This window comes from Chanos chanos, chromosome 16, assembly GCF_902362185.1.
Source record: "Chanos chanos chromosome 16, fChaCha1.1, whole genome shotgun sequence".
NCBI lineage: Eukaryota > Metazoa > Chordata > Actinopteri > Gonorynchiformes > Chanidae > Chanos > Chanos chanos.
This window is the reverse complement of record NC_044510.1, coordinates 17,202,811-17,273,919: the sequence shown is the minus strand read 5'-3', so window position 1 is coordinate 17,273,919 and position 71,109 is coordinate 17,202,811. Positions and strand designations below refer to the sequence as shown.

The 71,109-nt window shown below is 45.8% G+C and overlaps 5 protein-coding genes across 6 annotated transcripts in view; 4 read left to right on the top strand and 1 right to left on the bottom strand.

Annotated features, from left to right (window-relative positions):
• The first annotated feature begins 2,287 nt into the window (after positions 1-2,287).
• On the top strand, positions 2,288-10,631 carry tefb (TEF transcription factor, PAR bZIP family member b). 2 transcript variants are annotated; one of them, XM_030794087.1, is made up of 6 exons: positions 2,288-2,303; positions 2,389-2,509; positions 5,484-5,621; positions 6,578-7,006; positions 8,046-8,266; positions 10,095-10,631. In XM_030794087.1, the coding sequence occupies exons 2-6, from the start codon at positions 2,413-2,415 to the stop codon at positions 10,308-10,310; spliced, it is 1,101 nt and encodes a 366-aa protein (XP_030649947.1). In that variant the 5' UTR covers positions 2,288-2,303; positions 2,389-2,412; the 3' UTR covers positions 10,311-10,631. The 2 variants fall into 2 exon arrangements, with proteins under 2 accessions (XP_030649947.1, XP_030649948.1); XM_030794088.1 differs by lacking the exons at positions 2,288-2,303; positions 5,484-5,621 and having other exon boundaries at positions 2,308-2,509.
• Positions 10,632-23,654: 13,023 nt separating this feature from the next.
• tob2 (transducer of ERBB2, 2) lies at positions 23,655-28,968 on the bottom strand. The gene is made up of 2 exons (XM_030793940.1): positions 28,791-28,968; positions 23,655-26,586 (listed from the first exon to the last, which is right to left on the bottom strand). The coding sequence occupies exon 2, from the start codon at positions 26,265-26,267 to the stop codon at positions 24,999-25,001; it is 1,269 nt and encodes a 422-aa protein (XP_030649800.1). The 5' UTR covers positions 26,268-26,586; positions 28,791-28,968; the 3' UTR covers positions 23,655-24,998.
• Positions 28,969-30,558: 1,590 nt separating this feature from the next.
• LOC115829364 (aconitate hydratase, mitochondrial-like) lies at positions 30,559-51,486 on the top strand. Its single transcript, XM_030793456.1, has 17 exons — positions 30,559-30,594; positions 35,283-35,425; positions 35,587-35,845; positions 37,795-37,887; positions 38,518-38,676; positions 39,340-39,490; positions 39,733-39,837; positions 40,010-40,101; positions 40,229-40,334; positions 42,879-43,036; positions 43,138-43,211; positions 45,028-45,139; positions 46,720-46,998; positions 47,138-47,329; positions 47,883-48,015; positions 50,785-50,906; positions 51,037-51,486. The coding sequence occupies exons 1-17, from the start codon at positions 30,559-30,561 to the stop codon at positions 51,169-51,171; spliced, it is 2,349 nt and encodes a 782-aa protein (XP_030649316.1). The 3' UTR covers positions 51,172-51,486.
• Positions 51,487-56,616: 5,130 nt separating this feature from the next.
• Positions 56,617-59,876, top strand: polr3h (polymerase (RNA) III (DNA directed) polypeptide H). Its single transcript, XM_030793803.1, has 7 exons — positions 56,617-56,654; positions 56,992-57,102; positions 57,393-57,489; positions 57,716-57,802; positions 57,995-58,058; positions 58,690-58,903; positions 59,618-59,876. Exons 2-7 carry the CDS (start codon positions 56,992-56,994, stop codon positions 59,666-59,668), a joined length of 624 nt encoding a protein of 207 aa, XP_030649663.1. The 5' UTR covers positions 56,617-56,654; the 3' UTR covers positions 59,669-59,876.
• Positions 59,877-70,918: 11,042 nt separating this feature from the next.
• The window catches only part of csdc2b (cold shock domain containing C2, RNA binding b), a 1,415-nt gene continuing 1,224 nt past the window's right edge, over positions 70,919-71,109 (top strand). The window contains exon 1 of the mRNA XM_030793996.1: positions 70,919-71,097. Within this exon, the coding sequence (XP_030649856.1) occupies positions 70,919-71,097 (179 nt within the window). The remainder of the gene's footprint in view (positions 71,098-71,109) is intronic.

The window sequence follows — 71,109 nt, the reverse complement described above, 5'->3', positions numbered from 1 at the left end:
TTCTCACTGGATCACAACACACACGCAGAGCCTTTTAATTGGATCAGGACACACACACAGAGCATTTTCATTGGATCAGAACACACACACACAGCATTTTCATTGGTCCACATTTCAGCAAATGTTTGTCATTCATATTGACACTCTTCTGAGAAGAAAAACTCTTCACTTAATGACATGAAGGGCCAAGGAGAAACAGATATAGTATTATAGTTTTACACAAAAGTGATGTGTTATGTTCAATAAACGCGCGCGCGTATGTGTATGTGAGTGAGTGTGTTGTGTGTGAGTGAGTGTGTTGTGTGTGAGTGTGTTGTGTGTGAGTGTGTGTGTGTGCGTGTGCGTGTGTGCGTGTGCGTGTGTTGTGTGTGCGTGTGTTGTGTGTGAGTGTGTGTGTGTGTGCGTGTGTTGTGTGTGTTGTGTGTGAGTGTGTTGTGTGTGAGTGTGTGTTGTGTGTGAGTTCTAAAGGTCAGGTTTGTGTCTGTATAGTTTCTTTGTTTGCTGTGATGAACTCCTCAGATTGTGTTTTCAGTGTGAGACATGTGCAGTGTCAGTAGAACATGAGGAGTAGTGAGGAGCAGTGAGGAGCAGTGAGGAGTCGTCGCTGAATCGGCCTGTTGACCAGTCAAACCGACCGGTTTCATAATGTTCTATAATGTTGCTGTAATGGTCAAATACTATTAAAATGATTTGGAGAGAATCATCATTTTAAATTGGGTTTTGTTTTTACTGTTGTCCTCATGCATCTTGTCAGTAGGGTTTGCTCTTTGCTGAAGAAGAGACACAGACTCTAACACTACAGACCGGGGGAGGAACAGTGTGACCAGAAACGGCCAAACCAGGGATATGTCTGCAGATCTAATGTAAAACCAGTGTTTCATAATGCCGCATTTTCGATGTGAACAGCACAGTTAACTGTGACTGCCAGTTTGAGTAGTATATTATGTCTCATTTCATTCAAACCCCTACAGCTGAGTCCAGCTGTGTATGTTTTAAGTTCTCGTGAGAATTCCAGAAGTTTCTTTGAGGACACTGTGTTTAATGAAAAGGGTGAGTTTCAGCTCAGACATGGTTTGGTCAGGTGACCATCACCACAAAGAGCAGACAGGTCTTCCCCGTGCCCAGACAGACAGGCCCTGCCCGTGCCCAGACAGACAGGTCTTCCCTGTGCCCAGACAGACAGGGCTTCCCTGCGCCCAGACAGACAGGGCTTCCCTGTGCCCAGACAGACAGGCCCTCCTCGTGCTGAACACACTCTCTCTCATTTTCTGGAAAAGTAGTTTGTGTGAATGTGGCTGATTCTGAAAGTCTGATCTCTCTCTCTCTTTCTCTCTCTCTTTCAGTTTCTGCAAATGTCCTGTAAGAACAGAGCAAAATTGATCCTGGCCTAATTGTAATATTTTCAGACATGTGTGGTATGAGAGCAGTGTCTTCTTACATGTGAACAAAGTTTACAGATCTCCACTAGCACTGAGGGAGGAGCCATCAGAGGGGAAGAAACAGGGCTTCATACCTGTGTGTTCAGAGGACGTTAAGGTGGAGTGTCGGTTTGAAAAGCATGTTTGTCAGTCCCTTTATCAGTCATGTGGTTGGTGTCAACTACTTGTCCGTGTTGTTTTGTTTTCTCCCAGTCGGGGGAGAATTCCAGAACCTCTTGACATTATAGATTCTTTACATCAGAAATCACCCAACACTAAAAACCCCTGCCCTCTCGTTGTGTTAGTTTTATCTGGGTCGACTGTGTGAACTTTGGCCTCGTGACCTCTTTTTTTCTTGGCCCTCTTGTTTTGGACACAGCCCCTGGGAAAAGCCCTGAATTCCTGAATTAGAGAAAAAATGTCCTGCTTTACAAATTTACTCTCAAATGAAGCTATTACAGGAACACAGGGCTACACGGTAGACCTAAATAGTATCTTTTCTGGTAATTCTTTGTTTTAAAATGCTATAGTAAAGGTCAGAACTAGAGTCTATAATCTGTGCTTAAACTGCTTATCTATATATTTAACTTTGAAAAAAAATATTTACATAAGCATTTTGCAAAAGTCTTCAAGGCATGAAATACGCTCAAGAATGTTTGAGAACGATCAACTTAAGCTGAAAATGGCAAAAAAAAAAAAAGGTCCTCTAGTTGATTTGAATATTCATAAAAAATTTGGCTTTTGAAAAAGGCCATTGGTCCTCTGTGTAGAGATATTTAATATGTATTAGGTTCGAAAGGCGTTCCGGGCCGCCCCACTGCGTAACGCAACGTCTGTAGGGACTCGTGACGGAGTTGATGATGTGAGCGTGTTTGTTATTTCCTGGTGCGTTAAAACTTTGACTTCAAAAGACAAGTTGTCAGTTTATTTTTTCAGACGTGGACTTGACAGCTCCTATCCTAATTTTAAGGTCAAACGTGGAAGTGTCTTTGCAATGGCTGTTGTCAACGGTATTCACGGAGGAGAGATGCATCAGGCCTTTAAAAGTTTTCTGGAGTATCCAGTCTCATTCGCTAATCTCACCGACAACGGTAGGTTGGTCGTTTTGCTTTGAACTTCAAGTTTATGAAGTTTTGAACTTCATATTGTTGATGTTCTTGTGTTTTTGTGTCACAGCAATGACTTTCTGGCACATACGAAGTTTCTGAGGAAACTTTCCGACTTTGAATATATCACTTACAACGTACAGCCCGTGTGCAAGTGATGCAACATCGGAGCAACAAGCCGTTCGGATCAGCTCCCGTCCTAATGCCGCCCAAACGCAGAAAGCAACATTTTTAAGACCAGAAGTCCAGTAAGCTACTGTGTGCAGGTCATATTTGGCGTCGGTAGATAAACTGAATCTACGACTTCATTGATTATTTAGTTGATATTAGTGTGTCTGTCGCTTGCATCATGTGAACTGATGCAAGGTGCTGCCCAGGGCAGTTTTGGACTCAACCTTCTTCGCGTCTCGTGTCGCTGTGCTAAGGAGCACTGTCACAGGAGACAAGAGTCTCATTTATATAAACTCTTTAAATAATGTCTTCCACTCCCGGGGTCGTTGGTTTCCTGCGTGGCATTTAACTGCTCTAGCGGTCTGTAAACGATGCAGTATAGGTGTCTCTGCGAGGTTAATGAGCGCAGTTAATATTCTTCAGAGACACAGATAATATTTTCTATGGAGATTTCTGCTCATTAGTTGAACAGATGCTCCTTAATTTCTCTCTTGGGTCGCACCTGACTGCACATTTCTGACGGTTTTTTGGCACTAACACACTCGCTCTAATTTATATTCTTTTCTCTCAGTTTACAGTGATAGAACCTACTAACTTATTAGTTACTTACCTAAGTACGTTGCATATTAAAAGTCACTAACACTTTCGAATACGCTGTCTTGGGTGACTAAGTGATATTTGAAGGCTTGGTTTGTTAGCGCATTAACTGCTCTTATGATGTGACAAGCCATTTCTAAAACGTTGACAGTAACTTATAGGTATGAAGACATTATGTATGCACCGTGAGCATGTCTTAATAAGTCAAGTTGACCATTGAAGACTTGTACAAAACACGTAATACATTCTCCCGAACCATCCAAGTTATTTCTCGGAGCTGCTACTTTAGACGGTGCGGGCGGTTTCTGCTGGAATAACTTTCCCCTTTTCGGTTGGTCGTCAGGCGCTTACAGGGAACATTCAAGCAAGTGAATTCCAAGTCATTGCTGTTTTTTTTTTTTTTGTGGGGACTAATAAAAACGTAGTTTGATCACAGAATGCTGAATACTTACAATAGCCGTCTTTTGTTTACTGCATATGCAAATCTTAGGAACGCTTAAGAAGGGACATCGCAAGGCAGTCACGCGAGTATGTGGCATACCTTTTGCCGACCATATTGTAAACGTCTAAACTTTAACTTTATAGTACAAACTTCCCTGATATGCTCATTTAGGGGATCTCTCCTGGATTTTGTATGAGCACTTTCAAAAAGACTCAACGCCGCCGAGCCAAGTCGCACAGAACAAAATGTTCTTGTCGGTCTTCCAAAAACCACAGTAATTTAAGTGTGCACGCGCGTTCCTCCATGAACGCGCTCTCTTATATTTCTTATTCTTGGTCGTATGTCATTTTCACTCTCACGACGCCCTGAATGAAACAAAATTGTACCATGATGGAATGCAGCTTCGGGGATTTTTTTTTTTAACTCTGTGTGGAATTTCTCCGAGCTCTGTATGGGCACAGTAAAGGCAATGCCTGCTCTTATAGGGCGCGTGTGTCGACCGTCTCACACTTAAAGATATTTATAACTCATGTGCTATAGGCGCGTGATTTCTGTACCTGCTAATATTTTCCTGCACTTGGAAAATGTCATAACACAGTCCATCGTATAACACCGAGACAAGGTCGACCTGTGTAACGTATACAGAACGCCACCTGATTCGTTTGCCTTCAAGGACAAAGAGCATGAGGAAAGAGGGCGCTGAAGCATATGATGGTTAAAAAAAAAAAAAAAGGTCGCATACATCGTAAATAAATGATCATTTTTTCCCCCCTGCAGGCTGGCATGTGCGCACGTTCCGCACTAACGCGAGTGCTCAGTGTCAGAGCCTGTGCTGTTGCCGCAGCAGCCACTCCTCTTTGCACGTGCCGTAGCCCTGCCCCCATCAGTGACTCAGTTCACACCCTCTGCACGTGTTTGGACACGAGTGCTCCGCTGTTGTGGAAAAATACAGGCATTGCGACCATACAGGACAAATAAATAAATAAACACGCACACATATACAATTCGGATATATGCATATATATGTATGTATGTATGTATATGTGTATCTATCTATCTTACACACAATTCATTCAATTCAATTTCAATACAGTATTATATACAATTATAATAATAAGCGCGCGCGCGTGTAATCCGAATTATGAGCGAATGAGTGAATTATGAGTGAATTCGATTGCATTTTGTGAAATACTTTAAAATGGTTGGTGAAGTAATTTTACAATTCCGTAGGGTATAACTATACCACACCGTCGGCACCGACATTGGCCGCTATATGCGAAATGGACATATCTCTGTTAGAAGCCCTCTGTTAGATTTCGCTCTTTCCTGCGCTGAGGGTCACTGAACGGGGACTGTGTGTCTGTACATTAGAGATATGAGACTGTAAGAGACACTCCGTTCCCTATACACATAGACTTCGCACGTATACAACCGCTGCCCAATTGTAGCGGTTATACTGACCAATGAGAATCCAGGAATCTGTTCAGTCCCATCTCTTTAGATTTTTACTGATTAATATTCATATAAGTGCATTCGAGCGACCTATCAGCGGAGGGATTGTCTGAAGAGCTTTGTAACCTCATGAATAATAATAACTTGAGCACAAGACAGTGGAGGCGGTTGGTACGGTTGTGTTTTTGCTTTGCCTGAAACGGCGGCTCTGTAGTTGGACATTTGGATATCCGAAATAATACAATTCCACTCTCCCTTTGTTTCGTTATTTTTTTTTATTCCTGAATTATCGTCTAGGAGAGAAAACAATGCCCGGTCAAGCGACGGTAACCTTAGCCTTAGCACCAAGCTCTGGCTCGCAGAAGTCTTTCCCCTTTGTTTTGAAGAAAATAATGGAGATTCCGCCACCCAATATTCTGGAGGAAGGCGAAGACGGTGAGAATTGAATGTCGTTTTGTTTATCGGTCGCTTAGACCCCTTACACGTCACAGTGACATTGTTGTATGCCTGCCGTAATTTTAAATGGTAAAAGAGTCAGATGAGAAGATCGCTGTTTGAATGTATGTTTGTAACTACTAGTCGTTACTTGAGGAATATTATTCAAGAAAAGAAAGCTTGTATGCGTTTGGTGTTTGTAGCTCAGGCTGTGACTTCATAGACATGTTTTCACTAAGCGTTGCGGTTGTGGAGACAATAAGATGGGTACATATGTTGTTTGAGTCGATCGCTCTGGCAGTTCCTCCCATGGCCGCTATAGTAAGGGGGTGTGTTCCGTTGCCAAAAGAACACGGAGTTCTGCTCGTCGATGTTGTTAGTGCTGTGGACACAATGAGATGTGGACTTCTGGGGTTAAATCGGAAAGGTGGATAAAGAATACTGAACGGGCTGTGCTGGGATTTGGTTGTTTGGGACCTCAATACGCCAGTCTTCACTGAGCGTGTGTTTGTGTTTACTCATTCTACCTCACGTGATGAGGTTCTCTCAGCTACATGTGCTATGTTCTTTAAACACTCTCTCTCTCTCTCATTCACACACACACACACACACACACACACACACACACACAGGGTCATAGCTAAATTTCTAATCCATGTACTGTTCTTACCATGTTTCACACATGACTGTCCTTATCTTTGTGTATCTTCCTTCAGTCAGAGCGGCTTTCATGCTGCTACATCAGTTTACATTCTTGGTTTATCTGTTCATTCATTCATTCATTCCAGTCTCTTTTTTCACTCTCTTTTACTCTCTCTCTCTCTCTCACACACACACACACACCCTTACACCCTGTCTCTGTCTCTCTCCATCTCTCATACGTGTGAAGTCTTGAATGTCATGGGAATGTCTCTCTGTGGTCCTGACCTCCTCTCTCACCCTCTGTCCATTCACAGAGATCGAGAAGGAGAAGCTCTGCTCCTCCGAGGATGGGGAGTCTGGAGGAGGTGGAGGGGGCAGTGGGGCAGCAGGTGGAGGTGGTGGGGCTACAGGTGGGGGTGTCTCAGCCTCACTGACTCCAACCATCTGGGACAAAACCATTCCATATGATGGAGAAACGTTCCACCTGGAATACATGGACTTGGATGAATTTCTCCTGGAGAATGGAATTCCTGCCTCCCTGGAGGAGGAGCTCCAGAAGAGCCACTCCCCACTGGAACCTCAGAGTACCCATGCCCCGCCCCCTGGCCCACGGGCACCCACAGAGAAAGAGAAGGAAAAAGAGAAAGAGAGAGAGAAAGAGAGTGAGGAGGTTGATGAAGAGGAAGATGGAGTGTCAGTGTCAGATGTGAGTGAGTTGGAGGTGACAGACAGTACAGGAACAGGTGAGACACACACACACACATATAAATACATACACACACACACACATATAGATACATACATGCGCGCACACACACACACACACATATAGATACATACACACACACACACGCACACATATAGATACATACACACACACACACGCACATGTATAGATACATACACGCACACACATACATGCACACACATACACGCACATGCATACACGCACACACACACACACATGCATACACGCACACACACACACACATGCATACACGCACACACACACACACACACACACACATGCATACACACGCGCATACACACACACACACACACACACACACACACACATACACGCACACACATACACACACATGTGTGTGTAACAGTGTGGATCTGTCTGTATGTGTGTAACAGTGTGGATCTGTCTGTATGTGTGTGACAGTGTGGATCTGTCTGTATGTGTGTGACAGTGTGGACCTGTCTGTATGTGTGTAACAGTGTGGCGCTGTCTGTATGTGTGTAACAGTGTGGATCTGTCTGTTTGTGTGTGACAGTGTGGATCTGTCTGTATGCGTGTGACAGTGTGGATCTGTCTGTATGCGTGTGACAGTATGGATCTGTCTGTATGTGTGTGACAGTGTGGATCTGTCTGTATGTGTGTGACAGTGTGGATCTGTCTGTATGTGTGTAACAGTGTGGACCTGTCTGTATGTGTGGATCTGTCTGTATGTGTGTAACAATGTGGACCTGTCTGTATGTGTGTGACAGTGTGGATCTGTCTGTATGTGTGTGACAGTGTGGATCTGTCTGTATGTGTGTGACAGTGTGGACCTGTCTGTATGTGTGTGACAGTGTGGACCTGTCTGTATGTGTGTGACTGTGGATCTGTCTGTATGTGTGTGACAGTGTGGATCTGTCTGTATGTGTGTGACAGTGTGGACCTGTCTGTATGTGTGTGACAGGACATTGATGGACATGCAGTGTAGAAACTGTGACATTGAAAACTGGATGGAGCTTTTCACTGACAGGCTTATTGGTCTTGTCCCAATCCAGAGACTAAAGCCACTCCGACCAGAGTCACTCCCACACCCATTAACCCGGATGAGATCGAGGTGGATGTGAAGTTTGAGCCCGACCCGACTGACTTGGTTCTGTCCAGCGTTCCGGGCGGGGAGCTGTTTAACCCCCGGAAACACCGCTTCTCAGACGAGGAGCTGAAACCACAGCCCATGATCAAAAAGGCCAAGAAAGTGTTTGTCCCCGAGGAGGCCAAGGTGAGGCTCTCTCTCACAGCAGTTAAACACACACAGACACACACACACACAGAGGTCAAACACATGCACACACACACACACTCTCTCACACCTAGGCACACACACTCACGCACACACACAAAAGGTAAAATGCACACAGACAGAGGTCAGATTCACACAGACAGAGATCAAACAAAGACACAGAGGTCAAACGCACACAAACGGAGGTCAGAAGTACACATCCAGAGGTCAAACGCACACAGACAGACAACAAGCGCTTTAAAAAAAGATAGGATTGTCCACCAGCAAATAAATTACAGATAAAAAACAGACTAGAAAAGATTAGCATTAAGATCAGATTAGCATTAAGATCAGACACAAAGCTACTCAGGTGACCTTTCCATTAGGTCTCAGCGCAGACAGACAGAAAACAGCAGACAGAACTGACAGACAGACAGAAAACAGCAGACAGAACTGACAGACAGACAGAAAACAGCAGACAGAACTGACAGACAGACAGAAAACAGCAGACAGAACTGACAGACAGACAGACAGAAAACAGCAGACAGAACTGACAGACAGACAGACAGAAAACAGCAGACAGAACTGACAGACAGACAGAAAACAGCAGACAGAACTGACAGACAGACAGACAGAAAACAGCAGACAGAACTGACAGACAGACAGAAAACAGCAGACAGAACTGACAGACAGACAGAAAACAGCAGACAGAACTGACAGACTACACTGACATTCATTAGATCTCGACACACTGTTATGATAAGAAAGAGAGATCCGGAGAGCAACAGAGAGAGAGAGAGACACACACGCGCACACACACACACACACAGAGAGACAGACAGAGAGCCACACACACACAGACATAGAGACAGAGACAGAGAGCCAAGGACCCAAGTATAGTTGGGCATAGTTGGGTCAGTTTCCCCTTTAATGGAAGAACACGATGGTGAAAGGACCTCTCACACCGACACACACACACACACGCCTCTCACACCGACACACACACACACGCCTCTCACACCGACACACACACACACCTCTCAAACCAACACACACACACGCCTCTCACACCGACACCAACACACACACACACACACCTCTCACACCGACACACACACACACACACACACCTCTCACACCGACACACACACACACACGCCTCTCACACCGACACACACACACACCTCTCAAACCAACACACACACACGCCTCTCACACCGACACCGACACACACACACACACCTCTCACACCGACACACACACACACACACCTCTCACACCGACACACACACACACCTCTCACACCGACACCGACACACACACACACACACCTCTCACACCGACAAACACACACACACACACCTCTCACACTGACACACACACACACCTCTCACACTGACACACACACACACCTCTCACACCGACACACACACACACCTCTCACACCGACACACACACACTCCTCTCACACCGACACACACACACACCTCTCACACCAACACACACACACACACCTCTCAAACCAACACACACACACGCCTCTCACACCGACACACACACACACACACGCCTCTCACACCGACACACACACACACACACACGCCTCTCACACCAACACACACACACACGCCTCTCACACCAGCACACACACACGCCTCTCACACTGACACACTCTCACACCGACACACACACACACCTCTCACACCGACACACACACACACACACCTCTCAAACCAACAATCACACACGCCTCTCACACTGACACACACACACACCTCTCAAACTCTGCTCCCTCTTTCTTTCTGTCGTTCTGTCGTTCTCTGTTCAGGACGACAAGTACTGGTCGAGGAGGAAGAAGAACAACATGGCGGCCAAGCGCTCCCGGGACGCGCGGCGTCTGAAGGAGAACCAGATTACCGTGCGCGCCGCCTTCCTGGAGCGCGAAAACGAGGCGCTTCGACAGGAAGTGGCCGAACTCCGCAAAGACTGCGGCCGCTGCAAAAACGTCATCTCTCTGTACGAGGCCAAGTACGGGCTGCTGTAAGGGAGGAACGCAGGCCGAAAACGAAAACCCCCCCAAACTCAAAACCTCTCAGATCCAAACAGACAGGCAGGTGTGGAGTGGTTCAGGGTCGGTAGGAGTTTTAGGAGAGGTGCACACACACACACTCCTGATATCGCTGTAAACCCATGTCATATCAACTGGTGTACTGAAGACGACTGGTCCCCAGTACAGAAGACCGGCGTCCACCGCTGACGCTCACGAAAGGACAGGAGAAGGCTCCGCAGGTGACCGGAGCCACACGCGTGCGTGCGAACGCCATTTATACCGAAGTGAAACGATGAGTGGAGTCCTGTCAGGTCCCCCCCCCCGCCATAGCATGACCCCCACCCCCCCACGGCTCTGAGCAGACGACACACGAGCCCCCCCCCCCCCCCCTTTCTCTGTCCCTGTCTGTCTCTGTTCTCCGCCTGCGCTCGTTGGGACGTGGGGAGGAAAGAGCTTGAGTGACAGGCGGACGAGGAGACTTGTTCTTTGGAGGAGAGAGAGAGAAAAAGAGGAAGGCAGGATGAAAAGAATACATTACAAAGCGAAACGAGAAAATGCCCAGAGGGAGGATAGAGGATGTATGTTCAGGAGGTTTAGATATGGAAGAGAAAGAAAAAGAAAGAGTGTGTGTGTGTGTGAGTGTGAGTGTGTAGCAATAAGATACAGAGAGGGGCTGGAGGCCTCTTGTTTCGTGGGTCGTTGTTGTTTAGTGAGATGAAAAAGCATGTCCCACACTTTAAAGCAATTACTTTTGTTTTCCACTAGACAAACACACACACACACACACACTCTCACTCTCTCTCACACGAATGCATACTCTTAACTCTGCTTCCACTGTTCCTGAAAATGGGCAGACTGTGTGTGTGCGTGTGCATGTGTGCGCGTGCGTGTGTGTGTATGTTTTGAAACCAGGCGTGCAGACTGTTATTCTTTGATGTGGTAGCATCTCAGTGAATAAATAATTATGGTAATTATGGTGTGTGAAGTTTTGGTGCTTGTTCTAAAAGTACTGGAGCGCACCGTGCATGTTTCCTGTCTGTCTGCGTCGGTCTGTCTGACACACAGAAAAGCCTGTTTATCTCTCCATCAGGTCGTCTGTCCTGTTCTTCCCAGGGCAGATCACGTCCGACTCCGATGGGATTTGTGAGAAACGGAAAATGAACGACAAACAGTTGATTTCTCTGTAGCATCCCGATGGCACACACCAGCATTCTCTGTCCCTGCTAACAGTTTGTCTGTTTTCTCCCTGGAGAAACATCCCAGACCACCGAGAGGCCGGGGCTTTGTTTTAAACGGAGAAAACTATGGTTTGGATAGTTTTTGGAAGATAATGGAAATACTGGAATTTTCTCTCTGTTTGGTTATAAGTGAACTGAGAGCAGTATTGTCTCATGCAATATCTCATCTGATTTGACCTCATGTGCCCTCATCCCATGTGACACAGTAAGCTCCTCCCACAGCGGGGACTCACAGGGAGGTCTGTGCTTAGGTTTGAAGGCTTGTGTGTGTGTGTGTGTGTGTGTGTGTGTGTGTTATGGACATGGCTATGCCCTATAACAACAGTGATACAACAGTGTTTCTCTATAAGACTCAGATATCTTTAACCTTCAACTATACCTCTCAGCCACACACACACACACACACACACACACACATGAGGAGCAGGGAGCATTATTTCTGAATATTGTCTGGAGTGTTATTGTCTGTAGATAACATGTAACATATTGACATAAACATAAACATGTGAATGACACACGGCGGATTGGGCTTCCAGTGCTAATAACCCCACAGCAGTTAAAGATCTTCTTTATTTCATTCAGAGCCGTTCACTGCAATTTCCTAACACACAGTGGACTTAGGAATTCTCTAAGTGAACAAGGCGGCGCCAAATTTAAGCAAAACAGAACAGTTTTTGGGGGGTTGTTTTTCATGGTTTCTACTTTGCCAAATTTATTCCAAAATTATGACTGATTTCATAAAAGGGAAAATGAGTTTCGTTTTATTGGACGTTCGTTCTTTTTTTTTCTTTTTTTTTAACCAAAGCATTTTAAAATAATATTTTTTCATAAATTCAGATTGACTTAGTTCTGACTTGGACTTTGCCTTGTGTAGTAAATACAGTAATGTCTCCTCCTAGAGGAGCAGCATGTCTTTTCTGTTCAGGTCAAAGACCCACAAAACACGTCTCTCTCTCTCTCTCTCTTTCTCGGTCTCTGTCTTATTTTAAATCTTAGTGTGAATCTCCCAGCACACAGTAATGAGGCCTGACTCAGTCTCTCTCCCCCTCCCCGTCAGCCGCCGGGTCACAGGTGCTGTCTTTCCATACGTTAGGGTGACACTGTTCACCCCTCTTCACTCTCAGTCAGCTCTCTGTGGCCAGCCTGGCTGTGCTGGTTAGGTGCCGTGTGTGTTTTTACTTTGGGAGATTGGTGAGTAGCGTATCTTCCTGGGACAGATCATAGACTCTGGGTCGGTGGCCTTCGGCTTGGATTTTATACTCTTAAAAAACAAAACAAAACAAAAAAAAAACCTGAAACATGCAAAAACCGAAGGTACTAAAAACCTATAGCACACACACACACACACACACACCGACACACACTGAACATACACCAGGAATCTTCTAGATAACTGCATAGCTCCATGATTTGTAGCAGTTTATGTTTTAACATTGATTCCATAAGGGCAGTGTATTGCTCCGTTTTAGATAACCATGCCTCCCTCTTTAGAACATGGACTATTTTTAAACTGTCTCTGATGCATTTATATGACATTTGTGATTTGTTTGTTTGTTTGTTTGTTTTTTAATGTGTGATGTTTTAGTGGGTTTTGTTTTTATATGAAGATGTTGTTTGTTTGATTTTGTTGTTACTTCAGCACTGGTGGGTTTAGTATAATGGCCACTAGGTGCTAACTATGCTTTCCTCTGTCATATATCTCAATAAAAATGACTTTGATTCGGAAAGATGTGTCCGGTGAGTCTTGACCTTGGTGTTTCTAATGAGTGGGTGATGTTGTCAGTGGGTGTGGGATGTAGTCAGTGGAGGGGTGATGTAGTCAGTGGGTGAGTGATGTAGTCAGTGGAGGGGTGGTGTAGTCAGTGGAGGGGTGGTGTAGTCAGTGGGTGAGTGATGTAGTCAGTGGAGGGGTGGTGTAGTCAGTGGAGGGGTGGTGTAGTCAGTGGGTGTGGGGTGTAGTCAGTGGAGGGGTGATGTAGTCAGTGGGTGTGGGGTGTAGTCAGTGGAGGGGTGGTGTAGTCAGTGGAGGGGTGGTGTAGTCAGTGGGTGTGGGGTGTAGTCAGTGGAGGGGTGATGTAGTCAGTGGGTGTGGGGTGTAGTCAGTGGAGGGGTGGTGTATTCAGTGGGTGTGGGGTGTAGTCAGTGGGTGTGGGGTGTAGTCAGTGGAGGGGTGATGTAGTCAGTGGAGGGGTGATGTAGTCAGTGGGTGAGTGATGTAGTCAGTGGAGGGGTGGTGTAGTCAGTGGGTGTGGGGTGTAGTCAGTGGGTGAGTGATGTAGTCAGTGGGTGAGTGATGTAGTCAGTGGGTGTGGGGTGTAGTCAGTGGGTGAGTGATGTAGTCAGTGGAGGGGTGATGTAGTCAGTGGGTGTGGGGTGTAGTCAGTGGAGGGGTGATGTAGTCAGTGGGTGTGGGGTGTAGTCAGTGGAGGGGTGATGTAGTCAGTGGGTGTGGGGTGTAGTCAGTGGGTGAGTGATGTAGACAGTGGGTGTGAGGTGTAGTCAGTGGGTGTGGGGTGTAGTCAGTGGGTGAGTGATCTAGTCAGTGGAGGGGTGGTGTAGTTAGTGGGTGAGGGGTGATGTAGTCAGTGGGTGTGGGGTGTAGTCAGTGGGTGTGAAGTGTAGTCAGTGGGTGTGGGGTGTAGTCAGTGGGTGTGAGGTGTAGTCTGTGGAGGGGTGATGTAGTCAGTGGAGGGGTGGTGTAGTTAGTGGGTGAGGGGTGGTGTAGTCAGTGGGTGTGGGGTATAGTCAGTGGGTGAGTGATGTAGTCAGTGGAGGGGTGGTGTAGTCAGTGGGTGTGGGGTGTCGTCAGTGGGTGTGAGGTGTAGTCAGTGGAGGGGTGATGTAGTCAGTGGGTGTGAGGTGTAGTCAGTGGGTGTGGGGTGTAGTCAGTGGGTGTGGGGTGTAGTCAGTGGGTGAGTGATGTAGTCAGTGGGTGTGAGGTGTAGTCAGTGGGTGTGGGGTGTAGTCAGTGGGTGAGTGATGTAGTCAGTGGGTGTGGGGTGTAGTCAGTGGGTGTGGGGTGTAGTCAGTGGGTGAGTGATGTAGTCAGTGGGTGAGTGATGTAGTCAGTGGGTGTGGGGTGTAGTCAGTGGGTGAGTGATGTAGTCAGTGGGTGAGTGATGTAGTCAGTGGAGGGGTGATGTAGTCAGTGGGTGTGGGGTGTAGTCAGTGGGTGAGTGATGTAGTCAGTGGGTGAGTGATGTAGTCAGTGGGTGTGAGGTGTAGTCAGTGGAGGGGTGATGTAGTCAGTGGGTGTGGGGTGTAGTCAGTGGAGGGGTGGTGTAGTCAGTGGGTGAGTGATGTAGTCAGTGGAGGGGTGGTGTAGTCAGTGGGTGAGTGATGTAGTCAGTGGAGGGGTGATGTAGTCAGTGGGTGAGTGATGTAGTCAGTGGAGGGGTGGTGTAGTCAGTGGGTGTGAGGTGTAGTCAGTGGGTGAGTGATGTAGTCAGTGGGTGTGAGGTGTAGTCAGTGGGTGAGTGATGTAGTCAGTGGGTGTGAGGTGTAGTCAGTGGGTGTGAGGTGTAGTCAGTGGAGGGGTGATGTAGTCAGTGGGTGTGGGGTGTGGTCAGTGGAGGGGTGGTGTAGTCAGTGGGTGAGTGATGTAGTCAGTGGAGGGGTGATGTAGTCAGTGGGTGTGGGGTGTAGTCAGTGGAGGGGTGGTGTAGTCAGTGGGTGAGTGATGTAGTCAGTGGAGGGGTGATGTAGTCAGTGGGTGTGGGGTGTAGTCAGTGGGTGTGAGGTGTAGTCTGTGGAGGGGTGATGTAGTCAGTGGAGGGGTGATGTAGTCAGTGGGTGTGGGGTGTAGTCAGTGGGTGTGAGGTGTAGTCAGTGGGTGTGAGGTGTAGTCTGTGGAGGGGTGATGTAGTCAGTGGAGGGGTGGTATAGTCAGTGGAGGGGTGGTATAGTCAGTGGGTGAGTGATGTAGTCAGTGGAGGGGTGGTGTAGTCAGACACACAAATGGGAATATGCACACAGGCACATAAAGAAGGTGTGTGAGAGTGTGTATGTGTGTGTGTGAGCGTGTGTGTATGTGTGAGTGTGTGTGTGTGTGTGTGTGTGAGTGTGTGTATGTGTGTATGTGTGTGTGTATGTGTGTGTGTGTATGTGTGTGTATCTGTGTGTGTGTGTGTGTGTATGTGTGTGTGCATGTGTGTGTATGTTTGGTCTTTCCGCTTCCCAGTGTTCCATCCTCATTAACATTCAGGCTGCATTTGTGTGTGCGGTTGCGTAATGCAGACATTCACACACAAGGGAGCAGTGTTGCATAAGGCCTGCTTCAAACAGGAGAGGAGAGGAGAGGAGAGGAGAAGAGAGGAGAGGAGAGGGGAAGAGCAAAGGAGCAGAGGGATTAGGTGAGAAGGAAGAGTGAGAGAGAGAAAGAGAGACAGAGAGAGAGAAGATGCTCCACTGCAGAGAAAGGATGAGAGATGAGTCCAGGAGGATAAAGATGGAAACAAGCATGTCTACACACACACATACGCACACATACACATACACATACACATACACGTCTCACACACACACTCACACACTCACACATATACACACACTCACACACTCACACACACACACACAATCACACACACATATACACTCACACACACACACACACACACACGCACACACACACATATACACAAACACACATACACACTCACACACACACACACATACACACACACACACACTCGCACACACATTTACACTCACATACACACACACACACACACATGCATATCATCAGTTCTCTGTTCCCAGCCTCATTATCACCTCATGAGATACGTGAGTGTTTGTGTACGTAACAGACAGAAGGCTGTGGGAGGGTGGTGTAGTCAGTGGGTGTGGGGGTGAAGGCAGTGGGAGGGTGGTGTAGTCAGTGGGTGTGGGGGTGAAGGCAGTGGGAGGGTGGTGTAGTCAGTGGGTGTTGGGGTGAAGGCAGTGGGAGGGTGGTGTAGTCAGTGGGTGTGGGGGTAAATACAGTGGGAGGGTGGTGTAGTCAGTGGGTGTTGGGGGTGAAGGCAGTGGGAGGGTGGTGTAGTCAGTGGGTGTTGGGGTGTAGGCAGTGGGAGGGTGGTGTAGTCAGTGGGTGTTGGGGTGAAGGCAGTGGGAGGGTGGTGTAGTCAGTGGGTGTGGGGGTGAAGGCAGTGGGAGGGTGATGTAGTCAGTGGGTGTTGGGGTGAAGGCAGTGGGAGGGTGGTGTAGTCAGTGGGTGTGGGGGTGAAGGCAGTGGGAGGGTGATGCAGTCAGTGGGTGTTGGGGTGTAGGCAGTGGGAGGGTGGTGTAGTCAGTGGGTGTGGGGGTGAAGGCAGTGGGAGGGTGATGCAGTCAGTGGGTGTGGGGGTGAAGGCAGTGGGAGGGTGGTGTAGTCAGTGGGTGTGGGTGTGTAGAGAAGAAGATTTGGAAGGGGAGGTGTGTCATCACAGCAACTAGTGTGAGGTGGTCCTGTCATCTGAGTGTGTGTTTATTCCATAAAACAACCAACCACCTCTACATAGTTATTAACTGCATGAGTGAAATGGGAGGACAGACATGGTGTGGTGGTATTGTCTGTAGTGTGGTTTGTGGTATTGTGATGTCTGTAGTGTGGTTTGTGATATTGTGGTGTTGTCTGTAGTGTGGTTTGTTATATTGTGGTGTTGTCTGTAGTGTGGTATTGTTGCATTGTGGTGTTGTCTGTAGTGTGGTATTGTTGCATTGTGATGTTGTCTGTAGTGTGGTTTGTGGTATTGTGGTGTTGTCTGTAGTGTGGTATTGTTGCATTGTGGTGTTGTCTGTAGTGTGGTATTGTGGTATTGTGATGTCTGTAGTGTGGTTTGTGATATTGTGATGTCTGTAGTGTGGTTTGTGGTGTTGTCTGTAGTGTGGTTTGTGGTATTGTGGTGTTGTCTGTAGTGTGGATTGTGGTGTTGTCTGTAGTGTGGTCTGTTGCATTGTGGTGTTGTCTGTAGTGTGGTTTGTGGTGGGGTCCTGTGTCAGTGTAGATGGTGTTTGCGTGCGGTGTAGTGAGTGTTTGTGTCGGTGTAGACAGTGTTTGTGTCGGTGTAGTGAGTGTTTGTGTCGGTGTAGTGAGTGATTGTGTCGGTGTAGTGAGTGTTTGTGTCGGTGTAGTGAGTGATTGTGTGCGGTGTAGTTGGGTCTTGTGTCGGTGTAGACAGTGTTTGCGTGCGGTGTAGTGAGTGTTTGTGTTGGTGTAGATGGTGTTTGCGTGCAGTGTAGTGAGTGTTTGTGTCGGTGTAGACAGTGTTTGTGTGCGGTGTAGTGAGTGTTTGTGTCGGTGTAGTGAGTGATTGTGTCGGTGTAGTGAGTGATTGTGTCGGTGTAGTGAGTGATTGTGTGCGGTGTAGTTGGGTCTTGTGTCGGTGTAGACAGTGTTTGCGTGCAGTGTGGTGAGTGTTTGTGTCCGTGTAGACAGTGTTTGTGTGCAGTGTGGTGAGTGTTTGTGTCCGTGTAGACAGTGTTTGTGTTGGTGTAGACAGTGTTTGTGTGCGGTGTAGTTAGTGTTTGTGTCGGTGTAGACAGTGTTTGTGTCAGTGTAGACAGTGTTTGTGTGCGGTGTAGACAGTGTTTGTGTCGGTGTAGACAGTGTTTGTGTGCAGTGTAGTGAGTGTTTGTGTCGGTGTAGTGAGTGATTATGTGCAGTGTAGTTGGGTCCTGTGTCCGTGTAGACAGTGATTTTGTGCGGTGTAGTGAGTGTTTGTGTCGGTGTAGACAGTGTTTGTGTCGGTGTAGTGAGTGTTTGTGTCGGTGTAGACAGTGTTTGTGTCAGTGTAGATGGTGTTTGCGTGCAGTGTGGTGAGTGTTTGTGTCGGTGTAGTGAGTGATTGTGTGCGGTGTAGTTGGGTCCTGTGTTGGTGTAGACAGTGTTTACGTGCAGTGTGGTGAGTGTTTGTGTCGGTGTAGACGGTGTTTGCGTGCGGCATAGTGAGTGTTTGTGTCGGTGTAGTGAGTGTTTGTGTCGGTGTAGTGAGTGATTGTGTCGGTGTAGACAGTGTTTTGTTGGTGTAGACGGTGTTTGTGTGCGGTGTAGACAGTGTTTGTGTGCAGTGTGGTGAGTGTTTGTGTCGGTGTAGTGAGTGATTGTGTGCGGTGTAGACGGTGTTTGTGTGCGGTGTAGACAGTGTTTGTGTGCGGTGTGGTGAGTGTTTGTGTGCGGTGTAGACAGTGTTTGTGTGCGGTGTGGTGAGTGTTTGTGTTAGTGTAGACGGTATTTGCGTGCGGTGTAGTGAGTGTTTGTGTTGGTGTAGACAGTGTTTGTGTCGGTGTAGTGAGTGTTTGTGTCGGTGTAGTGAGTGATTGTGTCGGTGTAGTGAGTGTTTGTGTCGGTGTAGTGAGTGATTGTGTGCGGTGTAGTTGGGTCTTGTGTCGGTGTAGACAGTGTTTGCGTGCGGTGTGGTGAGTGTTTGTGTTGGTGTAGATGGTGTTTGCGTGCAGTGTAGTGAGTGTTTGTGTCGGTGTAGACAGTGTTTGTGTCGGTGTAGTGAGTGTTTGTGTCGGTGTAGTGAGTGATTGTGTCGGTGTAGTGAGTGTGTGTGTCGGTGTAGTGAGTGATTGTGTGCGGTGTAGTTGGGTCTTGTGTCGGTGTAGACAGTGTTTGCGTGCGGTGTGGTGAGTGTTTGTGTTGGTGTAGACAGTGTTTGTGTGCAGTGTGGTGAGTGTTTGTGTCCGTGTAGACAGTGTTTGTGTTGGTGTAGACAGTGTTTGTGTGCGGTGTAGTTAGTGTTTGTGTCGGTGTAGACAGTGTTTGTGTCAGTGTAGACAGTGTTTGTGTGCGGTGTAGACAGTGTTTGTGTCGGTGTAGACAGTGTTTGTGTGCAGTGTAGTGAGTGTTTATGTCGGTGTAGTGAGTGATTATGTGCAGTGTAGTTGGGTCCTGTGTCCGTGTAGACAGTGATTTTGTGCGGTGTAGTGAGTGTTTGTGTCGGTGTAGACAGTGTTTGTGTCGGTGTAGTGAGTGTTTGTGTCGGTGTAGACAGTGTTTGTGTCAGTGTAGATGGTGTTTGCGTGCAGTGTGGTGAGTGTTTGTGTCGGTGTAGTGAGTGATTGTGTGCGGTGTAGTTGGGTCCTGTGTTGGTGTAGACAGTGTTTACGTGCAGTGTGGTGAGTGTTTGTGTCGGTGTAGACGGTGTTTGCGTGCGGCATAGTGAGTGTTTGTGTCGGTGTAGTGAGTGTTTGTGTCGGTGTAGTGAGTGATTGTGTCGGTGTAGACAGTGTTTTGTTGGTGTAGACGGTGTTTGTGTGCGGTGTAGACAGTGTTTGTGTGCAGTGTGGTGAGTGTTTGTGTCGGTGTAGTGAGTGATTGTGTGCGGTGTAGTTGGGTCCTGTGTCCGTGTAGACAGTGTTTGTGTGCGGTGTGGTGAGTGTTTGTGTGCGGTGTGGTGAGTGTTTGTGTTAGTGTAGACGGTATTTGCGTGCGGTGTAGTGAGTGTTTGTGTTGGTGTAGACAGTGTTTGTGTCAGTGTAGATAGTGTTTGCGTGCGGTGTAGTGAGTGTTTGTGTCGGTGTAGACAGTGTTTGTGTGCGGTGTGGTGAGTGTTTGTGTCGGTGTAGACAGTGTTTGTGTCGGTGTAGACAGTGTTTGTGTCGGTGTAGTGAGTGTTTGTGTGCGGTGTAGACAGTGTTTGTGTCGGTGTGGTGAGTGTTTGTGTGCGGTGTAGACAGTGTTTGTGTGCGGTGTGGTGAGTGTTTGTGTTGGTGTAGACGGTGTTTGCGTGCGGTGTAGTGAGTGATTGTGTGCGGTGTAGTTGGGTCCTGTGTTGGTGTAGACAGTGTTTGTGTCAGTGTAGATGGTGTTTGTGTTGGTGTAGACGGTGTTTGCGTGCGGTGTAGTGAGTGATTGTGTGCGGTGTAGTTGGGTCCTGTGTTGGTGTAGACAGTGTTTGTGTCAGTGTAGATGGTGTTTGTGTCGGTGTAGTGAGTGATTGTGTGCGGTGTAGTTGGGTCCTGTGTTGGTGTAGACGGTGTTTGCGTGCGGTGTAGTGAGTGATTGTGTGCGGTGTAGTTGGGTCCTGTGTTGGTGTAGACAGTGTTTGTGTCGGTGTAGACAGTGTTTGTGTCAGTGTAGACGGTGTTTGTGTGCGGTGTGGTGAGTGATTGTGTCGGTGTAGTGAGTGTTTGTGTGCGGTGTAGACGGTGTTTGTGTGCGGTGTAGTGAGTGATTGTGTCAGTGTAGACGGTGTTTGTGTGCGGTGTGGTGAGTGATTGTGTGCGGTGTAGTTGGGTCCTGTGTTGGTGTAGACGGTGTTTGCGTGCGGTGTAGTGAGTGATTGTGTGCGGTGTAGTTGGGTCCTGTGTTGGTGTAGACAGTGTTTGTGTCGGTGTAGACAGTGTTTGTGTCAGTGTAGACGGTGTTTGTGTGCGGTGTGGTGAGTGATTGTGTCGGTGTAGTGAGTGATTGTGTGCGGTGTAGTTGGGTCCTGTGTTGGTGTAGACAGTGTTTGTGTCAGTGTAGATGGTGTTTGTGTCGGTGTAGTGAGTGATTGTGTGCGGTGTAGTTGGGTCCTGTGTTGGTGTAGTGAGTGTTTGTGTGCGGTGTAGACGGTGTTTGTGTGCGGTGTGGTGAGTGATTGTGTCGGTGTAGTGAGTGTTTGCGTGCGGCGTGGTGGGGTCCTGTGTTGGTGTAGACAGTGTTTGTGTCGGTGTAGACGGTGTTTGTGTGCGGTGTGGTGGTGTCCTGGGTCGGTGTTTGGTCTGTCCTCAGCACTGTGTGACATTTTTAACTATGACACACTCATGGGATTATTGCTTCATTCTGCAGAGTCCACAATCAGTTCACAGCATTTTTATGGTGTTCTCATTACAATAATGTGTTTTATATGTTTTGTTAATATTTTCTGAACATGGATTCCAGCACGATGAAAATTTCTAGAAAAATTCTAGATATACCTGAAGTAGGTCCACGACAAACTGCAGTTCTAATGGTGAAGACACAACAAGGGAAGTGTTTTTTTTTTTTTAATCATGCTTCATTCTGTCATTCTAATGAATTTTATTACAAATCTTAAAAAATAACGAATATAGTAAGAAATCCCATAATAAGACTTCATACACAGAGTGGACAAAAGGGTCATTGCATTTGTGTTGAGGGTACAAGATTTATGCACATTCACAAGGGTGCAGTACAGATGCAGTACTGAAAATACAAAAACCCCCCAAAAAACTGACATGGATCTCTATCATTCTAGATCCATGATACTCAAGGAATACTTAAATCCACATAGAAAATAAAAATAAACTCTAACAAAATCGTCTTCTTAACCCCAACAGAACGGACAAACATTTAAAATAAAAACACAACAGGGAAAAACAAAGTTTAAATTCAAAAACTACTTTCCCTCCAGGCCTGGTCTTAAATCTAACCCCAGAACTGTGGACGTCAACAAACTGAAAATAATGTGATCATTTCATCATAGCCTGGTCATTTCCACCTTTGTCTTAAAGACACTGTAAACTGTTATTACAGTCAGAAAACTGAGGCTAAACCCACACTCGACCAGTCGTCAGACAAAACCTCTGCATATCATCTGTCACCATTTGGCGAAATCTGTAAATGTGGCAAACTCTGAGTTTGTGTTCTGTCCGACTCTTAGTATGTAGACAAATTTAGCTGCAAAGCCTAAACTTTGACCTCTTGACCTGTCTCACGAGGCCGGGGATTTGCAGGTGCGTTTCATCCGATTAGCCACTGCAGACTTACCACAGGCCTACAGCACACAGAATCTCTGACCAAACCCTCACCCTGTCAGCATTCAGATAAAAAAAAAAAAAATCATCACTAACCCCCAGCAAACACAAAACATGGGGAGAAAAAAACCCCAAACAAAACACACTCAGCATTTGACTCCCATAACCTGAGGGTGCACCCCCTCCCCAAAGAAAAAGACTGACAGGTACCCTTCAGAACTTTCCAGAAATAAAGAACACCTGCTCTGAAAACACAGCTTGTCTTTTTTCTAGGAGTGAAAAATGTTTCTTTTTTTTCTTAGGAGTGAAAGCTGCTTTGAGGGCAGGTTTCCCTTAAGAGCCCAGAGATTTGGGTCAAAGGTCACAGAGCAGGATGAGGTAAGAGATGTGGTAGGTTTGACCCCCTTGCCCATAAAACATCTTGAACCCCATAAGACACCAGTGTGTCCTGCTAAACATGGCCCAGACCTCCAGTTCCTGCTGGAGACAGGCGAGTTTAGACACACTGAGGGGCGGTTTTCCTCTCCCGCGCTGAATTCACGTCCATCTCCTCCGACACACAGGAGCTCCAAGACACTCTGAGCTGGCCCCGAACCTCACGGACAGCGTCAGTTTACTGATCTCCATCACTGAGGAGTTTTTAGTCCTGTACCTGGTCTGGAATAACAGCCAGAGAAAAAGAGCTCAGGGGTAAAGCCTCTCAGAATCAGTCCCTCCACAGTTTCACACGGTTCCGGTTTTCAGACACATACGCCGTCACATCCATCTCTGTCCTAGTCGATTACAAAACGTCAAGAAAATACCATCAGACTCCATTTCTCAGTCCTTTTATTAGACAAATTCTGTACAAGGTTCAATACACATTCAATACTTTTTTTTTTTTTCCACTGAACGCTTTATTTACTTTTGTCTTGCATATATTCATATACTTATTTCTGAAAAAATAACCTCAGCATATAAGAAACTAAACAAAGGATATTTATATTAACATAAGAAATATATACATGATCGTAACGCTGCAGTATATATCTCTTACAAATGTAGAAGATAAACTTTTTTTTTTTTATCTGAAAATACACACAGGAGAATATAGAAAAAAATAGTAAATAAATTACAAACAAATGTAAAAATACACCCACCATTTCAAGCCCCTGATCACAACTTCTATAAACAAAGCGAAACCCTGACACCCCCCCCCCCTCCAAAAAAAGGGGAAACTGTAAAACAAAACAGAATGAAACTGGCCGTCACGCCACAGAGCAAGCAAACACACACCTCACAGGCCCTGTCCAGCATCTAACACACACACACAGGCGTTTATTTAAGGACAGTCCAGGGAACTATCAGGAACATTCACGTGAGAGTAATGGGCCACCTGCAGACCCCCCCCCCCCCCTCCCCCCGCCAACAGCCGTGTGTATCCTTCCCGTTCCAAACCCCCCCCGACATTAGTGACCATCCTGACCCCCACGCGCTCATGCTGATGGGGAGGGAGGACCAGAGGCATTCTGGGTCAGGCGTTATGTTTAAAGTGCTGAATGATGGTGAGGGAGGTAGAGAGAGAGGCAGGACAGCAGTCTTAACCAACACCGGTCTTAACCAACACCGGTCGTGTCCCTGTGTGCGGCTAACAGCGGTCTCTCGCTGTGTGTGATGCTGGCCAGTCACAGTCAGTATGGAAGAGCATATACTCATTCCACTCAGAAACTTAAGCAAAAACATTCATCAGTCAAACCAACACACAGAACCGAAAAGGACATCTCCCAAAGCACGCGTCATGTCCGTCAACACATCACTAGAAGGTTCTCTGAGTGACGCCACACAGATGTCCACTCGCACCTCTCTGCCGCTCCACCACACTGGCCACCAGGTTTAGTGTTTAGTGCAGCCATGACGGTAAAACGGTTCAGCCCCAGTGAACACTCAACCATTCATCACAATCTCTCCTTCCCAACTACATCCTGCTCCACCCTCCACTTCACCCGCTCACCTTCACCGGTTTCTGCAGGTTCGTGAAGGGGGGTAGGGGGTGTACTTACTACAGTTCATATTTATGGCTTTTAGGTCAATATGAAAACACATTCTACCTGAAGGGCGTCCAAGGTCAGCCTCCATTACAATCCGACCTCTCCATGCTTCTCCATAATATCTTAACAAACTCTGTTTGCATGGTCCATGATTAAGTCACTGCTTGAACAAAATGCGCTGTCCCAGCGCCAGCCGGGCCCACGTCCCAAAGCCCTGTGAACACAGGCCGAGAGACGCCTGTGCTCTCCCAGGCAAAGCGCTCTCACACGCCGCCTGAAGCTCCATTCATTTAGACAGAGACACGAGCAAACTGCATGCTAACCACTTAGCCTAGCAAAAGCATCCATCAGAACAGGTTCCAGCTTTTCCTACACTGCTGAGCCACAGTCCATGATGAAGTCAAACAGTGACACCAATACAAAGTGACATCCGAGTCCACGAAACATTCAATGAAAAACAAAAACATAAAAAAAACCCCCCATAAAACAAACAACAAAACACAAACGTGCACCAGGAGCCTGGCTACTCCCTCGTTCCGACACTGAACCGGAGAAGAAAAAAAGAAAAAAAAAAAAGGAATCATAGATAACAGGGAGTAGTTGTGGTTGTAGTAGTCATAGTAACAGCTCTAATTCTTTTTTGTATTAGTAACAACAGTTGCCATAGGGTAACAAATGTCCCTTAAAGAGCAGAATACCAGCCTGTATATCCCTCATGTGTTATTCAGAGATGACATTTAATTGGCCAACACCACGGGCTGGAAGGCTTGGCTGGGATACTGCAGGTTGTATCCGCCCAAACCCTCCACATATGCAGGCTTCTCCATAAAGGGGATCCCCCCGCTGCCACTCACCATACCCACGGCCTGTCCAGGAGGTGGGCTGGTGAAGGGGTCGAAGGGGGCGTGGGGGTGGGCGGGGTGATGCGGAGGAGGCGGGGGCTGAAATGAGGTGGGGTTGGTGTGGGTGGGCAGGGGCGGAGCCTCCGTGTCGTAGTACATGGGCCCTGGGGAGGCGGGGTAGACGAACTCTTTGGCATTAGGAGACAGCTGACTGGGCACCGACCCGCCCAGCGAGTGAAGGGACAGAGACAGAGGCTTGTGTTTCACCAGCCCGGGAGGAGACAGGGTTGGGGGGGATCGGGTCAGCATCCTCTGCTGCGGGGGGGCCATCATGCCCACCCCCGGGGCTCCGGCCACAGACCCCGAGGTGCTGCATTTCTTCATCTTGGTGGAGCCAAACTTGGTGGCGGCGAAGCTGGCAGTGGTGAAGGTGATTGGCTGAGGAGCCGGACGCAGGTTGGGGGGGAGGGTGGTGTGAGGCAGCGGAGGCGCTTGGGTGGGCAAGTACGACAGGCCGGCGCTGGGTGGAGAGGGAGAGGAGGTGCTGGAAGAGGAGTGGGCTGTGGGGTTAGGGGGAGTAGCGGAGGAGGCGGCGTAGCCATAAAGACCCTGGCACGAGGAGGAGGCTGGGGATGGAGTGGGTGAGTTGGAGAGGGACGGCAGCAGGACGGGCGACACCTGACCGCCGATGGGAACGAAAACCTGGGCGTCAGGGTTGAACCCCATGCTCTTGCCATCCTCAGGCTCCGCCACGTCGCTCTTCCTCGGGCTGCCGACGCCCTCCACTCTACCGCCCTCCCCTCCCAAACCCGGAGGGCCCTCGAGATACAGCACCTTCACCGATCCTTTCTCTCCGATCTGATAGGACACCTCGTACGGGTCGATCCAAATGCTGAGTTCTGGTGGCACGTTGGCTCGGACCTCCTCCGTGTCCAGTCCGCTCCGCTGGGCTGCTAGCTCCACCACCGGATCCCTGGGCGCCCCCAGGTGAAGACAGCGAAAGGCGGAGCCACGCAGCGGCGCCTCAGGATACCAGTGCCCCTCGAAACGAGACACGAGGATGCGCTCCAGCTCCTCGCCAAACAGGTCGGCACGGCGACGGGGCAGTTTATTGTACAGGTAGGACACAATGAAATTGAGCGCTACCTTCACCTCCAAGTGCATGTTGGGTAAAGTGGGTTCAGATGAGATGGCCGAAAGAGTCAGAAGAACGTGGTTAACATCTTCATCCAACGCTGGACAAAAAGCTTCAGAGCTGTGGCCTTTCAGTTTTCAGCTTTTCCTTCTGAGACTAAGGACCAGAGAGAGATTTGAAACAAGCCTTTCTCACAGTCCAGCCGCTTGGGCTCCAGTGCAGCTCAGCACTGAGTCTGTAGGGGAGTAGGACGAAACCCAGCCCGGACCAGACTGACTGGGTTTACTGCAGGTTCTCCAGAGAAAACATCTGACTACAGTCTGACCATCCTCAGTTCTCAGTCGCTCTCTATAAAAACAGAACAAAAGAGAAAATAAATTCATCTCCATACACGAGTGACAGAAGGATACAGAGTGTGTGTGTGTGTGTGACAGATGCTAGGACAGAGATAGCAAGCTATGCTTATCTAAAATCCCTCCTCAGGACCTTCTGCCAGGGGGCTGAACAAGTCTAGATTATACTGGCTGAGAGGAAAGGTCAAACTCTGCACAAAGTGAGAGTGCTCTGTAAGCCTGCACAAGTTTTAAAAATCTACCCACAAGGACAATAACACATGACGTCCACAAAACAACCAAAACAGCAGAATAAAAAGAATGGACAATAATAACTGTTTTATAATTCTGAAGCATGACAGAAATATTTCGGTTTAATTCTTATAGTTTGACTGTACATGCCAAAACCTTCCAAATGATCCGAAACGCATTTAAAATGGCTGAGATTTATTGAACAGGTTTTTAAAAAACTACATATCCCAGAAGACACTGCGGAGAGCCTGCTACGTGATGAGGACGTCATCACCACGCGTTTGAATGCTACTGGTCAGTCCCCGCATTATCAAAACATATCATTCAGATCAGCTGTGCTAACGAAACGGGTTTCACGGCGCTAAATTCTCGACCTCTGTAAAATCACACCTCTTTCTAAGCAACTGAATAAACTACGGTCCCCCCTTACAAAAATGGGAGAGCTACATCTCTCCATCGTTATATTTGACATCGTTTGTCAGCGACTTCGTTTGATATTAAGTCCAGTTTGCTAGCCTGTTACCCATAACAGTCTCTAGAACTGCGCTGGTGATTTAAGGTTTTATAGTCGCTGGGCTAAAGTCTTTGCATAGAACTGGTTCAACAAAACACTGGATAAAACGAAGCACCATCGAGCGTTTTGAATTTACTATTTACTCGCTACTGAAAATACAGGCAAATTAATGCTACAGATAAACTTTCAAAGACAGCCATCGCAAACGTCATTTGGTAAGAAAAAAAGATTGGTCTCATATTTGCAGATTCGTCTGATCTCATACTCAAATTACTGACTCCATCTGGAAAGAGCTAAAACAATCACTTCTTATAAATCCAATGTCACTCAATGTCACCCAGAACATTCTAAACTAACCTTGCCAACTCAAATATTTCTCCCCCAAATCGGAAACAGAGAAAAGAACCACTTCATCTGTCAAACATGATCCATGTGAAACCTCCAAAAACACTCCCACCATAGCACTGTAACGGTATGAGCGTCTTCATACAAGTTTCACCAATAATGTAGCCAGTTTTCCTTAACTCACAAATTATTCAGGTCCTCGAAGTTTTCTGAAGAGAATATTTCGCCAAACTAAATTGTGTTTGTTAATTGTAACGAGGCCCATTTCAAATCTGCAGCTTTTCGTAGCTTTAAGAGCAAATGCCTCGAAAACATTCTCTTCTGGCCCACGTTGTGTGGCAAACATTGAACATGGAGTTAATTCTGACTGAAAATTTGACGTTACTTAAACGCGCGTATGCAGAAAAACCGCTTTAGTGTAATTTATTGAAGTTGTAACTGAGCGCACTTGAGGGGCGGGAACCGCGGAAGAAATAGCCTACATTACGAGGAGTATTCAAATGTTACACTGAGTTAAAACTAAAGAACAACACACGTTGAATGTAATTTCATAGTTTCATTTAACTGTCAAGCCCCAAAACACATAATTAGTGAAGCCTCCCAACCTTTTTTTCTCTTCGCAAGCCAGCCCAATATTAAGAGTACGCAGTGTTCCAAACTGGACAATATGATAAACAACACTGCGAACGGACACATATTTGGACAATACTGTTTTGTAGCTTCTCGTATATACAAAAAAGATGAGCATTCAACCGTTTTCAGTCACCTACACTGTTCGAATTATTCCATGCACATTAACCCAAGGACATCCAAGTTAATCGAGGGATATTGGTAAATTTAAAACACTTTCACATTTAAACGTGCATACGACTGGATTCTGTTAAAATGTTAACCACAATCAATCACATTTTCATTGCTGAGTTGGAGGTATTTGAAAGTCATATTCTAAAATGGACGACAGTCCATTAGCAATTCAGTTATAACTCGACCGTTAAATTACAATGCTGTTGAATTCAGTCGCTACAGATGATCTCCAGTCGCACGCGCAGTCATATAAAATGTATGTTTTGAAGCATACATGTTTATATGCGGATGCTGGAAATACTTACTGATGCCAAAGCTTGTGTTTTGTCCTGCGCGTTTAATTCCCCTAAAATTTGTATGACCTGCATGGATGTATGGCTTTGGAAGAAATGTTTTTTAAAAGGGGGCCTGATGCATTGGGCTAGTTTTTTTTTTCTTTTATCTTAAATATATTTGCAAAGCTTTGTCACTGTTCCAGGTCTATCTACGTGAAGATGAAACGGCCAGGCAGAAACTTTAGTGTTTGGCAACCTTGCGCATTTATACAAAACAGAATCGCCCACACCCCCTGCTCTGTGACGTGGATGAAGGGGACTACTTTTTATGTATTATAATAATTAACGCTGGAGAAATTATTCCCGTACTACAAAACGATTGGCTGTTATTAGTTAGGTTACGAGAGACGAATACCCAGGAAAGCACCCGTCAGATAAACCACAAAACAATACATGTAATGCACTGGTTGTTTATTAATATAGATTTCACATCAAAATATCAAGTGCAAGTATTTCTGTGTTTTTCCTGCTTAAATTCGATATGTGCCTCATTTTCTTAGCAGTCGGTAAATGCGGCAGTCATAACAAGCTATAAATAAAAGCCGTAGAGTGTGATGTTCCTGTCTCTATTTTATTTGGCGAATTGATATCACTATTTCAAAGGCTGCGACTTGTAATGCTAAAAATATAAAAAGTGATGGCAACAGAATCGCTATTGGCTGAGAGGTGCTCCGGACCATAGTCAATTGGATTGTAAGAGTGTCTAGTCAGCAAATAAAATACAGGATTAACGTCTGCAGGCATGTCGGGTAATGTAGTTTACAGTGGAAATAACCACCGAGAGGGACGAAAATCCTGTCAGTGATGGAGAGCATCCTCCTGTACACAGAAATTCCGAGTTTATCTTGAATTAATGTTTTGTGCTAATTTCACGTTGAGCCTAAATGGACTGATAAACAAGCCAATCTTGTCCACGGCTTACTGATAAAATAAGTTTTATACATTTGTAATTTGGGGGATGATCCGCAGGAGTTGTGAGAAACTATTTGAACGGTTGGGATATATCCCCCAAATTACAAATGTATAAAACTTGTTGTTGTTTGTTGTCGTTGTTGTTTCCACGAATTTGTATTAGTAAATAAAAATAAAAGTTCGCTGATCTGCTAGTTGATACTCAACAAAGACCCAACAACGTCCATATTAAAGACCTCCAGGAAAATGAATTTATATCTATTTACACCTACATTTGTACTGACCGATAGATATTAAAGGAGAAATCTTCAGGACTGAAAAAATATGAATATATTTCAAAGAATTACGTAACTCAGACCTGTTAAAGACCATTAGAACATCTGAACCAATACTGAATGAATGCACTGATTAACTGTTTATAAATTTCTCTGCAGATGATTAAATAGAAATGCACATGCACTCAAAAACATCCATACGCCTCGAGTTCACTGAAACATCTTCGCGTGCCGTTGTTAACTGATACCCTTGAAATAATAATTTTGGCTCCTCACACATGGGTTCCCTTAAATATCATAGCAGGTCTGTATATCACAATTAAACTTGGGTTTTCAGCTTTGTTTGGCGGCCAAGAAAATGTTCATCCACACAGTGTAATGTAATTTTTAACCACCAAGCAAATATTTAGAAACGGATACCTTAAACTGGATTTTCTTTCACTGGATGTGTGTATAGAGTTTATGTAGCAGGCAGGAAGAAGATAACCGGAGCCTTCAAATTCGGGGAGCTGACGTCACCCTTCAGCGACACATCTTTGTCAGCGAACAAAATGGCGTCCTACTGTATGACTGTCACTAGACTACGGGTAAGTTATCGTTTTAGAAGAGCTTTAATTAGTTTATACATCACTTGAGTTAGTTCTCAACATCGAAAACAAGATGTAGTCAAAATATACCGCGGGCCCGTACCTTTAGTTTTAAGTTATTACTATTTGAGAGGGATTTCTGTTTTCAGCTGCGCAGTCTCCAGGTCACGGTGTCCCCGTTAAGTCTGTTGCTAGCGACGTCTAACGGCAAACGCTTCTCACGCCCGAATCGTTCACATAAAAGAGAACACACAAAACGATGTTAGAGATCCGGACGCATATTCGTTTATATTGATAAGTAACTCTAAAAAAAACCTCTTAGTTGATGTATCGCTCTCCGTCGTATGCAAGGTTATTACAAGGTTATCGAATTTATGAGTGCGCGTCTGATCAGCCTGAATTATAATAACAGAAATCACCTTGCAAAAGTAAAGTAATTGCTATTTCGCCGTTACCGATGTTTAGTCGTAGCTGAAAATCTGTAACGTCCTGGATAATCAACCACAGATCATCATAGTCACTGTCCATAATTTACAGGAATTAAATCAAATGTGTCGGTGCAGAAATGTGGTTTCAAATAACTGTCAGTAAGCAGTGCTAACTGCGTGTTATAGACTATAGTTTTAACTAAGTGTTTGGTCGTGGACTAGGTCCCTTCACTTAATGCAATCTCTCCCCCGGAGATGGACATTTGGGTCTTTGAATTTGTGTTGACAAAATTACACAGATTAATTCTATACCAAACCCCGAAATAACCAGTTTTATCACGTCGTGCGTTTGCTCTCCTCTGGTTCGTTTTAGTCTAACGTAATATCGTGCTCGTGCCGACTGGATCCGTAAGAGTCACATGAGAGAGACTCCTGTACTTATACACGGGGACATGTATTCTGATTACCCGGTGTGTGTTGTGAGCTGATGTGTCGTTATTGTCAGTGTTAGCTATGGGTCTTGAATCAGATTCATATGATATTGCAGTGAGTACCCAACCAACCACCATGTTCCTGTTCCCAAAACGCCAAATCCCACAATCCCACGTGTCCTTAAGAGCCCGGGTGTAGCATGAGTCTGTCTGTGTCCTTTAAGAAATGAGTCACCTTGTTCTTTTCTTGTGTTCTGGTGTGTGTGTTTATAGTTTTTTGGCAGGACTGGCCTGTAATTCAGTCATTTTAACAGGCTGTGTGAAAGGGTGGAGCCCCACACAGCTGTGGTGGATTGTGTGGCTGTGACCTGGGATGACCTCCCTGTAGACTCGGTTGACCTTTGTCCGCAGTGCCTGATTATAGCATCAGAGCTACTGTTTAATGAATGGAAGTAATGTAGGGAAGGTTTAACAGCACTGCACAGCTCTTTGGAGGGATGACAACCAAGAATTGTCCTGGGGGGTTTTTTTTGTTTGTTTGTTTTGTTTTTTTGGGACTTCATGAATTTAAGTCATGGACTTAAGACAAATGTCAAGTTAAGTATTTCTTTTTTTAAAATTGAAATCTAGTGTGTTTTGTTTCTATTAACCTTGTCCCAACAGTACAAATATATTTTTATTGCTTTAGTTATTGCTGTTATCGGGTCTATTAAACCTACCCTCTGAATACAATGTGTAGCACCTGAACTAGTCAGCTTACTGTTTTAAAACTTGAGTCATGTGTTCAGTTAAACATTAAACCTTTTTTATTTCACCATTAGAGTGCAGAGTTGGGGTAGAGTTTAGATAGAGAAAGTTCCTTTGTCTCCTGGCAGTAGCAGCATCCCTCGGAATGGACCACATCGTTGGTTCTCATCCGACACAGGCCCTCGCTTTTGGCTCCAGGACTGTCTTCCAGCCACACCCTAGTAACCACTTCTGCTGGCAGGCAGAGCTAAGTGAGGGGCTGGCAACTGCCAGTAGGAGACGTCGAGAGGAGATTAGTAGCACCAAGCTTCCCCAATCGCCAACACAAAGAATGTGATGGATGCAGCAAAGGCAGAGAACATACTGGATCGGACAAGGCCCGGTTCGCCAACAACTACTCTTATCGCTTGGCCACACCAATGTGGAGGTGCAACGTCCACCTTCAAAACTTCACCTGTGGAGTCGCATTTGAAACTTGGGATGTCTGCACACTCCACACATGGGGCACAGTAAAGGAACTGGAACAGGAACAGGAACTGAAGAGTTAGTGTTGGGATGTCTGCACACTCCACACATGTGGCACAGTAAAGGAACTGGAACAGGAACTGAAGAGTTAGTGTTGGGATGTCTGCACACTCCACACATGTGGCACAGTGAAGGAACTGGAACAAGAACTGAAGAATTAGTGTTGGGATGTCTGCACACTCCACACATGTGGCACAGTGAAGGAACTGGAACAAGAACTGAAGAGTTCTTGAGCCGGGATGTCTTCGGACTTTCTTCGGTGAGACAGTTGGGTTTCAGCGACACATGAAACGAAGACAGACAGAAGATGTGGCACCATGGGGACCAGACCATTCACCAACATGAGGTCACCCTTGAATCCAGCAAAACCATCCACGTCTGAGTGTCAGCCACACTGGAGAACATCACCATTGTCCAGTGTTATGGACCAGCAGTGGGACACGATGATGGAGAAGTTGAGGCATTCTGTGAGGGCATCAGGAGCATTACCGCTAAAACCCCAGAGAATGGCCTCATCATCGTTCAAGGGGACTGGAATACTACAGTGGGTCCAAACTCTCATGAGCACCAGTCTGGAGCGGGAAAATTTTGCGCTAGAGGGACCGGTGAGAGGGTGGTCTGCCTCTTGGAACTGGTGAGCAGGCACAGACTGTTCCTGGCCAACACTCTGGTCAGGAACGATGCACCAGACACCAAACGGCCTGACACGCAATCACTTTGACTTTATTCTCACACCGTGCCGCTTTGTGTCAAGAATCAAAAAGGACCAGTCCAGAAAATTCCCAGGAGCTGATATAGGCAATGGTCAGAACCTTGTCATGCTTACAGTGGAGCTGAAACCAGAATACCACGCTGCAAAACCCCGAATACAATGATGTCTGCAACGTGACCGGCATGCAGGAGGCTGCAGTTTTTCAGCCGTCGATGTAGAAAAGTTTACAGCACTGAGCTGCCTGGACAGTGACAACGGCAGGGAAGTATGCAGGACAGCTTAAGAGGCACTGGGCCAGCAGAGGAGGAGGAGGCAATCCTAGGTCACAGACAGCATCCTGGGTTCTCTGTGATGAACAATGTGAACTCGAGAAGAACAGACATCGCCATCCAGAGGCACAGGCGCAGTATTGCAAGATCAGTAAATCAATACGAAAGCAAGTGAAAGTAGTCAAAGAACAGTGGACCAGGAACAGTGTGCCAGCATCAAGAAGGGAAGGGTTCAAGGCAAGAGAAAGCCTGCCTTCAATGCACTGCCTTCAATGCACTGAAGAACCCCATCAAATCGCAACAAAACAGAACAACCTTCACTGAACACAGCATGGGCACACTCCTGACAGAAATTGCCACTGTCTTGCATGGATGGACATTCTGGGAAGTCAACAACTCCATAAAGCCCAACACAAACGAGCCGTATGCATATCAGGTCCCAGAGAGAGAACAAAACCAGTACCAGTCCTGAGGGACGAGGTGGAAGGAGCCATCTGTTGTCTGCGAGTGCAGAAGTCACCAGGACCAGACAACATCCCAGCGGCTCCGCTCGGGCGTGGTCCAGATGACATCCCTGCAGGGACGCTTGGGCATGGCTGAGACTCTGTGGGCTCTGCTCTCAGAGCTGTTCGTCAGAAGATCTGGGAGGTGAGTGGGATTCCAGATAGTGGCCCTGTGAGTGGAGACAGTCTCATCATCCCAGCGCTCAAGAAAGGAAATTGCCAGTGATGTCAGAACCACTGAAATATAAGCCAGTGCCACCGGGGCACGGTGAAACGATGCCAGCAGGGCACGGTAAAACGATGCCAGCAGGGCAGTCCTTGTCATCAGTCAAATAAGGGAGTGGTTCAGGACCACGGACAGCACCTGTCAAGCCTGCTTGTTGTTGCCAGTGGACAGTGTATGGGAGTGGACAGATTTTGATGCCGTAAAGCTGCTGAGAGAGGCCACATCCCGTGCTTCTGGAGAGTATTTACTGCATCTGCATCTCTCAGGGCCCCACCATGATGTGACAGGTCAATGGACAGACTCATTAAGGAGACTTTCATCCAGTCTCCTGTTTAAACACTGTCACTGTTAATCTGAATTGTACAGTATGAACTGTGTGTGAATGTTAATCTGAATTGTACAGTGTGAACTGTGTGTGTGTGAATGTTAATCTGAATTGTACAGTGTGAACTGTGTGTGAGTGAATGTGAATCTGAATTGTACAGTATGAACTGTGTGTGTGTGAATGTTACTCTGAATTGTACAGTGTGAACTGTGTGTGTGTGAATGTTAATCTGAATTGTACAGTGTGAACTGTGTGTGTGTGAATGTTAATCTGAATTGTACAGTGTGAACTGTGTGTGTGTGAATGTTAATCTGAATTGTACAGTGTCAACTGTGTGTGTGTGTGAATGCTAATCTGAATTGTACAGTGTGACCTGTGTGTGTGTGTGTGTGTGTGTGTGAATGTTAATCTGAATTGTACAGTGTGAACTGTGTGTGTGTGAATGTGAATCTGAATTGTACAGTGTGAACTGTGTGTGTGAATGTGAATCTGAATGGTCTGTGCCTCTATCTCCTTTGTCAGATGGTGTTGGGAAATGGGGCGAGGCGACTCCACGTGTCAGCCGCGCTCAGTGCGAAAGCCAAGGTGGCCATGAGCCGCTACGAACCTGGATCTTCCGTTGACTACAGCAAGTTGCAGAACAACATCGAGATCGTACGCAAGAGGTCAGTCACTTACCCTGGAGTATCTGTGTTAGAAAAAATATACGTGTGTAAATATTGGTAAAGGTAAAGGAAAATGTAATTGTGTAGGTGTTGAAAATACAAAGGAAAATGTAAATACATGAGTGTTGCTTTAAGTAATGAAACACACCCCTGCCTCCCAGACTGAACCGACCTTTGACCCTGTCGGAGAAGATCGTGTACGGTCACCTGGATGACCCGGCAGGTCAGGAGATTGCACGTGGGCGTACGTACCTGCGACTGCGCCCAGACCGAGTGGCCATGCAGGATGCGACTGCGCAGATGGCAATGCTGCAGTTTATCAGCAGTGGTCTTCCCAGAGTGGCTGTGCCCTCCACCATCCACTGTGACCACCTGATTGAGGCCCAGACGGGTGGAGCTCAGGATCTACAGAGAGCCAAGGTACAGAACAGAACCACTGGCCCAAAACCATAAACGCAGTACTGAAACCCTACACAGAAAGAATACAGAACCCCTGACCCAAAACCATAAATGCAGTACTGAAACCCTACACAGAAAGAATACAGAACCCCTGACCCAAAACCATAAACCTGGTACTGAAACCCTACGCAGAAAGAATACAGAACCCCTGACCCAAAACCATAAACCCGGTACTGAAACCCTACGCAGAAAGAATACAGAACCCCTGACCCAAAACCATAAACCCGGTACTGAAACCCTACGCAGAAAGAATACAGAACCCCTGACCCAAAACCATAAACCCGGTACAGAAACCCTACGCAGAAAGAATACAGAACCCCTGACCCAAAACCATAAACCCGGTACTGAAACCCTACGCAGAAAGAATACAGAACCCCTGACCCAAAACCATAAACCCGGTACTGAAACCCTACGCAGAAAGAATACAGAACCCCTGACCCAAAACCATAAACCTGGTACTGAAACCCTACGCAGAAAGAATACAGAACCCCAGACCCAAAACCATAAACCTGGTACTGAAACCCTACGCAGAAAGAATACAGAACCCCTGACCCAAAACCATAAACCCGGTACTGAAACCCTACGCAGAAAGAATACAGAACCCCTGACCCAAAACCATAAACCTGGTACTGAAACCCTACACAGAAAGAATACAGAACTCCTGACCCAAAACCATAAACCCGGTACTGAAACCCTTCGCAGAAAGAATACAGAACCCCTGACCCAAAACCATAAACCTGGTACTGAAACCCTACGCAGAAAGAATACAGAACTCCTGACCCAAAACCATAAACCTGGTACTGAAACCCTACGCGGAAAGAATACAGAACCCCTGACCCAAAACCATAAACCTGGTACTGAAACCCTACACAGAAAGAATACAGAACCCCTGACCCAAAACCATAAACCTGGTACTGAAACCCTACGCGGAAAGAATACAGAACCCCAGACCCAAAACCATATACCCAGTGCTGAAATCCTACACGGATCTTCATTCACAAAAGCATATGTAGAGTCCACGCCAAACCTTTTCAGAGCCCAGGTACAGCACTGACTCCAGCCATGCATTGAGTCTGTGGTCCAGCCTGTAGATATAGACACACCGTGAGACCCAACACTGAAACCAAGTTACTAACAAACATGTAGTGTAACCATGGTGATCCCACTGCACATGTAGTGTAACCATGGTGATCCCACTGCCTGAGAAAGGCAGCTCCTCCCACTTGTGTCTTTTAAACACTGATCCCTTTAGACATGGTACAAACCAGAAAAGCACTGAAAGTATAGAAAACTGTCCGACTACTGCTTATAAATCATTTTCTCTGAGAATGATCTTTCTGTCTTTTGCCCTTCCTCACCGTCTCAGTGCCTGTTTAAAACTGCAGCCAACTCACTGTGTGAGGGACCCGGCCCAAGCCAGAGCCAGAGTGTGGCTGGGAGATGGAGGAGACAGACAAGTATAGAGGTTTACACTCAGACTGAATTGAATTAGAGAGGGAGAGGATGAGATGAGTGCCTGAGAGTTTTAGGAGAGGCTTATTTAGGCCACGGAGTGACTGATCTCTGAACACACACACACACCAACACACATAGGAACATGTAGTACTTGTGTAAAAGGGTTAGGATAAAACGCACGCACACACACACACACACACACACACACACACAAAGTGAAAGCTTCTGTTCTGATCTCTAGTTTTCTGACTGCACTCAGAAAGGCTGAGTGCAGCTACAGTGACAGAATCTTGTGGGGCTTCTGACGGGAGAGTCCTGGGGAGTCCAGCAGCTCCCGGCGTGCTGTGTTATTACTTTTCCTTTGAAAGCATAGCCTTTTTCTCTCCCAGAGGGACAGGGCTTTTCGGAACCATAGTGACCAAATCTTCTCCCCCCCCCCCCGTCTCTGACCTCAGGAACTAAACCAGGAGGTGTACAACTTCCTGGCCACAGCTGGAGCCAAATATGGTGTGGGATTCTGGAAACCAGGCTCAGGAATCATACACCAGGTATAGGAACCACTACAGCACATCCGTCTGTCTGTCTGTCTGTCTGCCTGCCTGCCTGTATGTCTGTATGTCTGTCTGTCTGCCTGCCTGCCTGCCTGCCTGTATGTCTGTCTGTCTGCCTGCCTGCCAGCCTACCTGTATCTCTGTCTGCCTGCCTGCCTGTATGTCTGCCTGCCTGCCTGTCTGTCTGTCTATCTATCTGCCTGCCTGCCTGTCTGTCTGTCTGCCTGCCTGTCTCCCTGCCTGTCTGTCTGCCTCCCTGCCTGTTTGCCTATCTGCCTGTCTGTCTGCCCGCCTGCCTGTCTGTCTGTCTGTCTGCCTGCCTGCCTGCATGTCTGTCTGTCTGCCTGCCTGTCTGTCTGCCTCCCTGCCTGCCTGCTTTTCTGTCTGTCTCCCTGCCTGTCTGTCTGTCTCCCTGCCTGTCTGTCTGCCTCCCTGCCAGTTTGCCTATCTGCCTGCCTGTCCTCCTGTCTGATTATCGGTATGATGTTCATATACTGAACATTAACTTGTAATTTAATGAGACAATAATTTATTGAATAAGTGTGTTCTGTGTTAATGCTGATGGTATAACTCAGTTACTCGAGTTATCCAATGGTTGAGGGGTTAACATTTGATTGATGTGTGTAGATCATTCTGGAGAACTATGCATACCCAGGGGTGATGCTGATTGGCACAGACTCACACACGCCCAATGGGGGCGGACTCGGAGGCATCTGTATCGGAGTGGGTGGAGCAGATGCTGTGGACGTTATGGCGGGAATTCCCTGGGAGCTGAAATGTCCAAATGTGAGTGAGAGAGTCAACAGAGATGCCAAGCACACTGTCCACCACTTTCACTCTCAGTATCCCTCTCTCTCTCTCGCTCTCTCACACATACATCTATGACTCTAACACATATCTCCCTCTGTCTCTCACTGTCTCTCTCTCTCTTTCTCTCTCTCTCTCTCTCTCTCTCTCTTTCACTCTCTCTCTCTGTCTGTCACTCTCTTTCTCTCTGTCTCTCTCTCTCTGTCACATACATCTATGACTCTAACACATATCTCCCTCTCTCTCTCACTGTCTCTCTCTCTCTTTCACTCTCTCTCTCTCTGTCTGTCACTCTCTTTCTCTCTGTCTCTCTCTCTCTCACATACATCTATGACTCTAACACATATCTCCCTCTCTCTCTCACTGTCTGTCTCTCTCTTTCTCTCTCTCTCTCTTTCTCACTGTCTCTTTCTCTCTCTCTCTCTGTCTGTCTCTCTCTTTCTCTCTCTCACTGTCTCTCTTTCTTTGTCGTAGGTCATTGGGGTGAAGCTGACTGGTTCTCTCTCTCTGTTGTAGGTCATTGGGGTGAAGCTGACTGGTTCTCTCTCTCTGTTGTAGGTCATTGGGGTGAAGCTGACTGGTTCTCTCTCTCTGTCGTAGGTCATTGGGGTGAAGCTGACTGGTTCTCTCTCTCTGTCGTAGGTCATTGGGGTGAAGCTGACTGGTTCTCTGTCAGGGTGGACGTCTCCTAAAGACGTGATTCTGAAGGTCGCTGGGATCCTGACGGTTAAAGGTGGTACTGGAGCTATAGTGGAGTACCATGGGCCTGGAGTTGACTCCATCTCCTGCACTGGTCAGAACCGACACCACTGTCATTCAAATCCAGTTCAGTCTGTCAGAAATATGCTGGTCCAGTTTGTTACAATTTACCTGAGATGTCATATCACAGTGCCCATCTTCCATTCAGTCTAATTCAAGTCAGTTCAGTTCTGCCCCAAAAATCTGTTTCATTCAGGTCTGGCCAGTATTTAACTCTCTCTCTCTCTCTCTGACTGTCTGTCTCTCTCTCTTTTGGTCTGTCTGTCTCTCTCTCAGGTATGGCGACGATCTGTAACATGGGGGCCGAAATAGGAGCGACTACGTCAGTGTTCCCCTACAACCATCGTATGAGAACCTACCTGGACAAGACCGGACGCTCAGGTAAACGCCCAACTCCACTCCCCAGACTCTCCTCACGCCCTCTCAGTGAAGTACTGCTCTGTTTATCATCATTCTGTCCCTTTCATCATCTCCCCATCTCTCTCTCTCTCTGTCTCTGTGTGTGTGTCTCTCTCTCTCTCTCTCTCTCTCTCTGTCTCTCTCTCTGCAATAGACATTGCTCTGCTGGCTGATGAGTATAAAGAGTGTCTGGTTCCTGATCCTGGCTGTCAGTATGATCAGCTGATAGAGATTAACCTCAGTGAGGTGAGTTTCACAACGTTTAAACAATTGGATTGTGATTGGTTAGGTTGAGCTGGACTGAACTGATGAGTTGTATGTGTGTGTGTGTGTGTGTGTCCGTGTCCGTGTGTGTGTGTATTCTGCGGTCCAGCTGAAGCCTCACATTAACGGGCCGTTCACCCCTGACCTGGCCCATCCTGTGTCTGATATCGGAACAGTGGCTGAGAAAAACGGCTGGCCTCTGGAGGTCAAAGTGGGTCAGTACTGTACACACACACACACTCAACATTATATATACACACACACACACACACACACACACACTCAACATTATATATATACACACACACACACACACACTCAACATTATATACACACACACACACACACACACACACTCTCAACATTATATATATACACACACACTCTCAACATTATATATATACACACACACACACTCAACATTATATATACACACACACACACACTCTCAACATTATATATATACACACACACACTCTCTCAACATTATATATATACACACACACACTCTCTCAACATTATATATACACACACACACACACACACACTCTCAACATTATATATATACACACACACACACACTCAACATTATATATACACACACACACACACACACTCAACATTATATATATACACACACACACACTCAACATTATATACACACACACACACACACTCTCAACATTATATATATACACACACACACACTCAACATTATATATACACACACACACACACTCTCAACATTATATATATACACACACACTCAACATTATATATATACACACACACACACTCTCAACATTATATATATACACACACACACGCACACTCTCAACATTATATATATACACACACACACACACACACTCTCAACATTATATATATACACACACACACACACTCAACATTATATATACACACACACACACACACACTCTCAACATTATATATATACACACACACACACACTCAACATTATATATACACACACACACACACTCAACATTATATACACACACACACACACACACACACACACACTCAACATTATATATACACACACACACTCAACATTATATATACACACACACACTCAACATTATATATACACACACACACACACACACACTCAACACTATACACACACACACACTCAACATTATATATACACACACACACACTCAACATTATATATATACACACACACTCAACACTATACACACACACTCAACATTATAAAAACGCATACACACACTCTCAACATTATATATATATACACACACACACACACACTCAACATTATATACACACACACACACACACACACTCAACACTATACACACACACTCAACATTATATATACACACACACACACACACTCAACATTATATATATATATACACACACACACACACACTCAACACTATACACACACACTCAACATTATAAAAACGCATACACACACACACACACACACACTCAACATTATATATACACACACACACACTCAACACTACACACACACACACACACACACACACACACACACACACACACACTCAACATTATACACACACACACACGCTCAACATTATACTCACATACACACACATACTCTCTCACACACATGCGCAAGCAAACACATATGGACACGTGCTTGCATGCACACACACACATACACACACACACACTCACACACACACACCCTCTCAACATTATATACACACACACTCTCCCTGTGTGTGTAGTTGTGTGTATGTGTGTGAGCTGTTGTGTGTAGTTGTGTGTGTGTGTGTGAGAACTGTTGTGTGTAGTTGTGTGTGTGTGTGTGTGAGCTGTAGTTGTGTAGTTGTGTGTGTGTGTGTGTGTGAGCTGTAGTTGTGTGTGTGTGTGTGTGTAGTTGTGTGTATGTGTGTATCTGCTTTTGTGTAGTTGTGTGTGTGTGTAGTTGTGTGTATGTGTGAGAGCTGTAGTTGTGTGTTTGACGTCTGAGTGTGTGTGTGTGTGTGTGTATCAGGTCTGATTGGCAGCTGTGTTTGATGTCTGAGTGTGTGTGTGTGTGTGTGTATCAGATCTGATTGGTAGCTGTGTTTGACGTCTGAGTGTGTGTGTGTGTGTGTGTGTATCAGGTCTGATTGCTAGCTGTGTTTGACGTCTGTGTGTGTGTGTATCAGGTCTGATTGGCAGCTGTGTTTGACGTCTGTGTGTGTGTGTGTATCAGGTCTGATTGGCAGCTGTGTTTGACGTCTGTGTGTGTGTGTGTATCAGGTCTGATTGGCAGCTGTGTTTGATGTCTGAGTGTGTGTGTGTGTGTATCAGGTCTGATTGGTAGCTGTGTTTGACGTCTGTGTGTGTGTGTATCAGGTCTGATTGGTAGCTGTGTTTGATGTCTGAGTGTGTGTGTGTGTGTATCAGGTCTGATTGGCAGCTGTGTTTGACGTCTGTGTGTGTGTGTGTATCAGGTCTGATTGGTAGCTGTGTTTGATGTGTGTGTGTGTATCAGGTCTGATTGGTAGCTGTGTTTGACGTCTGTGTGTGTGTGTGTGTATCAGGTCTGATTGGCAGCTGTGTTTGATGTCTGAGTGTGTGTGTGTGTGTGTGTGTGTATCAGGTCTGATTGGCAGCTGTGTTTGACGTCTGTGTGTGTGTGTGTATCAGGTCTGATTGGCAGCTGTGTTTGATGTCTGTGTGTGTGTGTATCAGGTCTGATTGGCAGCTGTATTTGATGTCTGAGTGTGTGTGTGTGTGTGTATCAGGTCTGATTGGCAGCTGTACTAACTCCAGTTATGAAGACATGGGTCGTGCGGCTTCGTTGGCCAAACAGGCCCTGGACCGTGGTCTGAAGTGCAAGGCCCAGTTCACTGTCACTCCTGGTTCTGAACAGATCCGAGCAACCATTGAGAGAGACGGATATGTGAGTCAACACGCGCACGCGCACACATACACACACACACGCACACACACACACACAGAGAAGCACTGTTCCTAACTTTTGTGTGTCTGTGTGTTCAACAGGCAAAGATCCTGAATGATGTTGGAGGAGTGGTTCTGGCAAATGCTTGTGGACCTTGTATTGGACAATGGGACAGGTATACACACCGATACACATACACATACACACACACACACACACACTCAGACACAGACACACACACACACTCAGACTCATGCATACACACACACACACACACAGACACACTCAGACTCATGCATACACACACACACACACACACACACACACACACACTCAGACTCATGCATACACACACACACACACACACTCAGACTCATGCATACACATACACACACACACACACTCAGACTCATGCATACACATACACACACACACACACACTCAGACTCATGCATGCATACACACACACACACACACACTCAGACTCATGCATACACATACACACACACACACACACTCAGACTCATGCATGCATACACACAAACACACACACGCACACACTCAGACTCATGCATACATACATACACACACACGCACACACTCAGACTCATGCATACATACATACACACACACACACACTCAAACTCATGCATACATACATACACACACACACACACACACACACACAGACTCATGCATACACACACACACACACACACTCAGACTCATGCATACACACACACGCACACACACACACACACACACACTCAGACTCATGCATACACACACCCTAAGGGTGGTGGTGAATCCGAATACAGTATTCGGCCAAGCAGAAATAGTGTTTTTTTTACAAATATTTATTTTGTACAAATATTTTCAAAAGTATTTGTTTTCAAGAAGAAAAAAACTTGTCACAAGCATGGTGATACTCAATATGAAGGAGTGTTACAGCCACACTGGAAAAGCATTCTGAGATTTTCAGAATAAGGTTGCAATGTGATGAGAATAAAGTGGTCATTTCTGAAGAGCAGATGAGGATCAGAGGAACAGCCTGGTGCAGTGTGGTGCTGATGTGGCCAGAAGATGAAGTATTTTGTTATTTGTGAAACCTGTACTAAACCTGTACTAAAGTATAACTTCACAAGATCCACCACATTCCTCATTTTAATGCAGGCGACAGGCTCTTCTGATATTTCCCCTCTAACATGACACGTAGCCGAAAATTACCACTTTATTCTCATAATATTATGACTTTTCCTAGTAAAATTACAACTTTTATCTTGTAAAATTACGGCTTTATTCTCAGTGCAATTACCTCCAGGTCTGTGTGGTTCTTCCTTTTGTATAGACAGTTTCTTGCACAATCTTTTCAAAGTCCTGATGCTCATGATAATGTGATGCTGATGAAGTATTTTGTTATTTGTGAAACCTGTACTAAAGTGTAAACTTCACAAGACATTCCATGTAGGAGTATAGCCTGCGTTAACTCCATCAGTGTAGTTACTGTAGTTCACCTACACCCTGTGCTCACTGCTCAGTCAGCCTGTGTGTCACACGGTTGTGTCCTCCAATCAGGGCGGGTGGTGGTGAGGTTCACAGTGTTCACATAGGCATTTATCAGTGATGGTTATACATAGTTATTGCTGGGTTTCTGAAAACATTACACTTTACAACTTACATTTAAGTGTTCTACTAGTTATTATTCTACTAGTTTATTGAAGAACACTTATATTAACACTTTCATGTCCTAAAATTAGAAGTGTAATAAAAACAACAACAGGACTCTTACACCTATTTCCACTGTTATTCAAATACAAATCATTTTGCTGCCTCCACAAATACAGATACAAATGCAAATACTGGGCTCTCTACACATCCCTAACACTCTCTCACACACACACACACACACACACAGATACAGACACCGTTGTTTACAGTATTGGCATGATTATACAGATGGTCAGAGACTGATCTCTTTCTCTCTCTCTCAGGCGTGATGTGAAGAAGGGAGAGAAAAACACGATTGTCACCTCCTTCAACAGAAACTTCACAGCCAGAAATGACGCAAACCCAGCAACACATGCCTTTGTTACCTCACCTGAGGTATGTACACGCACGCACGCACGCTCACACACACGCTCACGCACACACACACACACGCTCACGCACACACACACACACGCATGCTCACACACACACACACGCATGCTCACACACACACACACGCTCACACACACACACACGCTCACACACACACGCACGCTCACACACACACGCACGCTCACACACACACACGCTCTCACACACGCACGCTCACACACACACACACGCACACACACTCACACTCACACGCACAAACACACTCACACACACATACATACACACACACACACACTCTCACACACACACACACACACCCCCAGCAACACATGCCTCTGTTACCTCAACTGAGGTATGTACACACACACGCACACGCACACAGACACAGACACACACACACACTCGCACTCACACACACGCACACACGCACACTCTTACACACACACACTCACACTCACACACAGGCACACACATGCACACTCTTACACACACACGCTCATATACTGATACACACACACATTCAGTCACACGCTCACACACACGCACGCACACGCACGCACACGCACACAAACACACTCATACACACACAAATGCACATGTATACTCACTCATTCCATAACTCACTCACACACACACACACGTATACTCACTCATTCCATAACTCATACACATACACACACACACACACACACACACATATACTCACTCATTCCATAACCCATACACACACACACACACACACGTATACTCACTCATTCCATAACCCATACACACACACACACACACACATGCATACATAAGGGCTGCAAGATTAGTCGAGGTGACTGATGAAGTCGACGGTGAAAATACGTTGACAGCAGTATTTTAAACTTATTTTTATGAATTTACCTTTTTGATTTCTAAAACACTTCAGGTCATCATAACAAACACTTTTCCTCAGTATCACTACGTAAGTGCTGCTAGGGCTGACACTACTGACTGTTCTTCTGTTGATTCATCTACCAACACGTTCAGTCGACTAATCTCTCAAATCTCTCAAATCTAAATTCAAAAAAATTTAAAAAAACGATGCGTTTGTTTAAAATACTGCTGTCGACACATTTTCACCGTTGACGTCATTGATTACCTTGACTAATCATGGCAGCCCTAACATACACAGACTCACACACACACACACACACACTCACTCACTCACACACTCACTCATATTCACACACACACTCACTCACTCACATTCACACATACTCACTGACTGTGGAACCAAGATCAGGCTGTCCTTTGTAGTCACATGATGATAATCTCAGTTTTAACTACAGTAAAGCTAATCATTCTCAGCCATTATACAGTTTGTCTCAAAGAGAAACTTACTGATATTAACACTGACTAAACTAAAATTAATCTATATCTGATTCTTTCTTTATCACATGCTTTCTGTTAACTCCTGGTCCACCTCTCTGTCTCTCTCTCTGTCTCTCGCTCTCTGTCTGTCTGTCTCTCTCTCTCTCTCTCTGTCTCTCGCTCTCTGTCTGTCTGTCTCTCTCTCTCTCTGTCTCTCGCTCTCTCTGTCTCTCTCTCTCTGTCAGATCGTAACAGCTCTGGCCATCGCTGGCACTCTGAAGTTTAACCCAGAGACAGACTACCTGACCGCTCCTAACGGGGAGAAATTTAAACTGGAGCCCCCCACCGGCGATGAGCTGCCCAGCCGGGACTTTGACCCTGGCCAGGACACCTACCAGCACCCTCCCGCTGATGGCTCCTCCGTCCGCGTGGACGTCAATCCCCAGAGCAACCGCCTGCAGCTCCTGGAGCCCTTCCAGAAGTGGGACGGCAAAGACCTGGAGGACATGAGGGTTCTCATCAAGGTCAGAGACAGAGAGAGAAGTGCACTGACCCAGGGCTCACTACAGCAATAATACCAGCAGGAATGACAGTCACAGTGAACGAGTCTTTAAGTCTGCCTGTCTGCCTGCCTGTCTGTCTGCCTGTCTGTCTGTCTCTCAGGTGAAGGGAAAATGCACTACTGACCATATCAGTGCTGCTGGGCCGTGGCTGAAGTTCCGTGGTCACCTTGACAACATCTCCAACAACCTGCTCATTGGTGCTGTGAACATCGAAAACGATGCCGTCAATAAAGTTCGCAACCAACTTACGGGCGAGTATGGCGGCGTTCCGGACGTGGCACGGTACTACAAGGTTCGAGAGAAACGCACGACAAACATGCGCACGCGAGTGTGTGTGTGTGTGTGTGTGTGTGTGGGCCGTACTGTCTTATTGGTTATGTCATCACTGAAGACTGTGACATAGTCATTTAAACCAGAATCTCAGTCATACTGAGGGAGAATAACCAAATCACTGTCTGTGTGTGACTGTTTGTCCGTAACTGTCTGTGTTTATATATATGTGTGTGTATGTAACTGTCCGTATGTGTGTGTGTGTGTGTGTGTGTGTGTAACTGTCTGTGTTTATATATATGTGTGTGTATGTAACTGTCCGTATGTGTGTGTGTGTGTGTGTGTGTGTGTAACTGTCTGTGTTTATATATATGTGTGTGTGTATGTAACTGTCCGTATGTGTGTGTATGTGTGTGTAACTGTTTGTCTGTGTTTATATATATGTGTGTGTGTGTGTGCGCGTGTATGTAACTGTCCGTATGTGTGTGTGTGTGTGTGTGTGTGTATGTAACTGTCCGTGTGTGTGTGTGTGTGTGTGTGTAACTGTCCGTATGTGTGTGTGTGTGTGTGCGCAGAGTCAGGGAGTTCAGTGGGTGGTTGTGGGAGATGATAACTATGGAGAGGGCTCCAGTAGAGAACACGCTGCCCTGGAGCCCAGACACCTGGGAGGACGAGCCATCATCGTCAAGAGCTTCGCCAGGATCCACGGTAACTAACTCTCCCTCCCTCCCTCCCTCCCTGTGTGTGTGTGTGTATGTATGTAACTGTTGTATGTGTGTTTAAACTGTATGTGTGTGTGTGTGTGTGTGTGTGTATAAATTGTTTTATTTATATATATATACGTATGCGTGTGTGTGTCTATATCAGGCTAGGATTTTTCCTTGCTGGTCCAGTGTCTGGAAAGAATTTATTTTACCTGACAAATCTGAAACCTATCCGTTATGTTTTAATAACAGTTACAAACGCAAATGTAGCCTACATCTAGGTTGACGAAGAAATGCCAGCAACCTCAAATTGATTAATTAATGAACAGTAATAATTAAGCAAAACGAACTAATGATTGAGAAAAACCTCAACATTAGCTGCTAAAATGTAGGCTATTACAAAACATCTGTGACCTGTAACATCTGTAGCCTGTTCAAAAAAAAAAGGCTAGGCCTACATGGCCTATAGGCTTGTTTTCTCCTTTTTTTCATTGTGGCAAAGTCCTCTGCTGCCGATTTGAAATCAAACGTGTCTAGTGTGTCTTTGCAGCTTGCAATGCACATAAGCCGCGTCACTCTCTCCTCCTCCAGACGACTTTGATTCTGCAGGGGGAACCCCCTCTCCCTGTCGACACACTGGACACAGGCAGAACACAGGCAGTTTCAGCCCAGTGGACCCCACTGGGCCACAGCTTGCTGAACTCATAAATAAGCTCTTTTGTATGAGTATTATTACCGGATATTTCGACCGGCAAGTTTTTATTCCATCGTTTCTTTTGTTTGTTTGTTTGTTTTTTTTAATAAATTTTACGAGGCAAAAAAACGGCAATTACAAGCTAAGAGAAACCCTGGTACATATATGTATGTATGTGTATAGGCCTATATTAGGGATGTCCCGATCTGATCTCAAAAGATCCTTTGTTTTACGTCAGCTGTCACACAAGTGTCTTAAACAGAGAGCATCATTTTTGGCAGTCGCGGCTAAAATGTCTGCAGTGTGGAAATATTTTAAATTGGGAAACGAAAGCAAACGTTTGAATGTTTTTTAGGTCAGCATGCTCCAGACTACTAATAACCAGCCAGGTATCATTTCAAAATTGAAACACCTAAGGCTTTAGCTGTATGTGATGTATGCGAGTTAGCCTAAACTAACAACTAGGAATGTCACGATACCAGAGATGTAGTACTCAATACCAATACCGGTGAAATTCCGCGATTCTCGATACCCAATTCGATACCACGGTAAAAAGCAAAAACTGACTTTGCTCCCGCCTCTCCTGGTCGACATCCTCCTCTGGCTGATACTGTGAAAGGGAAATTATGAGATTTCAGTTATCAGGTATAGCTCATGACTGCACACACAGTGTACTCACACACACACACACACACACACACACTCCTACCTCTGTATACTCAGAGTGCACGCCGTAGTTTAAGTTTGGTGACAGACGATTTGTCCGAAAATATTTGTTTAAAACGCTAACGTTATATTTTGATGACCTATGATACGGTAAGGATGGTAACCTACTACTACGAGCTATGGATACATTACGTTAGCTTACCCTAAACACGGTAGCCTTTAGCGTTTAGCCATTGCAGTTGTCGTATGAAACATAATTGGCTACACAGCAATGCTAGCTGTCTCAAACAAAAATAATAGTAACGTGTACTTCAGGACAAGGATAACAAGGATAACACATTGGATACGTTGTTAATGTAACGTTAACATGAACTGAAACTCACTCACCTTGAATGCTTTGATAGAATCTGGATTTGGGGTGCTTCGCTAAATTGGAAGTGTTTCCTCCTTTCGTCTGAACAGTTGGATGGCAACGTTTGCATACTGGTTTTTGCGCATTTATCATTAATCCCCGAGGATCCGCCTCGAACGCAAAGTACCTCCCTACACGACCCTTACTGTCTTTCTTTTCGGCTAGAACAGTTGTGGGCGTATATGCTAGCGCCATCAGGTCCTGAAGAATTTCGTCCCCAGTACCTACGGTACTGTACAAAAACGAGTACCTTCATATTTTCATAATTTTGGCATCGACTTGGTACCGAAGTATCGGTTCTCGTGACATCCCTACTAACAACCACAGAGAGCAAGACAGTCACTTAACTAACGCTAAGGATTGATAATGGAGGCATACAAACATGAAAAAGTATCAACGTAAGACAGACAAGTTAACGGTTTGAATTATTGTAAGAAGATTAAATAAAATCGAACACTTACGTATATTTTCTGGGATAACTGCCATTTGGGCACACATGTCCCGTAGTCCAGCGTCCATGTCTGTTCGCCGAGAACTACCTCCTCAGACCGTTTGTGTGTGTTCGTAAACGTTCGCAGTCCATTCAGAGCAAACGAAAAACTGTTCGAAATTGTTCGCAAACGTTTGCCTTTGTTTGCTAATTTGAACGCACCTCAGGTTTTCGCCGTCTTTTTTTGGAGCTTTTGGCACCACGGTACGCCCTACCCTCTTGACACTACACCGCAGACACTGGCCTACCGGAGATTTACAAGATTTACTTTGTTATTTGTAAAATAAAAAAGTGGTGAAAAAAAAATCGAAGAAGAGCTTGGATGCAGGCATTCGTTTTCTTAATGCATTGCTTTTTAGTTGTCAGACATACACACTTCAATGTATTCAATGTAAATGTGTGTGTGTGTGTTAATTGTTATATATGTGTGTGTGTGTGTGTGTGTGTGTTAATGGATATATATATGTGTGTGTGTGTTAACTGTTATATGTGTATGTGTGTGTGTTTGTAGAGACTAATCTGAAGAAACAGGGTCTTCTACCTCTGACCTTCTCTGACCCTCGTGACTACGATAAAATCCGTCCTGACGATAAAATCTCCATCATCGGCCTCAAGTCCTTCGCTCCTGGAAAGGTGAGCGTGTCGCTTGCACGTGCACACACACACACACACACACATTCATATGGGGACCGGTTTGTGTGTGTGCTGGTAAATGTGTGTGTGTGTGCGCTGTACTGATGTATGTGTGTGTGTTGTGTTCTAGCCCCTGACTGCAGTGCTGAAACACAGTGACGGCAGTGAGGAGACCTTTCAGCTCAACCATACTTTCAACGAGACCCAGATTGAGTGGTTTCAGGCTGGAAGCGCCCTCAACAGGATGAAAGAGTTACAGCACTGAGTATGGGGGAGGAGCCTATGAGACAGGGGTGGGGCTAAACAAGGGGGAAAGGTTTCACTGAAAGGGATTAGGAGTAAAAACCACTTCCCCTTTTTTTTTTTTTTTTTTATGTTTTAACGGAAACTGTCTAGAGATGTACCCAAAGGAAAGGACTGTACTCCACACACACACGCGCACACACTCACATACACACACTCTGCAGGTCGCTGTACTGAATGAACGCGCACACGCAGTCTCACACACTCTCAGGATCACTGTTAATGAACATTAAGAAGGTCCTCTCCCCCTCTAACGACAGGTGCACAAACACACACACACGCATAAATGAACTGAAGGTATATTAAGGTTAGAATAGCATTATTTATCAGCCATGCTACACATATTGCTAAAGCACATCCAGAATCGCTCTGGTTTCCATGGTGATTTACAGTTCTTTTAGAACAAGCCGTCTGAGCCACTCACACTCATAACGTCTGTGTTCTGTCACTGCTGTTACTGGAGGATCCCCCTCAGTCACAAGGTTGGGACTCTGTTAAAACGGCAGCTGGCGTGTGTGTGTGTGTGTGTGTGTGTGTGTGTGTGTGTGTGTGTGTGTGTGTGTGTGTGCGTGCGTGTGTGTGTGTGTGCGTGTGTGTGTGTGTGTGTGTGCGCGCGTGTGCGCGGACGTGTGTGTGTGCATGTGTGGGCGTGTGGTTGTGTGTGTGTGTGCGTGTGTGCGTGCGCGTGTGTGTGCGCGTGCATGTGTGGGCGTGTGCTTGTGTGTGCATGTGCGAGAGTGCTTGTGTGTGTTTTCAGACTCTTTCCTGATGAGTTTGATGGAGTCATTAAAGAATGTATGACCCTACCAGTGAACCAGTGACTGTAGCAGGAAACTCCAGTGATGGAAAATTCCATATATTAAACACATCCACAAACTCCATATATTAAACACATTCACAAACTCCATATATCAAACACTTTCACAAACTCCATATATCAAATACATCCACAAACTCCATGTATGACGGTTTGTCAGATCTCACAGTGTTACTGTTCTTCAGAGGAGTCATTCGTTTTGCATAAAACTCCTCATATTCTGATTTCTTTCACCTTTATCAGTCTTTACAGGTCCAGCTTATGCAGCATTACCATCAGCACTCATAACTCATCTCCAAAAGGCTTCAGACATTTAACTCTTAGCAAATCTCCAACCCTAAGTCATCTCCAAAAGGCTTGTTTAAAACTTAAAAACACTCCAAATATCACTGATCTCTAAAATGCTCCAAACATTAACACCTAAAAAACAGGTATCCAGACACTGCAGTTCTGCAGAAGCAGATCTGAATGTGTGTGTGTGTGTGTGTGTGTGTGTGTATTTGAGTAACACTCCACACCAGGTAATAATGTACAGTTTGGCATTTATCAGATGCTTTTGTACCAGAGTAACTTACAGTTAGTGCACCACTCACGAGAACACAACACTTTGTCTTGACTTTAGTTTCCAAACATATTAAGTATTTTGGCAATGATAAACTGAATTTAGTCTGCTATGTCAGCAAACTGTTCTGCTTCTGCCTCGCTGTGTGTGTCTGTGTCTGTGTGCAAGTGTGTGTGTGTGTGTGTGTGTGTGTGTGTGTGTATGAGTACACCTGTCTGCTCCTCTGCTCCTAACATGTGTCCCTTTGTTGTGTTGCCTCTCTCCCTTGTTTGAAGAGATGAAAGAAAGAAATCTTTTACGCACAAGAGTGGGCGGAGTTTAACCGTGGTCTCTGACACACTCCTACACACACGCTGAACGCTAATGCTAACGCTTCACTCCGTAGTGTCACCATAGTGTCTCATAGGTTACCATGAGCCACAAACTAAATAAATAACAATGAGAAAATAGAAACTCTTTTTCTTTGTTTAGGGTTTTTTTTGTCTGAAGCTCTTGCCATAAGAAGGCAGCAGAAGTGATAGAGAAGTGTTTGAACTAGCGCTGACGTGATTAGCCGCATAACGCGTCCCTGTTCGACGGAACTGGCCTCTTACTGTTCTCTGTGTTACTAGCCGTACTGTTCCTCAACCTCAGAGGAGAAACAGATGAGTTCTCAAAGCTGTGTGACCGCCGCTGTGCACACACACACACACACACAACAACAACGACAAAAAACCTGCAGCTTCAGCGTAGTCCTGATGACCAGGCATCATCCTCATCACGTAGAGGATTCATTAGCTGTGACGTGCTCGCTGCTCACTGACCTGGTGGAGTCTTTACCTCAGACTCCGTATCTTCGGTTGTCTCTGTGGACACTCCGCGTCTGCAGGTTAAATTCACACTCCCTTCACTGAGACTTAGACTCTGGACCCTGAGTTTAGCGAGCGTATAGTTCTGTACCATGACCTGGCACAGCTGCCTGTTTGGTTGCTTATGTGTGTGTGTGTGTGTGTGTGTGTGTGTTAAAATAAATAGTATTTTAAATGTGTTGTGCGGTTGGTTGAGGTTTAATCAGAAAGCTTTTGCTATCTGACTCCTGAAAAGGAACATGGCCTGTTATCACTTTCATAGTCTGAATCCCAGGCTTTTCCTCCAGTATGCCCAGGGAACGGATGGTCAGTAAGAGTGTAGAGAGGAGATCTGAGGTTTTGAGTGAGAAAGGGGACGTTTTTGGAGGATGACTTGATGTTCAGGCTTCTGTTGTTGTCTTTTGTCTGCTTTGCTTCACCCATGTGCTCAGTGTTTGTGTTGAAACGCTGAGATGAGAGAGGAATTGTGAAGTTGTGCTTTTGATTGGCGCTGATGGGCGTGTGTCTGTTCATTTCACACAGCTCTTGCTAACCTACATGCCGGAACATTCTGCGTCTGCTTGACACCGTGTGGTGATATTCAACGACTTTAGATTCTCATTATTTCTTTAAAATCGGTTTCTGCAGTAACTGCCAAAGATGCCTGTGCTTTGAAAAAATAAAAAAAAATAAAGTAAAAAAAAGCAGAAAGAAGAAGACGGTGTTTCTCACATGCATTTCATAACGTGGTTCATGTCAGAAAGACTCCAGAAACAGAATTCAAAATCTTTTCTTTTGAAATGTCACTCAGCGATGTATTATGAGGTGTCGCGTCAGTAACTGGTTCATACATGACAGGTGATCCTTTACTCCTGCTCTGGTCAAACTGGGATGGAAACGGATTTTGACTTTTTGCTTTCACACGACTCACTGAGTAAATACGCGGTACCTCTCCGTTCTCTAACGGAAGGGAAAAGCTTTGCTTCTTACACTCTGAGATATGGTTCAAAAACAAACAGAAACAAAAAAACGTAACTACTGTCCCTGTTCTAATCTACAAGCCAATATATAACCCGGCTTTTCTCAGTGACTTAACTAAAATCCAAACCTGTGCGTTTGTGGCATAATGCGGTTCTAAATGTGTCGACACCTCTGCACACGTGGTGTCCTTAACAAACAATTTTTCTTCATTCAGCTACTATCAAATGCATAAATAAATACATAAATAAGAGACGTGTTTTACATCTATACCTGTCCAAATTGTGAAACCTTTTTCCAGCTCATATTGTTGTCTGATTATTGATCATAAATTTGATTTTGTAAAAGCTGGGGATTTTGAATGCTTGCAGTTTTATTGCTGGCAAGATGTTAAGGAGAGATTTTAGAGAATTTCCTATATGAATGGTAATAAAGTATTTATCAGATAACTGCAGTGTCTGTTTGACTGGTTTTTGTTCTGCTGTGGACAGTGGAGACAAACGTACTGTAATCCTGCTGATTAAAAAGCAGCTGTACTGGAATAGCATTGATTAACCCTAACCCTGAAAAGAACCCACTCAGACATGAACATTAAAAACAGAGTGGTCCTGAAATGCATCCCTGAGGATCGTCTGTGACCTTGTCATTTTAAATGTGATTCTGACAGTTCCCCTCACATGTGATGTCTGAATATATTCACTGAAATGGCTGAGTGATGTCTAATTATATTCACTGAAATGGCTGAGTGATGTCTGATTATATTCACTGAAATAGCTGAGTGATGTCTGATTATATTCACTGAAATGGCTGAGTGATGTCTGATTATATTCACTGAAATGGCTGAGTGATGTCTGATTATATTCACTGAAATGGCTGAGTGATTCAGCTCTTTGATGGAATGATTCTATTGCAGAAGAAAAACACGATTTGTCATGAATAGATACATGGAGTTGCTACAGTAAAAGGACACTGGAGGATAGTCACTGTGTTGATTTAAAATATATACAGAGAGAGATTCTTTCACTCAGACTAATGTCAGCCTGCGACAAACCACCCCATACAGTCGGTTACAGCACAAACAGAACATGAGACCAGAGGTTTGAAGAGTTTGTCAGATCTTTTGATGTGGGTTGTTGTGGGTTCAGTGTGTCCCTCTTTTCCAGGGGACATGAAGAGAATTATAAGTGTGTTAAGAGTTTGAGATAAAAAAAGTGTACAGACACTACGTTGCAGTGAATTTTTCTTTCTTTTTTTTTTTTTTTTTTAGTGAAACTAAACAGAGAAAGAGCTAAAGTCAGATTATGAGCAACACAAGTGTATTATGTCAAATCTGTGAAATCTCTTAACCACACACAATCACAGTCACACAGGTGGAGGGTTCTCCATCTCAGGAGGTCTGAGGTATGGAACAGGAGGAGGGCTCTCCATCTCAGGAGGTCTGAGGTATGGAGCAGGTGGAGGGCTCTCCATCTCAGGAGGTCTGAGGTATGGAACAGGTGGAGGGTTCTCCATCTCGGGAGGTCTGAGGTATGGAACAGGTGGAGGGGTTCTCCATCTCAGGAGGTCTGAGGTATGGAACAGGAGGAGGGCTCTCCATCTCAGGAGGTCTGAGGTATGGAACAGGTGGAGGGTTCTCCATCTCAGGAGGTCTGAGGTATGGAACAGGTGGAGGGTTCCCCATCTCGGGAGGTCTGAGGTATGGAACAGGTGGAGGGTTCTCCATCTCAGGAGGTCTGAGGTATGGAACAGGTGGAGGGTTCCCCATCTCGGGAGGTCTGAGGTATGGAACAGGTGGAGGGGTTCTCCATCTCAGGAGGTCTGAGGTATGGAAATGGAATGTGTGGCACAGTAGTAAATCCCTAGTCCAGTTAACCCTGATTCTGTATGAATTATTACCGTTATTGGACAGACTGCAGACTAAATTTCCATTAAAAAATGTCTGATACATGAGAGTGTAGACAACGTTACACTTTAAACGTTACACATTACACTTGAGCGTGCGTGTGCATGTGTGCACACGCATGCACGAGCCGCGCTTTCGCTACATGCCGTAAACCGTGGAGTACGGTCGTGATTAACACATGTGAGTTTCGTGCCTATGTTGTTGTGATAGTTGTTTATATTTTAATGGTTTATTAGCTGCCGGAATAACACGATGACCAACGGCCGTTAGGTCTGCGGATGGTTTGCTGATGTAGGATGAAAAATAATTTCTTTCCGAACAAGACGGTGAGACGGGAATCTCTTGACCAGTAAAAAAGGTACTTGCTAACTTGGCTAACTTTACCCAGACTGTGAACTTGCACTAGCATGTTGATGCAGGTAGCTAAGCCATCCTCTCGGTAATGTAGGTTTTAGTCACTAAATTTGTATGTCGGCTAAAAGAACTTCATCCAAGAAAAACATTTGCCTTTCAAGGACTGAGTGGTATATTATGTTAGCGAATATAGCAGTTACTCGTTTACCTTGGCAGATTGCATTAACCGGTACATCAGTCAGCGCGAGCACACCGTAATTTTCCTTGTGCAGGGTCTGAAACTGTGAGTATTTTTCCTTGTGCAGGGTCTGAAACTGAGAGTAATTGTGTCGTATTTAAAGATGTTCGTGTTGGTGGAGATGGTGGACACTGTGCGAATTCCTCCATGGAACTTCGACCGGCAGCTGAATGACGCGATAGTAGAAGAGCTTAACAAGAAACTAGCCAACAAGGTGAACACGGTTCCATACAAACACACTGTAGCATACACACACACCGCACCACACACACACTCCGTACCATACACACACTCCAGACCACACACACACACACACCGTACCACCAGTTTTAAATCCGACTCTCTCTGTTGCTTTGCAGAGATGCTGAGTTGAATTATTTTTCACTGTTAATTCTGAATATATGAACAGTGGTCCTTAATGTTTTGTATAGTAGAAGCGCTTTATGGTTGAAGTTTTGCTTGTTGCTCCTGTTGTGAGACTAACATTCACTGACTTGTTTACAGGTTGTTTACAATGTTGGTTTGTGCATTTGTCTGTATGACATCACTAAAATGGAAGACTCCTACATCTTCCCGGGTGATGGAGCGTCACACACCAAAGGTCAGAGAGCCAGCAGGAAAATCAAATCTGAATGGTTTTAATGCTGCTAAAGCCAGTTAGAGTCCACGCTGATTTGTGAATTCAGAGAGTAACCCGTTCATGTTGATCAGTCATTATGACTTTCTACTCATTCTGGAGAGAACATTTCTGATTGTTTTTGTCCAGTTAAACCAGTACACATCAGTGATTAAGATGACACGTTTTAACCCTGCTGTCTTTCTCCCAGTGCATTTCAGGTATGTGGTTTTCCACCCCTTCCTGGACGAGATTCTGGTGGGGAGGATTAAACACTGCAGTCCAGAGGGGGTTCACGGTCAGGAATCCCATTTTAACTTTCATTTCCTATTTTTGCTTCTCTGTTCCCATTGTTTTCCATGGATATAGGACCCGTCACATAAATGATTCACTCAGCTCCTCCCGCGGTCTCTGTCAGTTCTCTGGAATGTTCCCTGAACCGGACAGACACACGCTCTGACGGAGTTTCTCTCTCTGTTTATCCACACAGTTACTCTGGGATTCTTTGATGACATCATCATACCTCCCGAGTCCCTGCAGCAGCCGGCTAAATTGTATCCTGTCATGGAACACTCAGTGTGGCCACGGCTGTCTGCCTGTCGGCATGGTTACCTCAGCCAGGCTCATCCCTCATCTGAGAGTCTGTCAGATGCCTCTGTAGAGCACTGGCCAGTGGAGCTGAGAGTCTGTCAGATGCCTCTGTAGAGCACTGGCCAGTGGAGCTGAGAGTCTGTCAGATGCCTCTGTAGAGCACTGGCCAGTGGAGCTGAGAGTCTGTCAGATGCCTCTGTAGAGCACTGGCCAGTGGAGCTGAGTTCCTCCAGGGGCTCTGCAGTGACAGACAGTATTGTGTCATTAGGAGAAAACATGCAATGGCACTTTTCACATGTTATGAGGGACGTGTGTGCCTGGTGTTTTATCCCAAGATTGAATCCCAGGTTTCTGTAAATCTCTCTGTCCTCTCTCTCTGTCTCCCTCTCTCTGTCCTCTCGCTCTCCCTCTCTCGCTCTCCCTCTCCCTCTCCCTCTCTCTCTCTCTCTCTCTCTCTCCGTGTCTCTGTTCTCTCTGTCCTGTCTGTCTTCTCTGTCTTTTTTAAGTATATGTTTTTAAGGGCTTCAGTGTAATGCAGTACTGAGCTTATGTAAAACTACATTACCCAGCATGCTCCTTGACGGCCGTTGGCAGTGACGAGGCAGAGCAGGTGTGGGTGTGGGAGTATGAGACGGATGAAGGGGCACACGACCTGTACATGGATCAGGGCGAGGAGATCCGTTTTCGGGTGGCCGATGAGCTGTTTGTCGACACATCGCCCAGTGGGCCCAGCACTGCCACTGAGTCCACCAGCACGGCCAGTACAGAGGACACCACACAGAAACAAGAGACCCCATACACACTGGTGGTAAGAACACACACACACACACACAGCACAACATGCTGATGATGAATGGGGAGATGGGGAGATGAGGTCATGATGGATGGATGAATAGATCAGTGTTAGAACAGACAGTATCTATTGACGCGTTCCATTTGAACCAGGAAGTCGCAATTTCCAAATTCCTAGTCGGAAATTTCATCGGGAACGCCCCCTGAAGTCGGATTTCCAACTCGGAAAGTCTGAGGAACCTCACAAACCCCAACTTAAAAATCCAAGATGGCTGCCCCTAGTGGTGAAGTAGTGAAAGCTGTAGTAGTTGACTGTTTATTGACACTTCTGTCTTAGTCGTGTCTCATTAAATCAGTCGCACACACAGTACAACCATGGACATGTTGCTACGGTGTTTGTATGCGCAAAATAGCACTTAATGTGTTATTATCAACTGGTATTGCTAACAATGGCTAACGACAGCTAACCTGGCTAAAACGGTTTTCCGACTTGTTGTTTGGGAATATGGTAAACTCGGGTGTGGCGTCTTTCCCAGCTCTGAGTTCCGACTTCCCGAGGCAAATGGAATGCAGCATTAGTCCAGCCTGCTGATTAGGTACACGTCCTAGATCCCAGAACTGAAGAGCACCATCTGGTGGTGTGGAGGAGCAGAGCAGTGCGAGTGAAAGAGGGGGTGGGGAGGTGGGTGTAGTGCTGGAAACATTAAGTCGGCTGTGCTCTGTCTCACAGGGGTCTATCAGTGAACCAGGCCTGGGTCTCCTCTCCTGGTGGAACAGTTAACGCAAGAGCACTTCCATTTCTCCAGCACAACCAGAAGACCAGCGCACCTCCTGCACCTGCGCCTCCACTGCACCTCCTCAGACTGCTAAACGTCTACTGTTACTGAGGCCTGGGTCTCTAACACCGGAGACAAGCGGAGGAGAACCAGGAGAAACATATGGGACTTAATCTATTTATATTTATCTAATGAAGTGGGACTGAGTGTGTGTGTGTGTGTTCTGTAAAACAGTACAAACATTTGGTTGCTTTATTTTGCCATGATTGTTTTTTGGGAAAGTATTAAAAAGTTGTTTGAACACATGCCTTCAACACAACACAGAATAAAACTCAGGTGAAGATGAGTTTTAAAAATTCTCAGTAAACTGAAAAGTGAACTGTATAAAACTCCGCCCTTTACCACTGTCTGTCTCCTCCCCTTTCCTCGGACCAGTCAACACCGGGGGGCGCCGCAGTGCCTGATCCCTGCAGTCTGCTACTGCTTTTTCACATGCACGTCTGTGTGTGTGTGTGTGTGTGTGTTTGTGTTTCTGGTTAGTGTATGTGTGTGTGTGGAGAGACCACAATTCCACCACAATTCTGGAACCAGAGTTTGGAAGCGTGGCCAGGGCATTAACCATTCTCAGTCCAGTCAGTCTGAGTAAAGTCTGAGTCCAGTCAGTCTGAGTAAAGTCTGAGTAAGGTCTCAGTCCAGTCAGTCTGAGTAAAGTCTGAGTAAAGTCAGTCTGAGTCCAGTCAGTCTGAGTAAAGGGACGGGATGTTTGAGGGATCAAAACAAAGGACTAATGTTTTCAGCCAACTGCATGCACACGGTTCAGTGTATACACACACCGCTACCTAATGCAGCTGACAGCTATTTACATCCAGACTGTACAGCATTATGACCCTAAAGACAAAGAACTACAGCAACAACTACAGTAACCACAACAATAATAAAAGAAAAAATAACATTAGGATTTGCCTCAACGCAATGTGTGCGCCCCCTGGTGGCCATGCTCTGCAGTCTGATACTCTTTATGTTGACAGACGTCACCTGTGGTCTGGCTAAATGTCTTTTTTCTGCGCTGTGTTTATCCCGAAAGACACGGCGTCGCTACTGCAGATCGAAATGTGGTCGTATTTGGAACACCACACAAGTGTTAAAACGTGTCATTAAGGTTGACTCAGCTTCGCCGCGGAACCACGACTGACACTGCAGACCAGTAATGTGACAGAACAGAATGCGTCTGCGTAACAAACAATAACATTCCTCATCCCACTGGAACCCATCTCCCTGCCGCGGGCGTGCTGGGAGGTGACTGCAATCAGAAACTTTTTGTCCTTAGAGTTAACGCACTGCTTTAACAGATCGGAAAACTAGTCGGGCACGGATTCAGAGCAAACTCTGAGGGCTGAGAGCAAAGCATCTGTCCTGCCAAGAACTCAGCTCCCGTTCCAGCAGGACGCACGGCACGCGGTGCCGTACTTCGGAAGACTGTCGTCGTGGCGTCAGAGTTTTAATCTACACATTCCACCCGCATCCGCGCGCACAGTGCTGAATTCTGGACCACAAAACGCGAATTCTGACGTTTGGTGTGATACATGGGTGTGTAGCTAGTTTTGAACCGTTCGATGTCTTAGTTTTTAGTCCATATGGATAGCACTGTATTTCATTTCTGACAGTTTTCAAAGCCTAGAGAGTGTTAGCCCTTCTTGACTAGGAGACTGGTGTAGAGGTGTATTAAAAAAGGGAGAACAAGAAACAAGTTATTTTCATTGGACACCATCCTTGATTTCTGTTGTGCTTTTGTTCTTTTAACTGAACAACAGAGTTCTATCGCTTATAGAGGTGTATATCCAGGCCACTAGAGGGCGCTTACGGGAGTGATGGGAACAAGACAAGGGTAATGGTGGCGTAACTGCAGAATAAACTATGCAGAGAAAATTTGTTGCTATGAAGTTTAATGTGCTCTATTGAATCACATCACAGGTTGGTAAATTTATGTGTATTTCACAAACCTGTTATCTATAAGACGATAGCCTGTTGAAGATTCACACTGAAAACTGTGTGTTTTAAAAACGATGTATTTCATCTTAAAAATGTATTTGTTGGGAAATGCTGAATGGCGCTAGGTGCTAAGGTTGTGGAATTAGCCCCGACCGTTGAATGAATGAACGTGAGTGACTGAATCGCGCGACAACGGGACGATGAAATGATGACGAGTTGCATATGAAGCGATGCGTAGGTGTCCACGGTACAGTTCGTTGTATCGGTCTAACCCTGGCTGTGCAAGTAATGATGTTCTCAACACACATTTTTTACATGGACCAAAACGGTCTCTCGTGTTTTAGAATAAAGCCAGTTTGTCACCCAGAGGGCTACGCTTAGTTGAGGAATAGAATCTGTTGGCACAATGAACAGGGCTTTGCTTGTTAATTGATTTGATGCATTACATATATTCCTGATGTGATCTGTTTTTATACCTGAGGCTGAATATAGTCTCTTGCTGTGGTATTTTTTTTTTAAATGTATATGTGTTAATGGAAAACTGTGTGTGTCACCTTGTGCCATGTTAAGTGAATGACTCAGAACACCAGATACACACTGAGAACTGATATTTGATTGATAACTGATGACTCTTGTTGTGGTTCATATTTTAACAGCACAATAAACTACGTAGAGAAAAGCCCTTCCCATCAAGTTTAATGTGCTTCATTGAATCCCATCACAGGGGGAAATGTCACAGAGCCTTGCTCGGACCCGGTCACAGCAGTGACACGAGCCTTTAGTGTTTTTGTGCACACACATACACACACTGCATATGTCCTCTGTTCTGTTACAGTCTGTTCAGCTCAGCCGTGACCTCTTAATCATGAGTTATCCAGTTCTTTGCACCCTGCCCAGTGCGCTGGCGACCCCGACTGAGATCAGACCATCTGTCTTCTTTAGACTGTGTTCAGGTAGCAGGAGCTGTGTTCTGGAGCTGCTCAAACGTTTAGATAACAGACTATGTCCTGTGCTCCTCTGTTAATGTTTAACACTCATTGCGGTGATTAATCTCCTTCTTTACTCCACATTCCTCTTTCTCTCCTCTCCTTTTCTCTATTCCAGGTCACCAGGCTTCTGAGTGCAGTCTTGTCTTTAAAACCTTCTCATTTACAGTCAAACTCTGACGTGTCGACTCATCACACAGTGCCTGCTGCCAGGGCTGTCCAGCCACAAGCACACACCACACGACCTGAGAGAGGACCCTCCCACAAAGGAACGGTGCTCAGAACCCCAGAACCCTCTCCAAGACAACCCAGAACACTGCTCAGAACCCTAGAACCCTCTCCAAGACAACCCAGAACACTGCTCAGAACCCTAGAACACTCTCCAAGACAACTTAGAACACTGCTCAGAACCCTAGAACCCTCTCCAAGAGAACTTAGAACACTGCTAAGATCTCTAGAACCCTCTCCAAGACAACTTAGAACGCTGCTCAGAACCCTAGAACCCTCTCCTCTCCCTTAGAGAACTCAGAGAGGACAGAGAAAATAGAGTGAAGGATTAATTAAGATTAAGGGGAAGTGGAACTGGAACTGGACCTGGACCTTTTGTTGAGCGTTTTCTTTCCCCAGTGCCAGTGACCCACATGTCTGTGGAATAAAAAGCAGATCCTGGAATCAACACATTATTAAATCTGAGAGGCACCATGGACAGTCTGACTGACTTTCAGAGAGGTCAAATAGTCGGCGCCCGCATCGGAGGAGCGTCAGTCACAGAGACAGCTAAAATGTGTAACGTCTCCAAGGCAACGGTGGCAGAGGTGATGAGAGCTTACAACAAAGAAGGAAAAAAGGCAGCAAATAAGAGGAGGAGTGGGCAGGAGTGGGAGCTGAAGAACGCAGGTCATACAGAAGACTCAAACACTGCTCCCTCAACAGACCTGTCCAAAAAGAAATCAACCTCTCAGTGTTGAGACTGTCTTAGGCCAGTGTGTGTTAGTGTTGAGACTGTGTTAAGCCCCAGTGTTTTAGTGTTGAGACTGCGTTAGGCCGGTGTGTTAGTGTTGAGACTGCGTTAAGCCCCAGTGTTTTAGTGTTGAGACTGCGTTAGGCCGGTGTGTGTTAGTGTTGAGACTGTGTTAGGCCAGTGTGTGTTAGTGTTGAGACTGCGTTAGGCCGGTGTGTGTTAGTGTTGAGACTGTGTTAGGCCGGTGTGTGTTAGTGTTGAGACTGCGTTAGGCCAGTGTGTGTTAGTGTTGAGACTGTGTTAGGCCAGTGTGTGTTAGTGTTGAGACTGCGTTAGGGCAGCGTGTGTTAGTGTTGAGACTGCGTTAGGGCAGTGTGTGTTAGTGTTGAGACTGCGTTAGGCCAGTGTGGTTCAGTGCTGTGAGAGGAGACCCACAGGCTTGTATGGTTCAGACCTGTCTCGCTCTAACGCGCCTGTCTCACAGCGTTGGCTCTTCACACCTGTGTTTGGCTCAGGCTTTGCATTATCACTGCAACCTGTAGAGGGAAAATGTGCCTCATGGCTATTGATAAAGTCATGATGAAGTATTAATATTACAGGGACTTGTGTCTGCTTAATTACTATATGCTGCAAAAATGTATCTGAGTGTCAGAACAATGAGCATTCATTATGTAGAAGACAAGGCCTCCGTGTGACTGTTACACCAGGGAGCGAACACCAAGTGTCCTGTGCTCCATGAGAAAAGTTATCTTATAAACCCCCACACATGTCCTTGAAAAGCTCTGAACTCCTTAACCTCAGTGACAACTGCACTTCATCTCTGTGTGCTTCTCCCATGATCATGTAATAAAGACTGATTCATAATATCTATATTGGTTGATTCCTCAGAAACTTCCTTCCATATGGAAGAATGACCCCCACACTGCAGAATACTCTTTTCATATATGAAGACACGTGCTCTCTGTGGAAGTGCAGCTGGACCTGACCGTTTGTCTCATGTTATCCACTCTCATTGAAACCAGTGCACAGTTTAAATCTACACCCCTCCCTCGCTCTTATCCAGTGGGCCTGGGGCAACTGAGACTGGTCCAGAGATCTTAAAAACGTACACATCCTAAGGAAGGGCTAGGAATAAAAATAAACCCATACTCTGAGCTGTCTAGTTCATCACAGAATCAGGAGGCAGCGCGCACTGACAGGGTTCCTCAGTTATCATCAGAGCCCGCCCCGATCTCCTGTCGGCACGTCTGCCTGGCTCCGTCTCCTTTTGTTCGTTTTGGCGCACAGTCAGAAGCTGTGGCATGTTTTATGAATGAGAGAGTGTACCGCAATAGCATGGACGAATCTGAGTTTATTACAGAGTTCTTTCTTTCTTTCTTTTTTTTAATTAACATAACCATGTAACAGGCGCACCAGACACACTATTAAAATGGCTGCTCCGTGACGTCATAAGAATTATCTCGGCCACACCCCGAAATATTCGTCTGAATTACAGTAAACCAATAGTGTAACAAAACAAACTGCGCATGAGCAGCAAACAACAAAAAGACACCAACCCATGTAAATGCATGTGTTTATGCAGCTCATATGCGAGTCCACCAATACGGAACTTATTGTAGAATTCTGATCAGCGTCCCTCAGTAAGGATTTAACCCACTTAGACACATCTTTCAAGGCAAAAAAACCCCCCAGCGACTTAAGGCATCAGGTCGACGGAGTTCACTGGAGTGCACCCCAGTCGAGGCAGGAAGATCGCAAGGTCTCCCGTAAAAGACTTGGAAAACTCATCACCTCCCCGGGACCAGCCTAGCGCGCTGCCCAATTTCGGAACTCGGTCGGCCCGGTAACAGGGTCGTAATCAGCTTTTCCCCCACCTGAGCGAGACGGTGCTGGATTTTGGACTACAGACCTCGATCTGAATAAAGGTGTAATGTCTGCGCTTACAGACGATTCTGGACTGTTACATGCTCGATATAGTGAATGCACTTTGACTCCGTTTATTGCTTAGTTCAGACCGCTTAGATAGTGTTAGCCAGGGTTTACTGTTCGGCTGGGCTCTGATATCCCTGAGGACACACATACACGCACAGTAAATACCTTCCTCTGCCTCTCTCCTCTTCTAGAGACGACCTTTGCATGTGGTCTTTTCACAAACCGGTCCACTCATGACTTCATTGCATTATTAAGAACAGTCTACACGACGTTTTCGCGTGCCCTAAATGATCAACAAAAGTAATTTCAAAAGCTGATAACTCTCTTGCAAGGATTGAAACGTTTTGTCACTGTAACTGATTTGCATCCAGATCATATGCGTCAGGGTGAAACTGTGCAAGAGGATTTTTAAACGTCTTCAGGCGGTTTAGACAGAGATCTTGACTTATTTGGACATAAACAAGACGCACATTGAGAAAGCTCCACTGGCTACAGTTAGAGGTTCCATCCATTCGTAGCGATCCAAAGAGAGCTGAATAAACTGTAATACGTTGTGGTTTGTTGACAAACAGAGAACAGGCTGATTTGTCTCTGCGTTTAGTCTGTGTGGCTGCAGGCTGTACTCAGTGCGTCCCCTCTATTCGGTGGCAAGACCTATGTGTTAGCGATACTCAGACATGTAAGACCACAGACATAACTCTCTCTCTCTCTCTCTTATTTCTTTAGCTCCTCAGCAGGTTGCCCGGTTGGCCTGATATCTTCCATCGTCTGAGTTCAGAGTGCTCCTGAGAAACACAGCAACTCAGTACTAAAAGACAGACACTGAACAACAGCTGTGTCACAGGATTCATTTTCATTTCCATAGTAAAACTGATATGTTTCTGCTCTAACAATCATTAGTAAGTTCCCGAGCAACATGAGAAATCTGACAGATTTTGAAAGAGGTCAGATTGTGGGTGCCCGAATTGCAGGAGCATCAGTCACAAAAACCGCAAAATTATTCAATGTTTCACGTGGGACTGTTTCAAAAATCATGACTGCATATGATAAACAAGGGAAAACGACGTCAGCAAAGAAGAACAGCGGTCGGAAGTCGAAACTCTCTGAGAAGGACAGACAGGCGCTGTACAGGATAGTGGCGGAGCACCATAAAATAACGGTCACAAAAATTACCTCAGAACTGAACCTCCAGCTCCGTGATCCCGTGTCCACAAAAACGGTACGACGTGAGCTGCACAAAGTTGATATGATTGGTGGAGCGAAGGGGATAAAAAGTATTAAAAAGAAGAATTTGGAAGGTGAAAACACAAGTCTCCCTCCTCCAGAAAGAACAAAAAGAAAAAGCTGATCCAGTTTCTGATGATGTATAGTGAACAGACCGTTACCATTGAGACCAATTGACTGCGAAAAGCAAGGACAGCGTAACGTCTCTAACCAGTGAAGCAACCACAGGTCTAGCGCCCCCCGCTGGCAGTCTGTCGTCTAAAGTGTAGCACCGCCCACCCCTATGTGTTTCAATGACAAAATAGCCTATTTTCCATGTCACTTTCTTTGTGTCTCTCCATCTACAGTGTCTAATTCGAACGGTTCGTTTTCCCTATGCTGATATCTGCACATTTTTTTTTATTTCCCCCCAGAAAGTAGTTTTTAAAACTTTATTCAGCTATGTCAAGGATGTCAAAATCCAGTCCTGGAGGGCCGTGGTCCCGCTGTTTTTCTTGTTTACCAACTAAACACAGTCTCTGATTGGCCGAAGAGCGTGCACACCTGTTTTCAAGGTGAAAATCAACAGATAACTAAGAGGTGAAAACAAAAGCTGGATTTTGACACACGTGCACTGTATGGTAAGAACGCGGGGGTACACATGCGAATGAAGTGATTGACAGCCTTGGCTGGGAGGGACCAGCTTCAGCTCCTCCATCACCATCACACCCTTTCTGTTCATTACGTGGAGCAGCTGAGTTTGTAGTCGAGTTTGTCAAGCAACCTAGTCTAACCCACTACTGTTTTATCATTTCTTATAACTGTTAAATTTAAACGTTGGTATTGGGAGAAGGGGGCGGGCCTACCACATGTGTAGGTGTACCTGACTTACACACAGTTCGACTAGCTCTACTGCGCAGACTCTGGCTCCGACAACATGGCGGCGGAATTTTGGCTTCATTTCTATAGAACGGAAGAGCATGGAACCACGCTGTCCCTGCTGTTTACAGGTCATTGATTGAAATAGAATGACTGTATGCGGCGCCCCCCTGTGGCCAGGTTTGCGGTTTTTTAAGAGTGTCTGTAAAGGTGGCCTTCCCGTGGCTCTCCTCACTCTCCTCACGACTGTTTATGGAAGATCCAGACCAGACACAACATCAGCTTTAATTTAACGAACTTTTCTCTTGTCTCATGTTTTTGGGGACTCAACTGGACTTATTTTTCTAAGGGCGACGCTCATCTGTGCAAATCACACACTTTTTTTTAGTCCTCTGGATTTGTCGTTTGTGTCTGGCTCTTTATTTCTCTGTTTTACTGTTAATTACACATAATAAATCGTGATACACATCTTGTTTAGCTGATGTCACTTTCATTTGGACAGGTTTTTTTTTTTTTTTTGGTGATTTTGTGAAGTGGCGGTATTGTTACCACAGCAGGGCCGGTGATATCTGAACACGGGCAGAACTGTGTGTGTCATAGCTTTCCCTACAGTGTACTCCTTACGCTAAACCCTCTACATTCCGGTGTCACTAAACAGGTTTGACACCCCTGGGGGGGAGGTGGTGGTGTTGAGGGGGGGGGGGGGCACTTCTCTTTTTGTGTCATACTCTCATTGCTCTTTTTGTTACAATCATAATGTAAAAATGTTTTACATCATTTATACCGTTTATATTCTAGATCGCGATAATGCTGATGTTACTGTCGGTGCATCACGTGACCTCAGGACCTGTCTCTCCAGGGGAAGCTATGATGTTTGATGGTGCTGAGATTGACAGAGGTTGGTCACATCAGAGGATGGGAATTAGACATAAAAGAAATGAAAACCACGACTTTAACACAGTTTATCAACAACATTTGATCTGTGATCCAAGGACAGCGAATTTCGCCAACGAAGCAGTCATTTCGATCTCCTGTAGATAGACCAGGTCTCTCTCTCTCTCTCTCTCTCTCTCTCTCTCTCTCTCTCTCTCTCCGCACGCGCACACACGCCCAGTCAGTTACGCTCGCTATACTGGGAATGCCGGAGTCCCTGCAGGCTGCGCAGCGCAAACACTCAGTCACACACACGGAGTCCGGGGGTATTCCGCTATAGTGTACGCGGGTTTACGCGATATATTTATTTAATTTATCTTATATAACAGCCAGAGGACGAAACATATGCATTCGCGACCTCCGACCGATGAACGGAATACGTTCCAACAGTAAGTAAGCCTCTATTTGTACATTCCTCTAGAGAACTGTCCATTGTCATTATTTCATGCCTGTTTCAGAAGTATCTGTGTTGGTCTTTTTTTGGATTACCTTAGTGATAAAATGAAACACGGAGGCATCCGAGCACGTATTTACCCTGTGGATTTCGACATACGCCCTTGAACGGTTGCTTCTTTTTGTAACACCCTCCTTCCCCTTGTCCTTTTGTCTGATTCGCATCCCCTCTACCAATATTCTGGAATCTGCCCGATTTTTTTTTTTTAATTAGATTTTTAGCGAACTGCAATGCTAGGCTACCACAGGACAGTTTTAGCTGTCAGCGTTAACGCTTATAAATTAAACGGTTGGCTAGTCTCAATCTAAATCTGCTTTTCTGAAATGTCAGCCTTCAGAGGAGGAAATCGGGCTATTAGTTGGGTGATGTTTTGGCTGTGTCTTGATTTGAGAACAGAGGAGAACTACCCTGCGTGTCAACTCCCCTGCGCGGGTCACTTAACCGTTATGCCTTTCCCTTACTCTTCAGCTTCACCCGTATCAGAGAAATCCTTATAAAAAAAAACTATGGCATGAAATACGGTACAGACCGTTTTCCCCTTAATTTACTGACATGGAATTGTTTTCTCACTACACCCTTTATTCAGTTCGTGGAAATGTTCACACATTTTAGATGCCATGCTCTGTTATGGCTTTTACTTTTCAGTTTAAATTGAGTGTACACATCTGCAGGCAGCTCGTATTTTCTTTGGTGTCATAGTTTAATAACCCACAGTCGTGCAGTGTCAGTGTTGGCAAAGTGACGCAAGAAGGCAGCATCGCGCCACTATTTAGCAGCTGCTCTGACGTCAGCGGAGATGAACATCACGGGCCTTCCAAACTCCGCTGACCTTAACACGAAATGGTCAAGACCAGCGGAGAAAGACGAGGGGTGGGGGCAGAGAAAACGAGAGCGCCGCCATCTTCTGAGAACGTATAGCGAGCCAAATGTTCTCTGCAGTATCTCTGTTCGCGGCGGCTCGGCCTGGGACGAACAACAACAGTGTCTCCGTCTGTACCACTTTGTACCCATACAATGGCGCCTATTGTCAGACTGAGGCGCGCACTCACATGGCAGCGCGGCCGCTAGCGCCCGGAGGACAAGACTTGCCTGCATGTAAACAAATGCTCAGTGTGTGTGTGTGTGTGTGTGTGTGTGTGTGTGTGTGTGTTAAAGAGAGAGAGAGAGATTTGTCTTAACGTCATCTGAAAACCCATTTAAGTCCACATTTGCTGAAGAACCAGCACCACATTAAATTCATGAAACTGCTTGCTCTTAACTTAGTGACAGAGGTTTAACGAGTTACTCAGTCAAAAATAAAGCTAAAAGAAACAGAACAGAAAAAAGGAGATGCTTGTTTAAAGTGCGAAGGCAAACTCCACAGAGTCTGTCTGTGGAGATCTCTCGCTCTCTCAGAACGTGAGACGCAGATGTCTGTTAAAGAGTCAAAAGGAGGAGACTGTTTTAATGGTGTGAATTGTCTTCCACTTCTCTCTGTCTGCGCCTCTATGTTTATACAGGTTTTAGCCAAATGTTAAACACTGTTGGGCATTTAGAAGCTGTGAAAACTCAAACTGTATGTTTGATGAATTTCTCTTTCTCTCTCATTTTCTTGCTCTGTTCTGTCACAGGTAGTCCAGGTGGCCTCACATTCTCTGGGTTCTGGGTTCTGTTCTCTTCATTCACCATTGAGCCTTAAAGTGCAGACGGATCCGCTGGAGTCTGACCCGAGAGTCATCCAGCCAGAACAGACACCAAAGGTCCTGAAACAGAGCCCAGAACCTTCTCCGGGAGAACCCAGTGGCAGTGTGTCGGGGACCCTGTCAGAGGAGTCGCGTGCAGTGCCTCTTGGGGAGAACCACAGAACTGTGACTGGTCTGTTCCCTGCCCAGTATCACCTTGTCCTGACTCCAGTTGACTGAAGGAGCCCATCCTAGTCATGGCAGAGCCTGGTCTCACCTCCCCCTCCGACAGCTCCCTGCGCTCCCCCCGCTCCCCCCCGCTCTCCCTCTCCTTCCCCTTTCTGAGGGAGGGGAGCCGCGTTTGGGAGAGACCTCCGCTCCAGCCAGGAGAGCTACCCAGTCCTCTGCCCACCAAACGCACACGCACATACTCCGCGTAAGAATCATA

What these genes read in the sequence shown, in the direction of transcription:
- tefb (XM_030794087.1), top strand. Translation starts at nt 2,413, where the DNA reads ATGGCTGTTGTCAACGGTATTCACGGAGGAGAGATGCATCAGGCCTTT. An exon ending in CGCTAATCTCACCGACAACG is followed by an intron (nt 2,510 to 5,483) that starts GTAGGTTGGTCG and finishes ATTATCGTCTAG; the next exon opens with GAGAGAAAACAATGCCCGGT. An exon ending in GACAGACAGTACAGGAACAG is followed by an intron (nt 7,007 to 8,045) that starts GTGAGACACACA and finishes GTCCCAATCCAG; the next exon opens with AGACTAAAGCCACTCCGACC.
- tob2 (XM_030793940.1), bottom strand. Translation starts at nt 26,267, where the DNA reads ATGCACTTGGAGGTGAAGGTAGCGCTCAATTTCATTGTGTCCTACCTG.
- LOC115829364 (XM_030793456.1), top strand. Translation starts at nt 30,559, where the DNA reads ATGGCGTCCTACTGTATGACTGTCACTAGACTACGG. An exon ending in AGGATCTACAGAGAGCCAAG is followed by an intron (nt 35,846 to 37,794) that starts GTACAGAACAGA and finishes CTCTGACCTCAG; the next exon opens with GAACTAAACCAGGAGGTGTA. An exon ending in TGACTCCATCTCCTGCACTG is followed by an intron (nt 39,491 to 39,732) that starts GTCAGAACCGAC and finishes TCTCTCTCTCAG; the next exon opens with GTATGGCGACGATCTGTAAC.
- polr3h (XM_030793803.1), top strand. Translation starts at nt 56,992, where the DNA reads ATGTTCGTGTTGGTGGAGATGGTGGACACTGTGCGAATTCCTCCATGG. An exon ending in CAGTCCAGAGGGGGTTCACG is followed by an intron (nt 57,803 to 57,994) that starts GTCAGGAATCCC and finishes TTATCCACACAG; the next exon opens with TTACTCTGGGATTCTTTGAT. An exon ending in CTGCAGCAGCCGGCTAAATT is followed by an intron (nt 58,059 to 58,689) that starts GTATCCTGTCAT and finishes GGCCGTTGGCAG; the next exon opens with TGACGAGGCAGAGCAGGTGT.